The sequence below is a fragment of the Schistocerca piceifrons genome, chromosome 8 (assembly GCF_021461385.2).
Source record: "Schistocerca piceifrons isolate TAMUIC-IGC-003096 chromosome 8, iqSchPice1.1, whole genome shotgun sequence".
In the NCBI taxonomy this organism is placed as follows: Eukaryota; Metazoa; Arthropoda; class Insecta; order Orthoptera; family Acrididae; genus Schistocerca; species Schistocerca piceifrons.
In genome coordinates this window covers 133,134,110-133,206,198 of record NC_060145.1, presented here as the reverse complement: position 1 = coordinate 133,206,198, position 72,089 = coordinate 133,134,110, and the positions used below count along the sequence as shown (strand labels likewise).

Genomic DNA, 72,089 nt, shown 5'->3' with positions numbered 1-72,089 from the left:
CCTTGTTGGCATTGTTATAAATCCCCTCAAAAATATTTTGTTATTAAACAAGTGAATTTAAACTACAATGATGCTGCCTACATACCACAGTTCACTTTGATGTTCACATATGAATGACATGTTCACATGGGCATGACTTTCAGGCACAGTGAAACTGACTGTCCAGTAAATTTTCATATAAGAAATGATTGGGTCAGACGTTTGGCACAATCATTAACAAAGAAACGTGACTTGATAGTTTAGCATTTGTCGAGGTTTCATTCACGCTATACAATGACAAAATACTGAAGACATAATTAGCTGGTCTACTGGATGCATCAGCTCTGAATCTGATTGTGCGATAATTATCACAATTGTCAGCTTTGACTTTAGGAAAGGTGAAGACACCAGAGAGGCAATTCAGACCTTGTGATTGATAATGGAGCAAGACTAAAGAAAAATCAAGACATATTCATAGGATTTATCGACATAGAAAAAGCATTCAACAATGCAAAGTGGTGCAAGTTTTTCGAAATTCTAGGAAAAATAGGTGTAAGGTATAAGGAGAGATGGGTAATATACAATACGGATAATGTGATAATATGTATAAGAGCCGATTGTAAATAATGAGAGTGGATGACAAAGAACAAAGTGCTCGGATTAAAAAGAGTGTAAGACAGCGATGTAGTCTTTCACCCCTGCTCTTCAATCTGTATATGGAAGAAGCAATAACTGAAATAAAAGAAAGGCTCAGGAGTGGAATTAAAATTCAAGGTGAAAGGATATCAGTGATACAATTCGCTGATGATATTGCTACCCTGAGTGAAAGTGAAGAAGAATTACATGATCTGTTGAATGGAATGAACAATATGGAATATGGACTGAGAGTAGATCGAAGAAAGGTGAAAGTAATGAGAATTAGCAGAAATAAGAACAGCGAGAAGCTTAACATTATGATAGATGGTCAGGAAGTTGATGAAGTTAAGGTATTCTACTACCCAGACAGCAAAATAACCCATGACGAATGCTCAAAAAGCACTGGTAAAAAGGGCATTCATGGCCAAGAGGAGTCTACTAGTATTAAACATATGTCTTAATTTGAGGAAGAAATTTCTGAGAATGTACGTTTGGGGCATGAACTGTGGGAAAACCAGAACAGAAGAGAATCGAAGCATTTGAGACGTGATGCTACAGATAAATGTTGAAAATTAGGTGCACTGATAAGGTAAGTAATGAGAAGATTCCGTTCAGAATCGGAGAGAAAAGGAGTATGTGAAAAATACTGTCAAGATGAAGAGACAGGATGACAGGATATCTATTAAGACATGAGGGAATGACTTTCGTGGCTCTAGAGAGAGTTGTACAGGGCAAAAACTGCGGAAGAAGGCATAGATTGGAATACATCCAGCAAATAGTTGAGGACATTGGTTGCAAGTGTTACTCTGAGATGAAGAGGTTGGCACAAAAGAGGAATTCATGGTGGGCCGCACCAAGCAGCAAACAAGTCAGAAGACTGATGATGACTCAATAAAAAAGTGGTATTATGACAGCAGGTGTTTGAACAGTTTATCCCTCGACTAAAGGCAGAGCACAAGTTTGCTTTCCCATTGGTTTAATTTAGCTGAACAGAATGTGGTTGGCTATAGATACAACAACTGAGTTAATAACGAGCATCAAAACCAATTCAGGGATCAGTGAACACAAAGTTGTCGTAGCGAGATTGAATACTGTAATCCCCAAATCCTAGAAAAAAAGCGAAAAATATAGATATTAAAAAAAAATCAGATAAAAATTCACTTGACGCCTTCCTGAGAGACAATCTCCACTCATTCCAAATCAATAACATAAGTGTAGACCAGATATGGCTTAAATTGAAAGAAATAGTATCGACAGCAATTGAGAGATTTATACCAAATAAATTAACAAACGATGGAGCTGATCCTCCTTGGTACACAAACACACTGCAACACTGTTGCAGAAACAATGAAACAAACATACCAAATTTAAACAGACGCAAAATCCCCAAGATTAACAATCTATTACAGTAGCTCGAAATTTAGCACGGACTTCAATGCGAGATGCCTATAACAGTTTCCTCAACGAAACTTTGTCACGAAACCTGGCAGAAAATCCAAAGAGAGTCTGGTCGTATGTGAAGTATGTTAGCGGCAAGAAACAATCAATGCCTTCTCTGCACGATAGCAATGGAGAACTATCGAGGACAGTGCTGCCAAAGCAGAGTTACTAAACACAGCCTTCCGAAATGTCTTCACAAAAGAAGACGAAGTAAATATCCCAGAATTCGAATCGAGAACAGCTGGCAACATGAGTAACGTACGAAGGCAGTTCAATAAGTAATGCAACACATTTTTTTTCTCGGCCAATTTTGGTTGAAATAACCGGAAATTTCTTGTGGAATATTTTCAAACATTCCCGCTTCGTCTCGTACAGTTTCATTGACTTCCGAAAGGTGGCAGCGCTGTACGGAGCTGTTAAAATGGCGTCTGTAACGGATGTGCGTTGCAAACAATGGGCAGTGATCGGGTTTATTTTGGCGGAAAACCAGGGCATCTCAGATATTCATAGGCGCTTGCAGAATGTCTACGGTGATCTGGCAGTAGACAAAAGCACGGTGAGTCGTTGGGCAAAGCGTGTGTCATCATCGCCGCAAGGTCAAGCAAGACTGTCTGATCTCCCGCGTGCGGGCCGGCCGTGCACAGCTGTGACTCCTGCAATGGCGGAGCGTGCGAACACACTCGTTCGAGATGATCGACGGATCACCATCAAACAACTCAGTGCTCAACTTGACATCTCTGTTGGTAGTGCTGTCACAATTGTTCACCAGTTGGGATATTCAAAGGTTTGTTCCCGCTGGGTCCCTCATTGTCAAACCGAACACCATAAAGAGCAAAGGAGAACCATCTGTGCGGAATTGCTTGCTCGTCATGTGGCTGAGGGTGACAATTTCTTGTCAAAGATTGTTACAGGCGATGAAACATGGGATCATCACTTCGAACCTGAAACAAAACGGCAATCAATGGAGTGGCGCCACACCCACTCCCCTACCAAGAAAAAGTTTAAAGCCATACCCTCAGCCGGTAAAGTCATGGTTACAGTCTTCTGGGACGCTGAAGGGGTTATTCTGTTCGATGTCCTTCCCCATGGTCAAACGATCAACTCTGAAGTGTATTGTGCTACTCTTCAGAAATTGAAGAAACGACTTCAGCGTGTTCGTAGGCACAAAAATCTGAACGAACTTCTCCTTCTTCATGACAACGCAAGACCTCACACAAGTCTTCGCACCCGAGAGGAGCTCACAAAACTTCAGTGGACTGTTCTTCCTGATGCACCCTACAGCCCCGATCTCGCATCGTCGGATTTCCATATGTTTGGCCCAATGAAGGACGCAATCCGTGGGAGGCACTACGCGGATGATGAAGAAGTTATTGATGCAGCACGACGTTGGCTCCGACATCGACCAGTGGAATGGTACCGTGCAGGCATACAGGCCCTCATTTCAAGGTGGCGTAAGGCCGTAGCATTGAATGGAGATTACTTTGAAAAATAGTGTTTTGTAGCTAAAAGATTGGGGAATAACCTGGTGTATTTCAATGCTGAATAAAACAACCCCTGTTTCAGAAAAAAAAAGTGTTGCATTACTTATTGAACTGCCCTCGTAGAAGTAAATATCCTCGGAGTAGTGAAGCAACTTAAATCACTTAATAAAAGCAAGTCTTCTGGTCCAGATTGTATACCTATTAGGTTCCTTTCGGAGTATGCTGATGCATTAGCTCCATACTTAACAATCATATAAAACCATTCGCTCGACGAAAGATCCGTACCCAAAGACTGGAAAGTTGCACAGGTCACACCAATATTCAAGTAAGGTAGTAGGAATAATTCACTAAATTACAGACACATATCGTTAACGTCGATATGCAGCAGGATTTTAGAACATAAATCGTGTTGGAACATTATGAATTACCTCGAAGAAAACGATCTATTGACACACAGTCAACATGGGTTTAGAAAACATCGTTCCTGTGAAACACCACTAGCTCTTTATTCACATGAAGTGTCGAGTGCTATTGACAAGGGATTTCAGATCGAGTCCGTATTTCTGTACTTCTGGAAGGCTTTTAACACTGTACCACACAAGCAGCTCGTAGTGAATTTGCGTGCTTATGGACTATCGTCTTAGTTATGTGACTGGATTTGTGATTTCCTGTCAGATAGGTCACAGTTCGTAATAACTGATGGAAAGTCATCGAGTAAAGCAGAAGTGATTTCTGGCGTTCCCCAAGGTAGTGTTATAGGCCCTTTGCTGTTCCTTATCTATATTAACGATTTTGGAGACAATCTGAGCAGCCGTCTTCGGTTGCTTGCAGATGACACTGTTGTTTATCGACTAATAAAGTCATCGGAAGACCAAAACAAACTGCAAAACGATTTAGAAAAGATATCTGAATGGTGCGAAAAGTTGCCCTAAGTAACGAAAAGTGTGAGGTCATCCACATGAGTGCTAAAAGGAACTCGTTAAACTTCGGTTACACGATAAATCAGTCTAATCTAAAATCCGTAAATTCAACTAAATAACTAGGTATTACAATTACATACAACTTAAATTGGAAGGAACGATTGGAAAATGTTGTGGGAAAGGTGACCAAAGACTGTGTTTTATTGGCAGGACACAGGATTTTTATATTTTTAGGTTTAATATATTTTTTTCTGCGTCTTTTGCTGTTGCTCTGTTAAATTTAATTAGGCTCTCTTTCTTGCTCTGACTTAAGCCAAACAAATATACATTATCTTCATAAGACTCTGCATCAACAGCAAATTTTGCTACATTTATGAAGAATTTATTAAAATTTTCTGATATCTGAGCAGAATTTACAATTATTTTGTCTTGTACCTTTATTTTAGAGATATCCTGGTCGCTAGGTTTGATTCCAAGTTCAGATTTGACTATTGTCCATACTGCTTTGGATTTATGTGTGTGTGTTTTTAATGAATTTGGTGTTTGCCTTTTCCTTTGCTGCTTTTGCAACCTTCTTAAATAGTTTTTTATACGGTTTAATATAGTTATTGAACTCAGAAATTTCATTTGATTTCAGCCAAGCATGTAGCTCTCTCTTTCTATTACTAGATATTTTTGTGCCAGTGGTAATACACTTCAGTTTATTTGTTGTCGTTCTTGGACAGGCTATAGGTGGAAATGTTTCATTGAATATATATAAAAAGCTGTTTAAAAACTTAACAAAATTTACTGAACATTAGTTCTCTTGTTGTAATGACCAGTCTACCTCATTTAATCTATAACAGAACAAGTTTATATGTGAGTGCAGGCGTTCTCGACGAATTTCATATATGAAGTCTTCACAGATTGTCAGCCGAGTAGCGTCGTCGTCTCGTAGCAACGTTTCGATCGAATGCGTCTCCATCATCTTCAGGCGAAGTGTCGGGATATCGTCGGTCGCAGGCTGATATCTCTGCTGGAGCGAGATGCTTCCCGCCACCGGCCAATCATGTGCCTGCGGAATCTCCCGATGCGCCTGGAGCGGACGGTGGGGGTGGGGGTGAAGGGGGGGGGACGCAGGTGTTGGAGTTCGTGTCCCGGCGTCCGTCTCTGTCTGCTCTGTCCATGGCCCTTGGTGGAACGGAACGTTCTTCTCTGATTTTCCTGATTGAAGGCTCCCAGGCTGTGCTGATATGGTACCCACTGCCGCAGTTAATTAGGTTGTCGTGTAACCATATTTCTCTGGACTCTTTGATTACTGAGTCCCCAAAATCCGTTTGTACTGCATATTTTCTTTGTGTCCTCGAAATCGAAGTTGGGCTTCTCGTTAATACTATGTTCCGCCACAGCATATTTGTTGGTCTGACCTGATGTGTTCATTGCACCGCTGTGAGATGTAATGCTGCGTCTGTCCTATATATTGCATCCCACATTCGCATCTGGTCTTCTACACACCAGGTGCCGTCAGACCTAGTGGATCCTTGGTTGAACCGAAAAGGTCTTAGATTTTTCCCGCTCCACAGAAAACAATCTTCATTTTATGTTTCTTGAGAATTCTCACGATCTTGGCAGTTGGAGGACCCGCATATGGCTGGAACGCACAGTCCATTGCTTTGTCATCGTCTGGTCCCTCTTCTCTCTTCTTGTGGTCGGTCTTCAGGGCTCTCCATATTTGTTTCTCACTGTATCCATTTTTCTTGAAGGTGTCCTTGGGGTGTTTGAACTCTCCTGGCAAACTTGTCTTATTGCAGATGGACCTGGCCTGTGCACTAAGGTGTTGAGTACAGAATTGCGTTGTGCAGGGTGGTGGCAGCTGTTGGTATTAAGGCAGAGTTCTGAGTGTGATTTCTTTATATACACTGCGTGTCCCAGTGTGCTGTCCATGTTTCTTGTCATCAGGAAATCCAGAATGGGTAAGCTTCTGTTCTCTTCTATCAACACGGTAAGTTTGATATTTCCATGTATATACAAGGGCGATGTATTTGAGGACAATTTTATCGAAATAGAAGAGGATGTAGATGAAGATGAAATGGGAGATATGATACTGTGTGAAGAGTTTGCTAAAGCACTGAAAGACCTAAGTCGAAACAAGTCCCTGGGAGTAGACAACATTGCATTAGAACTACTGACAGCCTTGGGAGAGCCAGTCCTGACAAAACTCTACCATCTGGAGAGCAAGATGTATGAGACAGGCGAAATACCCTCAGACTTCAAGATGAACATAATAATTCCAATCCCAAAGAAAACAGGTGTTGATAGATGTGAAAATTACCGAACTATCAGCTTAATAAGTCACAGCTGCAAAATAGTAACCCGAATTCTTTACAGATGAATGGAAAATATAGTAGAAGCTGACCTAGGGGAAGATCAGCTTGGATTCCATGGAAATATTGAAACATGTGATGCAATACTGACCCTACGACTTATCTTAGAAGCTAGATTAAGGAAAGGCAAACCTACATTTCTAGCATTTGTAGACTTAGAGAAAGCTTTTGACAATGTTGACTGGAATACTCTCTTTCAAATTCTAAAGGTGGCAGGTGTAAAATACAGGGAGCGAAAGGCTATTTACAATTTGTACAGAAACCAGATGGCAGCTATAAGAGTCGAGGGACATGAAAGGGAAGCAGTGGTTGGGAAGGGAGTGAGACAGGTTATAGCCTCTCCCCGATCTTATTCAATCTGTATATTGAGCAAGCAGTGAAGGAAACAAAAGAAAAATTCGGAGTAGGTATTAAAACCATGGAGAAGAAATAAAAGCTTTGAGGTTCGTCGATGACATTGTAATTCTGTCAGAGACAGCAAAAGACCTGCAAGAGCAGTTGAACAGAATAGACAGTTTCTTGAAAGGAGGATATAAGATGAACATCAACAGAAGCAAAACGAGGATAATGGAATGTAGTCGAATTAAGTTGGGTGATGCCGAGGGAATTAGATTAGGAAATGAGACACTTAAAGTAGTAAAGGAATTTTGCTTTTTGGGGAGCAAAATAACTGATGATGGTCGAAGTAGAGAGAATATAAAATGTAGACTGGCAATGGCAAGGAAAGCGTTTATGAGGAAGAGAAATTTGTTAACATCGAGTACTGACTTAAGTGTCAGGAAGCCGTTTCTGAAAGTATTTGTATGGAGTGTAGCCATGTATGGAAGCGGAACATGGACGATAAATAGTTTGGACAAGAAGAGAATAGAAGCTTTCGAAATGTGGTGCTACAGAAGAATGCTGAAGATTAGATAGGTAGATCACATAACTAATGAGGAGGTACTGAACAGAATTGGGGAGAAGGTGAGTTTGTGGCACAACCTGACTAGAAGAAGGGATCGGTTGGTAGGACATGTTCTGAGGCATCAAGGGATAGCCACTTTAGTATTGGAGGGCAGCTTGGAGGGTAAAAATCGTAGAGGGAGACCAAGAGATGAATACACTAAGCATATTCAGAAGGATGTAGGTTGCAGTAGGTACTGGGAGATGAAGAAGCTTGCACAGGATAGAGTAGCATGCACTGCATCAAACCAGTCTCAGGACTGACAACCACATCAACAACAACCAGTGAAGTGTTGATGGAACTCTAGCAGTTTGTCCCTGCCATGTGGCCAAACTACAAAACCATCATCACAATACCTATAGAAGGCTTTTGGCTTATGTTTAGCAGTGTCCAGTGCTAGCTATTCGAAGTGCTCCATGTATAGGTCGGCTATGCCTGGTGCTAGGGGGGAGCCCATAGCTACATCACCTGTTTGTTTGTAGAACTTCCCACCACATTTGAAATAGGTGGTGGTTAGCACATGGTGAAAAGCTTGATGATGTCCTCGCCAAAGTAAAGCCAGGGAGTTTTCTACTGGTACTCGTGTGAATAAGGATGTCACATCGAAGCTGACTAGCAGGTCTTCATTTTCCAGCCGCATGTCCTGTAGTACCTTCACAAACTCAGCTGAGTTTTTCACATGGTGTGGACCATAACTCACCAGAGGTTTTAGCATCTGTGATAAATGCTTAGCAATACCATATGTCGGCGAGTTAATAGTGTTCAAAATAGGTCGTAATGGGACGCCTTGTTTGTGGACCTTTGGGTGCCCATAGAGACGTGGTGGTGCCGGTGCCCTCAGGTACAGTTCCTGATGATATTCTTCTCTAGTCCCGAGTTGTTGAGCATCTCAACGGTCTTGCGAGTCACTGTGGTGCTGGGGTCCTTCCCTAGTCGTTTGTAGACAGGATCCTGCAGGAGGGCGTCGATTTTTCGCCAATAGTATTCTGATTTAAGCTGCACTGTCATGTTGTCCACTGCCAAGACCTCTGTGTCCTGGTCCTCCCTGAGTGCCCGTAGTGCCTTGTTTTCTGTCCCCGAAATGTTATTCTTTGGCATCTTCGCTTTGTCTAGTGCTTTGCAGGCGTCTCTTCTTACTTCTTCTGCAGCCTCATCAGGTAGTCTCCTTATGGCTTGCTCTACCCCACTTATGATGTCCCGTTTCGGCAGGGTTCTCGGAACTGGGGCGAAGTTTAGGCCCTTGGACAGCACCTCTTGTGTTGGCCCATCCAGTTCCTTGTTTGTTAGATTAATGAACACCTTGTTGGGAGATGGTTTTTCTTTCTGTTGTCGCACTTCCAAAAGTCGAAGGAATTTCTTGCACTGCCTTTTGGTGGCATTCTTCTTGGACCATTCGCCATTGGCAAAGGTATTGCCTTCTGTCCAGTCCCAGGTGTGTTCTGGGAGACAGGAAGCCAATAGGAAGTGTAGAGAAAGCAGGCTTCTAGCGTTCTTGTCGAGTTCCAGACTTGTGGCCCTCTTTTTGCTCGTACTAGGGACGCTCTCGGCTGTCGTGAGATGTGTCTCGTCCTGTTGGTATTGACGGGATGCCGCAAGTTGGCGAACTTAGGCCTCACTTCTTTATACTGACATCAGAGTAAGAAAGCCAACTTGCTGAGCAGCTTCCCCTTCTTGCTCCATAGCTTCTGCAGCCTCTTGTAACTGCGATGTATATCCTCTCCATAGAGGTATGTTAAATATGAGTGCCGGCTTTCTCAGCGAATTTCATATATGAACTCTTGACGGGTTTTCAGCAGAGTAGCGTCGTCGTCTCGTAGCAGCGTTTCGATGGAATGCGTCTCCATCATCTTCAGGCGAAATGTCGGGATATCGTCGGTCGCAGAGTGATATCTCTGCTGGACCGCTGTCCGTTTCCGACCGCCGACCAATCACATGCCCGCAGAGTCTCTCTATGCTCCTGAAGCGGCAGATGGTGTGGGAGACGCGTGTGCTGGGTTAGTATTGCTAAGAATTTATCACAGATGCTAAAATCCTTGGTCGGTTATGGTTCACACGATGTGAAAAACTCGGCTGAGTTTGTGAAGGTACTACAGGGCATGCAGCTGGAAAATGATGACCTACTAGTCAGCTTCGATGTGAAACCCTTATTCACTTGAGTACCAATAGAAGACTCCCTGGCTTTACTCAAAGAATACTGTGAGGAGGACATAATCAAGCTTTTTCGCCATGTCCTAACCACCAAATGTGGTGGGAAGTTCTACAAACAGATAGATGATGCAGCTATGAGCTTCCCCCTAGCACCAAGCATAGCCGACCTATACATGGAGCACTTTGAAAAGCTAGCACTGGACACTGCTAAACACAAGAGAAAAGCCTTCTACAGGTACGTTGAGGATACTTTTGTAGTTTGGCCACATGGCAGGGACAAACTGCTAGAGTTCCATCAACACCACAGTGGTATACATGGAAATATCAAATTTACCATGGACATAGAAGAGAACAGAAGCTTACCCTTTCCGGCTATCCTGATCACAAGAAACATGGACGGCTCCCTGGGACATGCAGTGTACAGAAAGAAAACACACATGGACCTCTATTGTAATGCCAACAACTGCCACCACCCTGCGCAATGCAATTCTGTACTCAACACCTTAGTGCACAGGGCCAGGTCCATCTGCAATAAGGCAAGATTGCCAGGAGAATTCAAACACCCCAAGGACACCTTCAAGAAAAATGGATACAGTGAGACACAAATAAGGAGAGCCCTAAAGACCGACCACAAGAAGAGAGAAGAGGGACCAGATGATGACGAAGCAATGGACTGTGCGTTCTAGCCAATGCGGGTCCTCCAACTGCCAAGATCGCGAGAATTCTCAAGAAACATAAAGTGAAGACTGTTTTCTGTGGAGCGGGAAAAATCTAAGACCTTTTCGGTTCAACCAAGGATCCACTAGGTCTGACAGCACCTGGTGTGTAGAAGACCAGATGCGAATGTAGGATGCAATATATAGGACAGACGCAGCATTACATCTCACAGCGGTGCAATGAACACATCAGGCATGAACACTTGGGTCAGACCAACAAATATGCTGTGGCGGAACATAGTATTGACGAGAAGCCCAACTTCGATTTCGAGGACACAAAGAAAACATGCAGTACAAACGGATTTTGGGGACTCAGTAATCAAAGAGTCCAGAGAAATACGATTACACGACAACGTAATCAACTGCGGCAGTGGGTACCATATCAGCACAGCCTGGGAGCCTTCAATCAGGAAAATCAGAGAAGAGCGTTCCGTTCCACCAAGGGTCACGGACGGAGCAGACAGAGACGGACGCTGGGACACGAACTCCACACATGCGTCCCCCCCCCCCCCCCCCAACCCCTCCGTCCGCTCCAGGCGCATCGGGAGATTCCGTGTGCACGTGATTGGCTGGCGGCGGGAAGCATCTCGCTCCAGCGACCGACGATTTCCCGACACTTCGCTTGAAGATGATGGAGACGCATTCGATCGAAACGTTGCTACGAGACGACGACATTACTAGGCTGACAACCTGTGAAGACTTGATATAAGAACAAGTTTATGGTTTTTTCAGTGAACTGTCTTTTCATGAAGCATCTCCTCCCATTTTTTTGCTATTTATTTTTTGTAAATTTAATTCTAAAAGCAGAGCAGAGTGATCTGAGATACGTAGGTGCAAAGAGAAATTGGCAGTGTCCTCAAATGTATAATTTGTTAAAATATTGTATATGCATGTTGCTGTCCACTCATTTACTCTGGTGAAGTCAGTGAAATTTAGTCTATAGCCATGTTCTTGAATTATGTCAATAAACTTAGTTGACATGCTTCTTTTGCTTGCTGCATCTACGTTAAAATCAGCAGCAATTTCAATTTTTTCCCTATTTTCTTTAGTGAGTGTATATAGGAGACACTGGAATTTTTATAACAATAATGTATTTAGGTCACTACCTGGAATTCTGTATATAGAGATAATGATGATATTCTTTTGTTCTAGTTCTACACAACAACTTTCAAATACAAGCTCTTCATTTAGAAATTAAAATTTGTCTCTTTCTTTCTATTCCTACAAATTGTTAATCAAAATACAGGAGCCTCCACGAGAACTGTTTTGCCTACAAACACAACTAGCTATCCTTAAGTTTTCTAATTTATTTAAAACTGTGATTGAATCTTGCGTGAGCTAGTTTTCGTTTAGGCAAACGACTCTGATATTTCTTCCTTGTGAAAGAATAATTTGCAGCTCGTCAATTTTTGTGGTTTTATCGTTAGGACATGTTGCATTTAGGCCGTTCATGTTCCAGTGCATTAGGAATGAAGACTTAATTACACTTACTTATAGTTTCCAACGTATCTTTCCTTGAATAGCCCTCTTCACGTTTACTGTTGAAATTTTCTTTCCAGAGCGATGTTTTACACGATTGATGTAACATTTCTCTGGAACCACTTACCATAAATTATATTTACGAAATAGGCCTACAGGCACAAAACTCTTAAGCCCGGTCCACACGCAACGATCTGTCTGCGCAGACATCGGCGCAGATGTCTGTACATGCAAAAGATCGCTGCAAATGTGGTGTGTTCACACGACACAAACCCCAATCTACTACTCGCCCGCCATCTGTCGGTGGAAAAAAGAAATATCAGTGGCTAGCGACTACACTCCCCGTAAACGTCAAAAATTTAATTCAGTTCTTTTAATATATAGAAATGGAGGAAGTTCTGTTGTGGTCTGTGTTCGCAACTTGCGTTGCAAAAAACATTCAGACCAACCGCAGGAAACAGAGAAAGCGGTCAAAATGGTGTAGACAGTGGCTGGAAAAGGAAAGCAGTTTTCTCACGTAAATTTACCGCGAGATTTGCAGGGCGAACCTTAAGAAAGCCAAGCAGATCAAAATACCATAACGTTCGCTGGTATACTTGATCTACTCCTACACCCGATCTTCTAGGTTTCTGAACTTTGGATAACTCTTTTCGGTAAACAGTTCGCAAAGAATTTTTAATTTTTTTATTACTATTTCTCTCTTTGCCGAGGGGTCAACTACCCGCAATTTTTCAATTAGAGCATTGTATGGTGCCGTCATTTTGTCTCGGTCACTATATTTTTTACTTTTAATCTTCCAGAAACATGGGTGGTTTCTATATATTTCAATGAATTCACTAACAACCTCTCGAGAACACTGACGAGTATCAGCCATTTTAATGCCCTGTGCGCACAAATACAAACACTAGACTGAGCAAACAGCTGTTTCGCGCCAGATTTGCGGTGATCTCCTGTCCACACGCTCCAACTTGTCTGCGCAGATGTGGTTTGAACCCACAGATTTGAGAGGTTTCGCTCAAACCTCCAACTCCAACTTCCAGGTTTGCACACACCTCAGGTTGGTGCAAATCTTCTGTCCACACGCAACGATCTGTCTGCGCAGATGTGATGTGCGCAGACAGATCGTTGCGTGTGGACGGGCCTTTAGTGCCAGCCCAAATGCAGCGTATACTGTAACATAGCGTCCAGTTCCCAAAAACCGTTGCAAAACTTTTAATAATATTCAACTCTTAGTTTTTTTGAAAATTATCCTTTTGCAAGCATTAATCGATATTCAGGGAACCATTGTCACTGCTGTCGTTCATTTCTCACAGCAGAATTCTTATCGTTTGTTCTCTACCACTGTTATCTTTGAGAAGACAAAAGTCGTCGCCAAAGATCATCAATATACAATACTGTGTTGATGTGCGGAAGTGGTTTGTGTTTTGATGTGTGTTGTGTAGTTTGAAAAGCAATTTTGAAGTCGCAGTCGTCATAATGCCTGTAAGCTAAAATTTTGTTTCCTGTTCTGCCTTAACAATATCTTCAACACCAGCAGCATCAGTAACACTTGATGAAATCGACATTTTATTTTTGTTTCAAGAAATGGGTGTGACACCTTATCAATGCTGTTGTCACTTTTCAGGCGTATCATTCAGGCTTTACGGAATTTAGCCAAGTCGTGGGTAACATGGCAATTTTACCTTTTAGAACACAATTTAGAGGACCAGCGCCTACATTCACAAAGGATACAGACATCATTGATGAAGCGCTGTACTACTTCAAAGCAAATGTATTCTTTAGGACGTACGAAATAAAGGTAAACCAAGTCTTAAATATTAAAATAGTTGCCATGTTATAAGAACAAAGGAATCCACAGTATAATAATAAACGTAAATATAGAGTGCATATCTGCCTTTGATTCTTTGATTTATGAAAAGTGACAATCTAATTCTGCAGTGGAAAAGTATGTATTCCTGAGCTCATTCTTATGTGTAATTGTGATAAATCTGAAACTGAGTAAGGTAGAAGAACGAGTCTTTGACAGTATTCCAGTAATTGACACTTACCTCAGGTGTGTGAAATAATAAGGAAAGTAAAACCAGCCTCCTTGATATACACGTACAGGACATTTTATGTCTTACTATATGTGGCATCATCGTAGGTTAGGAAATCCTGAACACCAGATTTTGTTGTAAGGAGAATAAACTGTAAAATGATTTATGATGTGTTGAGAGCAATTTTACCCTACTTTCATGAAGACAAATGTTAAGGTAAAGCTCTTCTTTATTGCCTGGTGTGTGATATTTACAAGTTAAGTTTAGTAATAGTATTACATGGAACTGACCCATGATATTGCATGAAGTAAAGCAACCTGTTAAAAATAAGATCAACTGTACCTGCTAATTTTAAGGTTGGGTTATAAGACTGTTACGTTATGTTTTTTGATGATCTGGTCTTTGATACTCCCTGTCAATGACTGGTAGAATGATTTTATTTTTACAGTGAGTTCAGAACATATCAGCAGCCAAAATTAATTAATTTATGAATTCTTATCTTGGAATTTTCTTTCTGTAAATCGTGGTTCCGGTGGAAGTCAGTCACTGGAACAACTGGCTTCTAATGACAAGCATCTTGTTACAGATATGAGGCACAAAAGAAATTACAAGCCCGAACAAATTGCAAAAGGGGTACTAGTTGTCCAGGCAGGCATTATAATGGCTTTTGCAGCCAAATAGTTTGATGTGCCGAGTGTGATATTGTGTTTCAAAATAAGCAGCAAAGGTGTCAAATCATGCACTACGCTGACTGAGGATGAAGAAAATATTGTAGTCTAACAGCTTTCCTCAGCTTGAAAATTGCACTATCCAGTTGTAAAAGACATGTTGCTGGACAGTGTACACTAGGGAAGAAGTGAAATGTAATGATAGAACCAATTACTGATGGAAGACAAGGCAGAAAATAATATACATTACTTATTAAAAGGCATCCAGTTTCAAGTGAGAGAATAACATGGAACTTATCTTCCCATGAAAATGTCTGTGAGCAACAATGTTGGATATCCCCCCTTCCCCCCTTCCCCCCTCCTGCTTAAAGGAAAAAGTGATTGCATGTAAGAGGAATATAGCTGTAAACTCTGTTGGGAAAGATAAGTAAGAAAATCTGACTTCGCTTGCCACAGCAAATGCTGCTGGTAAGCTTGCTCTTCCTATGATTGTTTTGTCGTATGAGAGAAGTCCTGGCATAATAACTAACATCGTACCAAGGACATGGGGAATACCTATAAAGAAAGTGAATAGTGCTTATTGCATTGTTTATTTTACAGTCAATGGTCAACTGAATGTCAGTGTAGTGAAACAGACTCAGTCTTTCACAAATTAACAGCACCTGTTCTCTTGTCTGCATGAGCAAGACTAAAATACTAGTTTCTCAATTGTGTGGATATATTTGAAAAGGCTTGAAATGATGTGTTACTTCTGAAAAATTCTCATGGCAGCTTATGTCTGATTCCCGTTGTTTTTCATGTATGTTTCTTTTATCTGTTCATAATTGTTAATTGCAACCAGTCAAGCAATGTTTGTATTACATTAATGAAATGTGTTATTTGTCTAATATTCTGTTTATGCACTTTTCCGTATTCTACTTACCATAGAATGGTTTGGAATAAGTAATGTAAACAGTTTTAGGATGTTCAGGAAAACTCTAAGAAAGCTTTAGATTATGAAACGTTTCAAGCAGTAGGTTGAAAGCCATATAGGAAATACATAAATATCCTCATTATAGTTTCAAAGAATGGTGCTTCTATGTTAATCTGTTGTAGATGTGAAGTCATTCGAATGTAAATTTTCTTTTTAGGATAGGTGGTTCATGGTGTGGGTTCCTGGTATCATGTTCTAGTTCATGAACCACGGGCAACGTATGAGTGGCCAAGTAAGTGGTCCTGACAGTCAGGATACCAGTTACTTTGGAATAAGGCTGGGCATATCGGACATATTACGAGTCGTGGCCACCTTTGTGCTCAGGCGGCAAAGACTACCAAATCCACCGGTTAGTCCCTCAACCGTTAGGGGTAAAACTCAATGGGACCCGGGGCAAGTAAGGCTGGCAACCTGCTTCCCTGGTACTATAAATATGATGCTGGCAACAATCAGAGCAAAATGCCTCGGCCCTTTGGAAGTGACGGAGTCCCACCTCTAATTGACAAACCAGGGACTCCTAAGATATGACTCGGCAAACGAAAGGTAACCAAATGGGGAGCTATTAATATCAATTGGGGCTACTCTGGGAAGAAGGTAGAGCTGGCAGAGGCTGCAAGTAAGATGGGATTGGACGTTTTAGCTGTTAGTTACATTCGGGTAAGGGGTGAGAAAGAAGAGGAAGTGGGAGAATACAAGGTCTGCCTATCAGGAGTCAAAGCAGCAATAGCACAATGGGGTGTAGGGCTTTTCATCAGGAAAGAAATGGAACCCAGTGTAGTTGCAGTAAGGTATGTAAACGAATGACTGATGTGGATAGATTTGACAGTGTCTAGCAAGAAAATTAGGATTGCGTCAGTATATTCACATTGTGAAGGGACAGATCAAGATAAGATGGATAGTATTTATGACACACTCAGTGATGTAGTTGTTAGAGTAAAGGACAAGGACAGTGTTCTGCTCATGGGTGATTTTAATGCCAGGATTGGAAATCGAACAGAAGGGTATGAAAAGGTTATGGGTAAATGTGGAGAGGATATGGAGGCCAACAGGAACGGGAAACAGCTCTTGGATTTCTGTGCCAGGATGGGCTTAGTAATCACAAACTCCTTTTTTAAGCATAAGAACATTCACCGGTATACTTGGGAAGGCAGGGAACCAGATCTGTCATTGACTATATAATAACAGATCAGGAATTCAGGAAGGCTGTGAGGGACACACGTGTATTCAGGGGATTCTTTGATGACACTGATCACTATTTAATCTGCAGTTAAATTGGTATTGTGAGGCCAAAAGTGCAGGAGGTCAGGTCCATGTGTAGGAGGATAAGAGTGGAGAAACTTCAGGATAAGGAAGTCAGACACAAGTACATAACAGTGATCTCAGAAAGGTACCAGTTAGTTGAATGTAGTCAATTGCAGTCACTGGAAAAGGAATGGACAAGGTACAGGGACACAGTACTAGAAGTGGCCAAAGAATGTCTTGGAACAGTAGTGTGTAAAGGTAGGATGAAGCAAGCAGCTTGGTGGAATGACACAGTCAAGGCAGCCTGTAAAAGGAAAAAGAAGGCATATCAAAAATGGCTACATACTAGAACTCAGGTAGACAGAGAAAGTTATATTGAAGAAAGAAACAAAGCCAAACAGATAATTACAGCATCCAAGAAGAAATCTTGGGAAGACTTTGGAAACAGGTTGGAGACCTTGGGTCAAGCTGCTGGAAAACCATTCGGGAGTGTAATTAGCAGTCTTCGAAAGGGAGGTAAGAAGGAAATGACAAGTATTTTGGACAGGTCAGGAAAACTGCTGGTGAATCCTGTTGATGCCTTGGGCAGATGGAGGGAATATTTTGAAGAGTTGCTCAATGTAGGTGAAAATACGATCAGTAATGTTTCAGATTTCGATGTACAATGAGACAGGAATGATGATGTAAATAGGATCACATTTGAGGAAGTGGAGAAAATGGTCAGTAGATTGCAGTGCAATAAAGTGGCTGGGGTGGATGAAATTAAGTCGGAACTTATCAAATACAGTGGAATGTCAGGTCTTAAATGGCTACACAGGATAATTGAAATGGCGTGGGAGTCGGGACAGGTTCCATCAGACTGGACGAAAGCAGTAATCACACCAATCTTTAAACATGGAAACAGAAGATATTGTAACAACTACAGAGGTATATCTTTGATCAGTGTTGTGGGTAAAATCTTCTCAGGCATTGTTGAAAGGAAAGTGCAAGTATTAGTTGACGACAAATTGGATGAAAATCAGTGTGGGTTTAGGCCTCTTAGAGGGTGTCAGGACCAGATCTTTAGCTTATGGCAAATAATGGAGAAGTGTTACGAGCGGAACAGGGAATTGTATCTATGTTTTATAGACCTAGAAAAGGCATATGACCGGGTTCCTAGGAGGAAGTTATTGTCTGTTCTACGTGATTATGGAATAGGAGGCAAACTTTTGCAAGCAATTAAAGGTCTTCACATAGATAGTCAGGCAGCAGTTAGAGTTGATGGTAAATTGAGTTCATGGTTCAGAGTAGTTTCAGGGGTAAGACAAAGCTGGAACCTGTCTCCACTATTGTTCTATGGATCATATGTTGAAAACAATAGACTGGCTGGGTGAGATTAAGATAGGTGAACACAAAATAAGCAGTCTCGCATATGCGGATGACTTGGTTGTGATGGCAGATTCGATTGAAAGTTTGCAAAGTAATATTTCAGAGCTAGATCATAAATGTTAGGACTATGGTATGAAGTTTAGCATCTCCAAAACGAAAGTAATGTCAGTGGGAACGAGATATAAACGGATTGAGTGCCAAATAGGAGGAACAAAGTTAGAACAGGTGGACGGTTTCAAGTACTCAGGATGCATATTCTCACAGGATGGCAACATAGTGAAAGAACTGGAAGCGAGGTGTAGCAAAGCTAATGCAGTGAGCGCTCAGCTACGATCTACTCTCTTCTGCAAGAAGGAACTCAGTACCAAGACTAAGTTATCTGTGCACCGTTAATCTTTCGACCAACTTTGTTGTATGGGAGTGAAAGCTGGGTGGATTCAGGTTGCCTTATCGATAAGGTTGGGGTTACGGATATGAAAGTAGCTAGGATGATTGCAGGTACTAGTAGATGGGAACAATGGCAGGAGGGTGTGCACAATGAGGAAATCAAAGAAAAACTGGGAATGAACTCTATAGATGTGGCAGTCAGGGCGAACAGGCTTAGATGGTGGGGTCATGTTACACGCATGGGAGGAGCAAGGTTACCCAAGAGACTCATGGGTTCAGCAGTAGAGGGTAGGAGGAGTCGGGGTAGACCAAGGAGAAGGTACCTGGATTCGGTTAAGAGCGATTTTGAAGTAATAGGCTTAACATCAGAAGAGGCACCAATGTTAGCACTGAATAGGGGATCATGGAGGAATTTTATAAGGGGGACTATGCTCCAGACTGAACGCTGAAAGGCATAATCAGTCTTAAATGATGATGATGATATTCAGGATAGAAACACAGTTCAAGAATTCCACAGTGTCCTTTTGGAGTCGTATATTACGATAATACTTGAATTAGATATTGCAGAAGTCAGTACAGCAACTACTGTTTTGGGGAGTGCGGTTCAAGTCTTAACTTACTCATAAAGGCACAGGTCTCACACAGGGCTCCATTATATTATTGTCAATAAATGATAGATTTGTTTATTCAGCTAGGCCACAAATACTTCCCTTTTTCTGATAGGATGGTACCACAAACCTAACAACTTTGACATAAATAAGATGTAACACTAGCTTTCCTTCCCTTCTTTTTTAAACTTTTGTGCTCATTGGCAGACACTATTTGATCAGGCAGTAGTTGTTTTTAATATATGAATATTGTTATCTGGTGACCTTATGTAATACTTCCACAATGTGACAGTTATTTCTCTGTGATGCTCTCTGCCAAGAAATTACACTATCTATACCTCATTTAAGGATATACTAGTCTGAGTAATTTTCAGTGCCAGTTTATTTATTGCCTTGTGAAAATTATTTTACAAATTAAATTATTTCTAGAAATTTCTGCATTCATGTAAGTCTTCCTGGTATGAATTATGCAACTTCTTGTGGTTATTTGACATAACTTCTCCTCCTATGTGAAAAAAGTGAAGTATTTTAATTATGTTAGAAGATACGAGTGTGTTTTGTGGAATTAATAAACAGTGTGATACTGCGCTGACAGACGAGTGACCTCTTTAAGATGGTAAAGGTAAGACCCTCAAGGAACACCTAATAGGTGATGTCACTAACAATATTAAAACAAAAATCAATGAACTAACAGACCTTCAAACATATTATAAAAGTGAAAATATCAGACGAAAGTGGAAAAATTGTTTTTCAGCATGGACATAATTGTAACTGTGAAACAGTGGTGTATATACAAAGAGCAAAAGTTGCAAAGCAGTCTGTCACCAGTGTCTTCATTAAAGAAATAAATAAAATAAAATAAATGCACCACACTTATTAGCTTCACCAATTAACAACTAACTATCACCTTCCAAACTTACCAAAACATCAGACTGTGCACTCGTTCAGTCTGTTACCTCAACATCCATTAAATATAAATGCAAAGCGTAATAGCAGTATCATAGTCTTCAATACACACATCATGTCCACTAGATTCCTATACTGACAGGTGTAGTATATGACACAATATAAACTGCCACCCATAGTAGATAAACTACATTTTGTTGAAGAACACGAATGATGTTCCAATTAAGGGTGCAGTCACAGTGGCTCCAATATTGGTGGATTCCACCGATGACTGACATTGGCTGGGGACAGCTGATCTTTCCAAAACAGTATGCCACTGTATGCACAGTGACCATATAGCCGATTCTATCTCCTGAACATACAGACTTCAGATGACAATCGGTGAAATTCAGATCATTTTGTTTTCTTCATTCAAATCAACCAACATTCTTGCACACAAAATATGGAGTGTGGGAAATTGTTAAGTTTAGTCCAAGAAAGAGTGAGTTTGTGGCGTCTTGAGGCTGAAGATATAATTAGGATATAGTTCAGACTTTATAGACTGAAATCACAGGTTTATTCAAAACTTCAAATAGGCGAATATTTACTGGAAATTTTAGGCATAGATTATAACCTCAAAAATTTATTTGTTCAAATGAAAAAAGTGATCTATCTTTTATGCTTATAGCCACTGTATTGGATCCTTTTTGTGGTAGGTTGTCTACAAATTATTATTACTGCTTACTGGCCTTGTATGCCAGTAGGGTAGTGTACATGTGTTGTATGCTACGTATTTCCACTTTTAATTGCTTTAGGTTTTCAGCGTAGCTTATGCTACACTTTTTGCGTGTCTTTTATTTATGTGCTGAATAACAGTTACTGAAGGTTAATTGACATACTTCAGCACAACTTTAAATAAATACAGTGAATCAGAGTGTTTATAACTTGCTTTTCAAGGTCACCAAGAATTATCTTGAATATGTAACAGAACATTTTTCCTGTTATCTCACATATTCGTAGAACTTGTCTGGTTAGGCCTTTAACCGAGAACAGTATGTACAATATTCTCCATGTTCTTTATGAGACAGGAAAGCTCGTTCACATGCATTCGGCTTCTCTTTAATAGCAAAAGCTGCTATGCAGTACTCATATTGAAACACAGTGGCATCATGGTGTCCACCTCACCCTAAAAGGTTAAAATCTAAATCTAACCTACCACCTCAACTCTGCCAAAAACTATGGAGGTTATCAGATGCACCAAGACCAATATATGCGATGATGGGATATATGTTCTGTTACATACCCAAGATAATTCATGGTGTTCGAAAAGCAAGTTATAAACACTCTGTTTCACTGTACTTGTTTAAAGTTGTGCAGTCACACATCAGTTAACCTTCAATGACTGTCATTTACCACACAAGTAAAAATCAACCATAAAGTGTGGAATAAGACACTCTGAAAACATAAAGCACTTAAAAACGGAAATATGTGCCATACACTACATTTCCAAACCATTTCATATTAACAGTCACTAAACTACTGGCATAAAACGCCAGTAAGCAGCAATAATAATTGTGGACAACCAATGATAACCTACCACAATAAAACATCTTGTATAGTAGCTATAAGCTTGTAAGATCCACCACCCTCTCCATTGAACAAATTATTTTTTGAGGTTATAATTTACGCCTAAAATTTCCAGTAAAAATTTTACCTATTTGAGGTTTTGAATAAACCTGCAATTTCTATCCTTAGATTCTGAACTATATTCTGATTTTGATATTTTCATCCTCAGGATGCCACAATCTCACTCTTTCTTGGACTACACTTACCCGTTTCTTACACTTCATATTTTATGCGCGAGAACGTCGGTTGATAAAAAAAAAAAGTATTTCACTGATTGCCATCAAAGTATGTATGTTCAGGTGATAAGACCAGCTATAGTAAGACCGTGCATGTAGTGGCATACTGATTTGAAGAGATCGTCCGTCTCCGGCCGATGTCGGTCGGCAGCAGAATCCATTGATATTGGAGCCATTGTGATCGTAACCTAAGACATACAAACAAATCAAAAGTCTAGTTCATGGTCATTGGAGTACTTAATATTTTGTGCAGCAATGTCGTCAGCACTTGGCGTGATAAATAATGGGAACAAAAAGGATGCCACCTGGTAGTTCTGTGCAAGCAGTTTGAGAGCAGTTGACTAGTGACCTGTTTTGAAATAAGAGCCAAAAGAATAGTATGGCTTCCACGTGTCAGTATATCACTGCCTTGAAAATTATAACACATTCAGTAGAAACAGTCAATTAAGATAGAAAGTTTAATTTGCTGCTAGTGTCACTTGCAGCAATATATGCTGTGCTGTTAGATCCTATCATAACAACAACCTTATAATTTTCAGAAAGAAGACAGAGAATGGTTCCTAGTTTGGCAGTAGAAATTCATTGCCCCCCTTTCTTGCCACTCATTGGTTTTATGAAAGTATCATTGCATTGGGTATAGGAAACAAGCATTGCCAACCTGTGAGCAGTATAGAAACATCACCGTAACTGGCCCTAATCTACTCTTTAGCCAAACATTGCAGACTCCAGTTACGTAACATATGGTTATATGAAAGTATCATTGCATTGGGTATAGGAAACAAGCACTGCCAACCTGTGAACAGTAGAGAAACATCACTGTAACTGGCTCTAATCTACTCTTTAGCCAAACATTGCGGACTCCAGTTATGTAACATATGATGTCACATTTAAAAGAATACACTGGTGAGTGAAATCGTTCTCTAGACTGGAATATGTTAAAACAACCTTGTTTGCTTATGCTTACTGAAGACATATACATCTCTTTCACGGTATGAGCAAATTGTATCAGAAGATATGAGGGGTGTCCTTGTATATTGTGTTTACTAAAGCAGTTCTGGTTACTGTAGTTATCTGTGTAAAATTTGTTATACGCCTAGTTTAGGTGCCACCAAATAAGCACTGTAAAACTGATTTGGATGTCATCGTAATGGTTCTTCCCAGTCTCTTGTATTCCCTGAAATTCGAATCAAAATGTTGTTGATCTCATATTCCTTATGCCACAGAGATTGTCTCTGAATGGCATTCAGAAAACAGTTATGCTAGGTGCTTTGTACATCATTATTAAATCTAGTAGAAGATCAGTACTTTACCGCCTCCTAAGAGTCTGTATCTACATTGATTGACTTCGCCAATGTAACCTGGACCTCAGGCTATGCTCCAGATTAGTCTACAACAACAACAACAACAACAACAACAACAACCACCTCGTGTTGCACAGCAGAATAGTAATTGAGTGTGGGAATAAATTTTCTTTGAACTGGCTAGGGCAGCTCTGAGTGTAACACAACCGCCAAGTATCTGACAGTGGCATAACCAATGTCAAGATTTGGAAGAACTAAAGTACAAACAGACATAGAGCTTATTACATCATATAGTATGAAAGAGAACATCAGGAACATCTGATTCACCACTTAGTCAATTGTGCAGTGCAGACACAATGCTCTTCTGTAATGCACCTCCTCGTCTATCTGATATTCACATATGGCAGTGCTTCTGGTGGGTTCCTACACTGTATGCTAAAAGATAATGTAGTTGGAAAAAGAATATTCTCATGGTTCTATTTGACATCTGTTAGTGCTCGTGCAATGTCAAGTGACACATCATCACTACGTCATATGTCAAAGCTGATGTCCAGTATCAGTTGGGTCAACCCACTGCACATCCTCCACAGTCTTCCACTTTATCACACTGCTTCACCAATGTACAGTGATGTTACCTGTAGATCAGTAATTCTGCTTATTATCTTTATTGTTGTTCACAATGCTAGTTCAGCAAACCTTTTCGAGTTTGATGCCTTTCAGGCCTTCAGTTCTTCAGTCATGAACTTGATACAGTTGCTATCTGCAGATGTCCTCTATCAATCAATTGAATCTGTGTGCTCCAAATTTCAGGATATTTTAGCGGGTGCACACAAACTTTGAATCGCCCAGCAGATTCTGATAGCCCTCCACTCCCAAGTCAAGGTGGAGCTGGACTGGCTCGCATCTCTCAGGATTGTGGTTCCCATTCCCTCTAGTGAATGGGCCACACCCCTTGTCATTGTGATAAAACCCTGTGGTAGACTGTGACTTTGCGATGATTTTAATGTCACTATGAATTCACTGTCTGTGCTCAACACATACCCATTGCCATGCCCGGAAGAGCTATTCACACACTTAGCAGGGGTCAGTTCTTCTCCAAATTTGTGTTCAAGCATGTCACGGTTCTTAATACACCATTTGGCCTGTATCAATGCCTACAGTTAATGTTTGGCATGGCAAATGCCCCAGAGTATTTCAGCGCTGTTCAGAACAGGTCACATCGACTATTCCACACTATTTCAATTATCTAAATGATATTGTCACTACCAAATGTACTATGAGCAACCACCTGCACAATCTCTGGACCTTTTTCAAAACACTTCAGTCCGTGGCTCTGCATTGCAGTCTAAATTTTTCCAACCCTCTCTTGAGTATGTGGGCCACACCATATCATGGCAGGGTGTCCAACCCCTGGTGAGTCTCATCAAGGCCATTACGGACTTTCCCTGTCTCTTGTTGTTGCATGAACTTAAGGCTTTCTGGGTAAAATTTCCTGCTACTACCTATTTATCCCTGTGGCATCCACCATTGCCCACCCTCTCTACCTCCTTCTCCACAACAGTGCTTCTTTTGTCTGGTCTCTGGCAAGGCGTGAGGCCTTTTCCATGGTGAAGGCCCGCCTCAGGACAGCGCTGTGTGTGGCTACTTTTGATACTAACAAACCATTGGTTTTGGTTACGGACACCTTGTAGTACAGCATGGGGGCAGTCCTCCCCCATTAGGATGCAGATGGCTGAGAGCAGCCACTAGTGTTTGCATCCAAAATTCTTGAGTCCAGCACAGGTCCTCTGCTTTCAGGTTGAGAAGAAGCCTCTGACCATTGCATATTTGGTCATGCAATTTCACATGTTCTTGTATGGCACCAAATACCAAATTATGGACCACAAGCTGTTTGTTTCATTATTCAGTCTATCCGCCCATGACCGCAATAAGGTGGCCCATGGCTTGCAGCAGTGGGCATTGTTTCTCTCCAAATACCACTATGACATCCATTTTTGCCACTCTGGGTGCCATGCCTGTGTGGACTCGTTATTCACACTGCCTGTCAGTCTGGACACCAAGTGTGACAGGGAGGTGCTCGGGTGTTTTCACTTCTATGTCGCGTTCCTCCGAGCAATAGGTTTTTTGGTCACTAGTACCTGGATCGCCAAGGGCACTGCATCTGACCCCGCTTTGAGCAGATTGTCCACCCTGTCCAGCAGGTTTGGTTGACTCGTCATCCAGGCTGCACTTCTAATCCAGGTTAATAGGTGGCTCTCAAGGCTTCTTTTTCCCCATGGCAGCCAGCAACCCAGCCCTGCGAATACTTCCATGTGGATTTTGCAGGTTCATTTCTGAACGTGTTTTAGCTGATTGTTATTGACACATTTTCCATACATAGCCCGGTGCTCCTTGGCCACTACCGAAGTTACTATTCAGGGGTGAGGGGTGTAGTGACCTGTGTAAGATTCCATACCCATGACGTGGGCATGCAGCTGTATTGTGTGCCACAGAATTCACAACATGCTAGCCCTGGGAGAGGCCTCCACTCTTGGATGGATGCATGCATGCATAACCTCTCCGTAGTGCACACTACCGGCTGGCCAAAGGCTTAGAGAGTCGGTCCCGGCCAGTCTCGCTCTTCCTCTCGGTAATATGTTTGCATTTAGCCTATGTGTCTTGGACTAGTAGGGTAGCCACTCCATGGCAAGAGTTTTACAATACCAGTATTCCTGAAGTAATAAAGTGTTGTGTTTGTTATTATCTGTGTTGTTGTAGACTTTATCCATTTGCAGTAGCTTTGGGAAATATCGGTTGATATTTGGTTCTCTGCTTGTGTTATATTACAAAGGCTTACAGTATTTTTTGGGTGCATATCAGCTCCAGACTGTAAATGAGGCTGAAGACATTAAAAAGCAGCAGTTCTTTGTTAGGCATGATCCTTTTGGCCTGGTATTGTGTTCCATCTTGTTCTGTTTCTCATCAGTATCATCTTGTTATAATATCTGAATTACAATTGAAACATTTCAATTTTTTTTAGGTTATTGGTCCTGTAGTCTTTGGGGGTGGGAGGGGGGGGGGAGGTGGGAGGGAGCAGTTTGCTGCAATGTGGAAAAGATTTGATGTCACAAGAAGAAATTTAGTTGAGACTTCAAATTTATGTACCAATTTGTTACTAAGGACAAGACATCAATGCACCACTTCATGTCAAGCGTTAAACAGAAATCAAAGCAATGGGTGGATGCCAGTGCCATGCATTTGTTTCATCCCTTATGACTTGATGTACGTGGATTGACCAAAAAGTAATGCCTCCACCATCGTAACTCTTCAACAGTTGGCAGCATCGGTATGCGGGAGGTACTGGCTTGTTCCGTTACCTCTTCTCTACAGCTCCAGTTGGTGGGAAGCCTTAGCATTGAACGGTTTTGCTGTTACAGTGTAAAGTATGGAATCCTGTGCAGACGGTCGGACAGTGCAATTTAAGCAATGTGCAGTCATTGAATTCTTGACAGCAGGAGGTGTCACCCCAAAGGAGATACATCAGAGAATGAAAGCAGTTTATGGTGATTGTGTCGATGTGAGTACTGTGCGTCGTTGGGCAATTAAGTTTAAAGATGTTGAGGCAGGAACATATGACCTGTGTGACACAGTGTTCTGGGGCGCAGATGTTGTTATCCATGTTGATTTCCTTGATCATGGAACAATAATAAATTCAGAGCATTACATCGCAACATTGCGAACTCTGAAACGATGGCTAACAAAGGTTCGAAAGGAAAATGGAAATGTTTTCCTGCAGCATGACAAAGCTAAACCACACACTTCATGTGCCACCACAGTGGAACTTCAGAGACTGAGTCTCACCACCGTACGGCATCCTCCATACAGTCCAGATTTAGCACTGTCTGACTTCCACCTGTTTCCAATAATGAAAGACAAACTGCGGGTAAATCATTATGCTTCTGATAAAGACGTTGAGAGAACTATGAGACTTTGGTTGTGGAGACAGAGTGTCGACTTTTTCCGTGACGGCTTTAGAAAACTTGTTCATTATTGGCAGAAATGTATCCAATTGGCTGGTGATTATGTGGAAAAGTGAATGTTTGTGATTAAAGATCACATTCTGAGGATTATTTCTGCGTTTGATTTATTAAAATAATCCCATCCAAACACAATTAACTAAGGTAGAGGCATTACCTTTCATTCATCCCTCATAATTCTTCTTGTTAGTTGACTTCATAGCTGAAGCTGTAAGAGATGTGGAAAATTCTCCACTCGGCATTGGTGAATGTTTTCTAGGTGTAGACTCATTTACCTTTCATCTTCATAGTTTGCTGACCAGGGATCATTGGCATTAACTTTCTAGAACATGAAATCAGCACTCTTTTGGTGCATGGCCACTTGTGTCCGTCCATTGCTTTGATTTCTTTTTAATTTTAGACATGAAGTGGTGCACTGATGTCTTGTCCTTATCAACAAATTGGCGCATAAATTCAGTTAGATCTCTTTTAAAATGATCATTGCCAACCAATTCATTTTTGCATTACCTCCCAAGAGCACATAGTGAACTGATGTGACAGTGCTGAAACCTACCACAAAAGAGGAGAATTGTGGTTCCATTAAGTGGCTGGCAAGTGCAATGAGCTGTATCGTGAACTGAAAGACGATTAGAACTAAAGTATAGATACCTGGTGAATTATCCAACCATGCGGCATAGCAGTTACTGTGTGCCAAATTTTAACAAAATATTTTTTCTTTAATATAAGTAGGTATTTATAGATGTAGTAAGACGTTCTCTAAGACACAGTAATTGGACTAGGATGGGGCATGTAGAGGTTTTCATGCCAATGAAGAGCAGATGTGCCACAAAGCCAAGTGATCCAGACTCGCCAGAGACAAATGGGAGATGAGTAGCTGTATGTTGTGTATGTATTCTTTTTTATAATAAATAATTCCCTAAAATTTGGAACTGTCATTCCTGCAAATTTTGGAGGCTCAGTCAAGATCAACTGAACAAATAATGATATAATTTTTGGCTGCCTATCTATGATGGTTACAATGAAATTCTCATCTGTCATTTTGTCTGGATCAATGTGTTTTTTTGTGGGTTTTAGATGAGGAGTTATTTGAAGACAGATTTCACATTTTAGTGAGAAGTAGCAGTAACTGAATATTGCAAAGATATATTTTATTTGATATGAGGAAATGTGTAGTATCCAGTGAAACAAAACACTTTTCACAAAATATGTTTGGACCTGGAATTCTGTGTAGGAATTCTCAAGTTTACCTTTGCATTAATTTTAGGGTGTTATAACAGATAAGATTATGCAGTTTTACACTCTTGTGAAAAGTGAACTGTAAGTAAATTGATGTTATATGTAGAAATGATGATGTTATACAAAACTGAAAAAGTAAGTGTTGACTATAGAAATTGATGATGATGATGCAGTAGTAGTAATTGTTGTTGTTCATATCAGTCCACATAATTATTGAAAATTTTCACTGTTGTGTCATGACATTGGTGGAACACTTAAAAAAGAAATTAATGGCAGTGAAGGATACTCAGTGTGAGAAATGGGTCTTTGAGTGGACTGCCTTTTTAATGTTTTGAAACCAATTGCAAATGCCTGCGTTTGGGGGATAGAAGATTGATGCGAAGACCAATGCTACAGAGATACACAAACAACTGTCTCAATGAAAGAAGAAAGTGGAAGTCTCTCTTCACAAGTATTTTGTCATAATATGAGAGATATCCAACCTAAAAGATATTGATAATGGCTTATCATTCCTTTACATGATAGATGAGGGAGGAGACCATTCAGTCACAAAACTTATATTGGGCTGGTGCATAAGTTTGTAGTGTTTTTCCATAAATTTCATAACACAACAGATACACTTAACAAAGACTTGAGTCATTCAATAATATATTCTTCTTCACTATTTACAACAGTCTACCAATGCTGGGGTACCATTTCGATTATGTGATTGCAGAAATCATGTGGTTTTGAGGCAAAGAACTTTTATTTTCATCTGAAAAGGAAGTTCCTTGCAGGTTGTTTGAAGGAGAACAGGAAAGGTGAAAATCTGAGGGCACTAGATCAGATGAGTAAGGTGGGTGCAGAATGACTTTCCAACTTGACTCCTGTATAGCATTTTTTTCTCAGTCTAGCATAATAAGGGCAGGTGTTATAGTGGAGTAGCATCACTTCATGCAGTCTTCCTGGTCCCTGTTCTTGGATTGCCTCTGCAAGAAGTCTCAGTTGTTGACAATCATTGTAAGCAGTGATAGTTACATCTCGGGGAAGCAATTCGTAGTACACCACACCATTGCTGTTCCACCAGGTGCATAACATTTTCTTTTGTAGATGTGTGCAGGTCTTTGTAAGGGAAGTTGCCGCTTTGTTCAGGCTCAACCATTTCATTCTCTTCCTTATGTTACTATAGGGTCATTCCACACCAAGTGGTCTAAAACTGAAAAAAGTTCCCACCATCATGGTCTCCAATTTTCGTCAAATTTTAACTGTAGCTTTAGTCAAGTGTTGAAGTAAGTTTCCCAAGATTTCAGGCCTCTAGCTGCAATAGCTGCTGATCTAGACCCCCTTGTCTGAAGTGTACTTAGTCCGTGTGCATGCAACATAAAAAAAATGTCATATTTGGAGTCTAATAAAATCGAAACTAATTCATAAGAATGGTTAGTAAGATGCGACCCTGTACAGTTTTTTTTGCTGATTCCAACGAAATTATGTATAACATTACTCATGCAAACCCCGGTCAAATAACTCGACTCAAAGTATACTTCAAAATTTGTCGTGACACAACGCGACAAATTTTGACCAATATTAAGACTGCAATGATTTCCTTGCAGTTGAAGATATGGACTTGAACTTTTGGCCAAGCTTCATGCTTGTGCTAGACATAATGCAGCCGGATTTGCAATGATCCAGGCCATATGGTCGCCCTGCAGTATCTCTTCAAATTAGGCAGTGTCAGCACAAACGGTAAAATTTACCAAAGTTTCAAGCCAATTACTAAAAAATAGTTGGCCTGAATCTGCTTGTGAATAGTATCACCTAAAAGAGAAACTCTTGCTCTACAAGACTGACATTTGTTTTTTTTGCAACGCGACCATTAAGTACTCATTAACTCACATCAAAGTTGTTATATTTTGTATGCGCGATGCACTAATTTTTCTTCATTTCTAGGAATTTGAATCTTAATAGTCGCTTAGAATTACTGATATAATTGGATATTTCATTCGTGTTTTATTCAGTGATTGGCCAGTGAGAGATGTCAGAAGTTAATGAAGAAGAAGAATCGTTGGCCCCCTGTTCAATTGGAAAAGATGCTGCTGCATCGAAGTGCCATGTTATCTTCTATGCTAAGAAGACTGGATTCAAAGCGTTTAGTGATTTCACAGAATGTGACCAGAAATTGCTTGTTTCGCGTTCAGAAGCCAAACTTGACGAAAATTCCATCATTTGCTTCCACCATGAAGCCCTCTTCCTACATGAATATCAAGCGATGCAAAAGAAATGTTGCAATCCATTCAAGAAGAGGAATCACAATGTAAAAGCTGGACTTAGACTGCTTGATAATGAAACAGCTGCCAAACTTTGCCTGTTAAAGAAAAAAGAAGTGATTGATATAAAACCTGGTCAGAAGCTTTGCCCTCGCTGCATGTCGGCACTGAACCAAAAGCTAGAAGATTCATCATCACTATCAACCCAATCTGAACAAGATTTCACAACGGATGAAACTGAACCAGCCATCAACAAAAGTTTATCATTTATTGGTGCTTCACCATTGAAAAGAAGACAACTAAGTAAAAGAGATAAGCAAAGCTATGCAAAAAGAAAGATCTTGGATGCACAAAGTTTAATTGGGAATCAAATTGCTGCTGCTGTAGGAATCAATTACGATGAACAGCCAAGTTCAAGTAAAAGTCGCCCATGCAATAATTGTGCAGATCTTGATAATCTTATAGAAGAGTTGAAAGAAAAATGTAAAGTGTCAAATCGTAGGACAAAAGTTCTAATATTGACCTTGGTTCCAAGAAGCTGGACAATTAAAGATACGACAACAGCATTTAATGTATCAGAAAGAATGGTAAAGCAAGCGAGAAAACTGAAGAATGAGCAAGGTGTTCTAGCTTTTCCAGCAAATCGGCAAGGAAGGAAGCTTTCAGATGAAGTTGTCCAGAAAGTACATGACTTTTTTCAAGATGACAAATTCAGCAGACTTTGTCCAGGGAAGAAAGACTGTGTGCCTGTGAGAATTTCAGGAACAAAGGTGTACAAGCAAAAGCGGTTGTTGCTTTGCAATTTGAAGGAAATGTACGTGTCTTATCAGAAGCAAAATGGACCAGAAATTGGCTTCTCAAAGTTTTGCGAGCTTAGACCAAAATGGTGTGTTACAGTTGGCTCTGCTGGAATGCACTCAGTTTGTGTCTGTACAATACACCAAAATGTCAAGCTTATGCTCACTGGTGCATCAATCAATGAAGACTACAAGGAAATTCTTAGCAAAGCTGTTTGCAGCTTGGAAAACAAGGATTGTATGCTTCATCGTTGTGAAAACTGCCCTGGTCCAGAAGGTGTAGAAGCAGTTATTGCAACATATTTTGAAGATAATGACCCTGAAGAACTGATTGAGTACAAACAATGGATTCATACCGACAGGGATACTTTAGAAACAAAGCAGCTTTCAACAGAAGAGTATGTTGAAGATATTGCAGCAAAAATTTGGAACCTGTCTTGTCATCACTACATTGCCAAGCATCAAAGCCAGCACCTGAAAGCTCTCAAAACTGATTTGAAAGAAGGCGAATTCATAATACTAATGGATTTTGCTGAAAACTATTCATTTATTGTTCAAGATGCAGTGCAAGGCTTTCACTGGGAAAACAGTCAAGCAACAGTTCATCCATTTGTAGTCTACTACTGTGAAAACGAAGAGGTGCAATGTGTGAATCTTTGTGTTATTAGTGACTGCCTTCGACACGATACGATTACTGTCCATGTTTACATTGGAAAAGTAATCAATTACCTGAAGATGCAATTTTCCAAAATAAGCCACATCCACTACTTCAGTGATGGTTCAGCTGCACAATATAAGAATTTCAAGAATTTTCTCAACTTATGCTATCACAAAGAAGATTTTGAAATAACAGCAGAATGGAATTTCTTTGGAACAAGCCATGGAAAGTCGCCTTGTGATGGCATTGGAGGCACAACAAAACGGTTGGCAGCAAGAGCAAGTTTGCAACGTCCATATGAAAACCAGATTCTAACACCCAAAGATCTTTTCAACTTCTGCAATGATAATATCAATGGAATCAAATTCTTTTTCATCAGCAAAGAGGAAGTTGAAGAAGAAAAAGCTTCTCAAGAAGAAAGATTCCTGCAAGGGCACACTCTAGCTGGCACAAGAGAAAACCACCATTTTTTGCCCATTGATATGACGACAATTAAGGTCAGTAGAGTTTCTAATGATGCGACATCTTTTTTGGCCAAAATTAGTGCTGCTGAAGTAGTAGTTCAAGTCATGGATCTTCAGCCTGGGCAGTATGTTGCTTGCATTTATGAAAAGAAATGGTGGATTGGAAACATCGTTGAAATCTCAGTCGAACAGAAAGATGCTTTCATAAGCTTTATGCATCCTCATGGTCCTGCAAGTTCATTTTATTGGCCCTTAAGACGTGATACTTGCTGGATTCCAGAACAACTTATCATTGGTGTTATTCCAGCTCCATCAGTGACATCATCTGGTCGGCAATACAGTTTTCCTGAAAGCATTCTCTTGCAAATCAACGATGCTTCCAGAATGATGAAGTAACTGAGGAAGACAGGCTTGGGAACCTGCATAAAGAAACCCACAATCAGGCTTGGGATCCTGTGGTAAAGACACCCTGTAATCAGGCTTGGGAACCTGCAGTAAAGATACCCACCCGTGGCTGTTACTGCATGGCTATCGGGCGTGGCCCCTATGGCGATGGGGATGCTGGTTTTATTGTGATAACCAGTAATGGCTCAGCCATCATGGACCAACGCAGGGCACTGCGCACACAAAATATAAGATACTTTGACCTGAGTAAATAAGCACTTAATGGAAGCGTTGCAAAAGAAAAATATATCCATCTTGTAGAGCAAGAGTTTCTCTTTCAGATGATACTATTCACAATTAAATCCAGGCTGACTATTTTGTAGTAATGGGCTTTGAACTTTGGTAAATAAAGCCATTTGCGCTGACACTGCCAAATTTGAAGAGATTTTGCAAGGCGACTATAAAGCCTGGGTAGTTGGAAATCCAGCTGTATTATGTCCAGCACAAAGATAAGACTTGGTAAAAAGTTCAAGTCCATATCTTTATCTGCAAGGAAATTATTGCAGTCTGAATATTGGTCAAAATTTGTCGCATTAAGTCACGACAGAATTAGGGGTACACTTTGAGTCGACTTGTTTGACCGGATTTTGCATCAGTAATCTTATAATTAATTTCGTTTGAATCAGCACAAAAAACTGTACAGGGTCTCATCTTACTAACCATTCTTATGAATTGGTTTCAATTTTATGAGACCCCAAAAATGGCATTTTGTCTGATGTCGCGCGCATGCGAACTTACTACCCTTCAGACAAGGGGGTGTAGATCAGCAAGTATTGCAGCTAGAGGCTTGAAATCTTGAGAAACTTAATTTAGCACTTGACTAGTGCTACAGATAAAATTTGAAGAAAATTGGAGACATGATGGTGGGAAGGTTTAGACCACTTGGCATGGAATGACCCTATAAAGATACCGTTTCTCATCACCAGCGATGATATAGGATAGGAATGGTCAGTGTTGTTCACGAGCTCATTAATGACAAACAAGCAGAGATGCATATATGGCCACCTGCTGATTTTTGTGATTTTTTTTTTTTTTTTTTTTTTTTTTTTTTTTTTTTTTTTTTTTTTTTTTTTTTTTTTTACCTAGAGCATGCAATAACCTTACGCCCAAATTTTGAATCTTCCCCATTGCATGCAAATATCACATACTCATGGGTTGATCACTGTCACATTTGCCAGTGATGAATTATTGTGGATTAATGTGTTTAAACAATCTTCATTAAACCCCGAATTCCTGAATGTGGAGAGATGCTAAGGTCAGAATGGTCCTCCTAAAAACTAGTAAACCATTGTTTTGCTGTGCTCCGTCAAATGGCATTATCCCCATACATGGCACAAATGATTCTGGCCACCTCCGCTGCTGTAACTGCTCTATTGAACTTGAGCAGAAGAATACGTCAGAAATTATCAGATTTCTACATTTGGCACCCATTTTTCTAGTGCTCACAGCTCCACTCACGATCTCCAAATTACAAAATGACAATATGTAAACTCAAGTAGTGGCAGTGAACTGCAAATAAATATGATAATCAATAAATAAACCCATAGCAACCAGAATACCAACACACAGCCAGCCACTGTGGCCGAACGGTTCTAAGCGCTTCAGTCCGGAACAGTGCTGCTGCTATGGTTGCAGGTTCGAATCCTGCCTCAGGCATGGATGTGTGTGCTGTCCTTAGGTTAGTTAGGTTTAAGTAGTTCTAAGTCTAGGGGACTGATGACCTCAGATGTTAAGCTCCTTAGTGCTTAGAGCCATTTGAACCAACAGGCAAAACAAAAGTGCTACAATCTTATGCACCAATGTAATACTTTGTGGCACAACAAAAAAATGCAAGGAAATAAAGGAGACACTATGGAAGTAAAGTGAAGTCATTGCAGGAGGAAGTGACAGTAATTATGTCAATCAAACTATAAGGGACACCAGCAACAAAGAGGCTGAAGACTCAGTTAATATGAGTACTGAAAGTGCAGTTTGATTTGGAACTAGTAGTGTTTCAGTTATTGTGCCAGCAGCCGTAAATAAAGTTATTGCAACCACAGAAGCAAGGGCGAGAGATGCTGTAATTGCAGTGAGTTTGGCCATGTCTTGCCTGAATGCATGAAGGAAAGGAATCAAACTAAGAATCCAAAAAGGGATGTAAATGATGTTAAGAAGAGGGTCACCAGTTTTATGTTTAAAAAAACTCAACAGTGCAGTCAAGAGGAGAAGGTGCTCATTGACTCTGAAGATCAACGTAACTAACTACAAGATAATGGATGGTCTAAAGGCCCGTCCACACGCAACGATCTGTCTGCGCACATCACATCTGCGCAGACAGATCGTTGCATGTGGACAGAAGATTTGCACCAACCTGTGGTGTGTGCAAACCTGGAAGTCGGAGTTGGAGGTTTGAGCGAAACCTCTCAAATCTGTGGGTTCAGACTACATCTGCGCAGACAAGTTGGAGCGTGTGGACAGGAGATCGCCGCAAATCTGGCGCGAAACAGCTGTTTGCTCAGTCTAGTGTTTTTATTTGTGCGCACAGGGCAGTAAAATGGCTGATACTCGTCAGTGTTCTCGAAAGTTTGTTAGTGAATTCATTGAAATATATAGAAACCACCCATGTTTGTGGAAGATTAAAAGTAAAGAATTTAGTGACCGCGACAAAAAGACAGCACCATACAATGCTGTAATTGAAAAATTGCGGGCAGTTGACGCCTCGGCAAACAGAGAAACAGTAATAAAAAAAAAATCGTTGCGAACTGTTTACCGAAAAGAGTTATCCAAAGTTCAGAAATCTAGAAGATTTGGTGTAGGAGTAGATCAAGTCTACCAGCCAATGTAATGGTATTTTGATCTGCTTGGCTTTCTTAAGCTTCGCACTGCAAATCTCGCAGTAAATTTACGTGAGAAAACTGCTTTCGCTTTAGCAGCCACTGTCTACACCATTTTGACCCCTTTCTCTGTTTCCTGCGGTTGGTCTGAAGGTTTTTGCAACACAAGTTGTGAACACAGGCCACAACAGAACTTCCTCCATTTCTATATTTCAAAATAACTTAATTAAATTTTTGACGTTTATGGGGAGCGTAGTCGCTTGCCACTGATATTTCTTTTCAACACCGACAGATGGCGGGCGAGTAGTAGATTGGGGTTTGTGTCGTGTGAACACACCATATTTGCAGCGATCTTTTGCATGTACAGACATCTGCGCCGATGTCTGCGCAGACAGATCGTTGCGTGTGGACCGGCCTTAAGATTGTGGGGTAAGGATATGATCTTGACACAATTTGGGAAAACTAACAGTCGGAATATTTTAGAAGTATGTTGAGACTGATGTTGAAAGTGAAACATTTATTTGTTAAATTAGAAGAAAGGTCAGTGTTGGCCATAATTTTGATGATTTATTGACAGCAAAATCGACTTCCGATGACATAATGATCATCTTCAGTGCTTTAGCGTAGGCACTAGTGTAAAGTTATTATTAGTAACAAAAGCTATGAAACGATCACAATGACAAAGATGAAAACACAGAAAATGGTACAAAACAGTACTATCAGTTCAACATATCTCTAATTCACTAAACCACAGAAATGTTGGGAAAATACCATGCTCTCATTTATTTAAGATCCATACACAGATTAAGCCTCACATCACAATTATGCAAGGTGTGATCAAAAAGTAATGGGAATTTTTTAATTTTTATATGTGTTTTCCAGTGCTTGGTAACTTTTTACTTTAGAAAAAGTTGGATTTAAGAATTTCCTTTAAACTTTTCTTGAGAAATGGAATAAAGTGCAGCATCACATTCGAAATGTTGATTGTGGCTTTTGACAAATCTACTATAGGTAAGGCAAGAGTTTATAAGTGGTATAAACATTTCAAAGAGGGTCGAGAAGGGGAATTGCTGAATGAAGTTGACAGTGATCCAGAATTTATAAAGAAGTTTACAAAGGGTGATGACGTCGTTGCTGATGATGTCGGCATATCCTTTGGCTCGTGCCAAGCAATTTTGTTGAACCTGTCGTTTCAGGGTACAGCCATGCAAACTTGTCAAATGTGTCAATAATACTTAGGATGTAGTCGTACCATTAGTGAGTTAGCATGAGATAAACATAAAGTGGATTTCTCTCTTTGTAGAAGGGGTGAATAAAACCCTGTTCAAGATAGAGAGGATCAACTCCATGTTGGTTACGGAAAAAAAAGCTTGTTTCACAAAGCGCCTAGCATCCAGCGCACGTTTGTCTATCAGTTATACATATGATTTTTAAACACATCCTTGTTGGTTTTTGAACATTTTTGAACACATTTTAAGCTGATTTCTGAATGAATCATAAGTTCATTTTGAAAGCGTGCATAGTGTACGTGATGTCTCTTCCAGGAGAATCCTCGTTGCATCTAAAAATAAACTTTCTGCAGACAAAAGGGGACGGGGCTATATAAGCTGAGTGGAGTAAAGCCGAATGGATGAGTGCCAATCGCTGTCTGATTATGTCGTTGATTGGGTTTGCGAATGGTCAGTGTTGTTATAACTACCAGCAAAATTCATAGATTCATGCTACCAGAATGGAAATAAATGACTGATAGGAATAACAGGTTAGAAAGATTACATACTATCTTCTCAGTGTACCCAAGAAAATGAAATATTGACAAATTTTTGGCCAGGTCACTATACTAGTAAGGACCAGATTGTACAGTCCCCGGCTAGCAGCCGCTTAAGTTCTATTTGGGGAGTAGCACGGAAAACGTGTTGTACGAACACGTAATAATGCCTAACCGGAGAACAATCGTGGGATAACTAAACCTGTGATTCTGGCAGGGTTAGTGAAATTAATCGGCAAACAAATTTTGACAATGGCAGGAATAGCTGCAGAATTGATGATGACAAGATTGTTTGTTAGAACGAGGAAGGAGAAGAAACGGGGACATCACACAAATTATGGAAGAATAAGACAATCTCAAATTTATATAAAAATTTCTTAATGCTACTTTTCGATCTCATGCTTGAGAAGCTGGTGTGTATGAATGAAATGTGAAACTATTTCCTAACATAAAGCTTTTTGCTTGTAGTAGGCCTAATAGGCATTTGATATTGGCACTTCGTGAATTATATATCCTGTCATGTTATGAAAATGGCCATTTGTGCCAAAAGAGTCTCGTTTATTTGGTGTGTCTTACAAAATTGTTCCAATATTAGAAAGGCCTCTTTTGTTTTATCTAGCAGACAGTGACAAAATAATCATAATCAGATCGAGAAACGACATACCAGTCTTGGGTATTATTTGTGTTTAACAGCTTTTTCGGTATTAGATAACTACATTTTGATTTTTCATGTAGCGAATTGTTTGACAAGCTTTGATGAGGTAATAGATTCTTTCGCAGAAAGGTAAGCATGCCATGTAAAGCTGTAGCAAGATTAGATAGGAAAAAAATGCTAGGAGCTAAGGATTGAAGAAATGTGTATTTTCTTACTTGTCTCTTTTCTTTATTGGTTTTATGTATCCTATATTTAATTTTATGTCACACAAAACAGCAAGTTGTTAGCTAATAGGCAATAAAGAGTGCAAATTTTCTGAAGAGTTCTTGTTCTCCCAATTACAAATGATCCCATCCACTATTAATTGGGAGATTTTTTTTTTTAAAGATGGGCAGGCTGTCAAACTAGCCGACTGGGTGCAGGAGAGGCACCACAGGACATTTCAATTTCCACTGTCCTGAATATAGTTTGATGGCATTCATTGCAAAATACACATGTTTCAATTCCACAGAGCGAAATACAGTGATGTGCGATAGAAGAATGCTTTATGAAGAGGCGTGGCACTGCACTTTGGCACACTTAAGACTAAATAACATGTATTACATTTCCTTGAACACACGTTTTATGTTTCAGACTTTTCAGAAAGATGTGCGCTACAAGATGAACATATTTTTGAAAATTCAATTTTTTTTTAGTATTGACCCGGATTGCAAATATCGTAGATCCGAGGCTGATGCGCAGAGCAGTCTGAGTTACAGTGGATAGTCTCCACATGACCTGTGTTTACATTTAGCGATTTTGCTTTTTCCCCTTCGTTTACTCTCCCGTCAAATGAAAACAAAAGACGTATCTGTAGCCGGGAGCTATCAAGTGAATTAAAATACATTCACATAATTACGGATGGCCAAAATATGTTATTAGTTTCAGATTTGATTTTATTTCCACCTTTCTGACTGTCAATCATTAATCACCCTGCGTAACAATGAAGTTATTTTTGTCTGTTTGCTAAAGAAATTTGACTTTCATTAGCCTTTTCCGCAGAGGCAGTCAGTGTATTTGAAACAAAATGTATCTGAAACGAATTGTTTAATTCCACAGTACTGGCGAGTTTCAACTGTTCGCTGCATTTCAAGTGCACGTCTTCATCTTCTAGCACACATGGCATTATGCCATAATAAAGAACCAAACATGATATAATACAGTACTGGTGCTCCAAGAAAATTTACATCCCGAAAACCACACTGAAAATCTTAATATCAGGTCGAGGTCTGCTTGATTGGGAATCTGAACATACGAATGTGCACTTTAAGTATGCACTTTAAATGTGCACATTTTAGTATGGTTCACGAAATTCCGATGCTCTTGGGGTATCCTCTGGTGTCTTGTTTCTTTTATGACATAAATGTATGATCTTTCAAGGTTTTACACGTATGTACATATGGGCTTTCTACGTCATGGTAGCTGTGCAGGCATGGTGACGCCTGTTATCTGCACTCTCTGGCAACTGCTGAAACGAACCTATTTCTAACAGTTAGCGGGAAAATATTGCGAATGGTGGTTTGAAAAGCATTACTTTCAAAGTAAATATCCTTTTACGTAAGTTGAACTATGTGTGAGAATGTACCACGAATTTCTTAAATCACAGAAGAGCATTTGACCATCATTTAAAAATCAGCTCTTTGATGATGAGCCATTTCGAAGATTTTAGAACCCTGAAGATCAGACATTTGTCATTATTAAAAATTTTACTGGCACATTTGTGTGAGTCTTAAAGTGTAACACTCGCAGAAAGATCAACATTATATGCGAAATGTTAACTTCTCTTGCAGCTTATTTACCTTAGAGACCAATATTATATGTGAAAGCTTTGCTTTTCATGTAGCAACACTATGTATATTAATTTAAACTATTAACTTTCCCTGTTTGTGTGTTCATGCTATGTAACAGTGATGATGTTGCTGTTGGCTGACTACATCACGTGTCCTATGCTCTGAATATCCTCTCTTATCGGCTGCTGAGATCACATGACATGAGCTATGACTGGCTTACAGAAATGCATCGCAATCTCGATTTCAATGATTTGGAAAGTAACATGCGGTGTTTGGTGGAGTTCCAATCTATACTTTTGTAATACGAAAATACGCAACATATAAAAGATATTTCCAAAACGTGTCATTTTCTAAAGTGCTGGGAAGTACTATGCCGTGTGTGAAACCTTAACCATTCAAAGGATCGATAAGGGAAAATATACTGTCACTTAACTTGGAAAAAGCATGTTTTCACCCGGGAGAATGTGTATTTTTAACCGGGTAATCCGGGAATGTTTCTTCCTTGTCCACGTATACACCCTGCTGCTGTTCTTGGTCACTAAGTGAAGGTCGTTGGCCACTGCATTGTCTGTGGTGAGAGGTAATGCCTGTAATTTGGTATTCTCAAGACACTCTTGACACTGTGGATCTCAGAATATTGAATTTCCTAATGATTTTCCAAATGGAATTTCCTAAGCATCTAGCCCCATATATCATTCCATGTTAAAAGCCATAATCACATCATGCACCTTTTCACATGAATCATCTGAGTTCAAATGACAGCTTCACCAATGCACTGCTGTTCTGTACCCTGTGTAAGCAATACTACTACTGTCCGTGTATGTGCATATCACTAACCCATGACGTGAGTCATCCCAGTTGCACAACACCTGACAAACAACACTGGACCAGTCCAATCACTCAAAAGCAATGCTCAAATGCAACATTAAAACCTTGACACTCACTCCCAGAGAGCTCCACCATGTATCCACTTCAAACACTGTCCATTTCAAATACACTGCTGCAACCATGACACCACATAACACAGCACGGTTATGTCAAGAGTCAAAGCCAACAACCAATATCAAATGTTTTGGTTGATTCCATGCAACCAATTTTTGCAACCATAGCCAAATGACTACTCGTCATCTGAATCAGATGATTATCAGGATGGCTGATTGTGGGATTTGGATGGGCAGCTTACATGTTTTCCTCTCAGGTCAACTGATCCTAACGATAATGAAAATTTTCATCATCTCATGACAACAATATGGCATGTAATGTTGTACATGTGCAAACAGGAAGAGAACAGAATGATGACAGTAAGTTTTTTCTTGTGTCCCTCTTATATATTGGAATGTGAGATGGTTCTGTAGTGCAGCCTGAGTTATAGATTAAGCTGAAAGGTGACATTTGTTTGTGAGTTGGAAGCCAAAGAACATGAATATGAACTCTTAATTGTGGCAAAATAATGATCTGTAGTGTAGCTTGAGGCCTATGTTAGGTTGATTGACAGTTCACACTCGCGCGCGCGCGCGCGCGCGCGCACACACACACACACACACACACACACACACACACACACACACTCTGTGTGTTTTAGCGTATATTTTTTATCCCTTTATATTTTTATAGTATGTGAATATTGAACATCATTCAAAAGTATTTGTGTCATAATGCCAACTGTTGTATTGAATGTAAAGAAATCTGCTGTGAACTGCTGTTAGAATAAGGGATATTTCTGAAATATTGTACAGTGGTGCATTAATGGTAACTAGTGCTTAGATCTTAATGGAAGTTGTCTATAGGTTGAGGTGATATACCACTTCATAACAAAATAACGTTTAAAATGTTTTACTTGGATTGCTGCATTTTGTAATCAGGCTTTTCGTGACTTTTTGAATGTATTCAGTCATGATATTCACAAATTATGTCAACATTGGGGAATTTCCACATTAATCAGACTTACCAGTTTTTAGTGTCTGTAATTATAACTTTCAGATATTTTATGCTTCAAAATTAATGCCAGTATTTCTTGCTCTTGCATAAATTGTACAATAACTATGTATTTCACCTAAAGTTATGTCTTTTCTTTTTCACTTATTTAGAATGAAGCTGATAGAGTGCTTATTTACATTACCTTGTATATAACGGAGTGTTTGAAGAAGCTACAAAAATGTAGTACTAAAGCGCAAGGGATGCAGGAAATGTATACATTGGCAATATCTAAGTTTGACATCCCTGGTGAGCCAGGATTTCCTCTTAATTCTGTATATGCCAAACCTAGCAGTCCTAGTGAGGCAGGTAAGTACACACAGCAACAATATGAAACTGTGTAGTGTATTAGTTTTAACATAATTTTCAATTAATTTTGCTGTGTGATATAAATCGGGATCAGATAAAAAGAAAAGTTTACTTTAAGTGACCTGTAGTTATGTGCACTCGTAAGGTTGAAGTCCACAAGCTCTCTCATTTAGAGAAAGATCGCCAGAAATAAAGGATATTGTTGGAGAGAATGACTCACATAGTTCACAGGTGTTCAGGATAGTATAAAAAGAAAAGCAGATAAAAATGTGAAATATATATCGGAGTTGGAATCTGCAAAATAGTGTTGTATTCATTTTTCAAATATTTGTCTTTCTTTTCACTGTATATGTATGTAAATCCACACAAGCTGAATTCCTTTCTGCAGTGGGCAGGCTTGCACGCATCAGTGATAGAGACAGCAAACTGCTGATTCAACTATGTCTGTTAGGTATCTGCAGGGAGGCTAAACTAGCATGGTTTCTGAAGAGGGGTATCACCTTCCATTGTTGCTATTGTGGCACAGCTGAGAGCAAGGAGAAACTACAGCCATTATTTTCCTTGAAGATATATGGCACTGTTTAATGTTGATAATATTCTCTTGAAAATGGGTGAGGGTAGCTGAGGAGAAACAAGGCAAAAGGATTGGGCCCAGCAGAAATATTTTAGTAACACACAATATGTTAAATTTAACAGATCAGAGAAGAAAATGTAAAAATAAAGCAAGGCAAAAGGGTAATAAAAAATGAGATTTTCTGAAAGTAGAAAATGGCAAAGCAGAAATGACTGGAGGACAACTGCAAAGCTGCAAAAGACTGCATGACTTTAGGGAAGGTAGATGCCGTTTATTGAAAATTAAAGTAACATTTGTAGGGAGGAAAAACAGTTAACATAACATCAAGAGGTCAGATGACAAACCAACACCAAAAAAGGAGAAGAATGCTGAAAGGAATAAAGGAAAGAAAGTTGACAACAACATTATGGAGAGGAAAAAGAAAGTGACCGGCAGTGAGATGGATGTGATATTCCCCCAGAACATTAAAATCTGTTGTGAGAACCAGCCATGACATAACTGTTCTATCTGGCATACATGAGATATGTACAGGTTAAATACTTTATCAGTCTTCAAGAAGAGTGCACTAATCCAAATACCAAGCAGATAGGTGGTCACAAGTGTATTACAAGCCACCAGTATAATAAGTCATGGTTGCAAAATAATTGAAACAAATTATGTACAGAAGATTGAAATGACTAGTGAAGGCCAATCTGGAGAAAATCGGTTTGGGTTTCAGAAAGATTTAAAAAACATTAAAGCAGCATGACTTGCATTAGAATATAGGTTAAAGAAAGACTAACCCACATTTATAACATCTGTATGTTTAGAGAAAGTGGTTGACAAAATTTATGGTAAGCAACAAGTTATCAGGGATCAAATATGGGAGGAGGGGGGGGGGGGGGGGGGAGAGAGTTTATACGCAACTTAAACAGATACACCAGGCTGCATTTATAGAAGTTAAGGACATGAGAGCGAGGGACAGACAGTAATTGAGAAGGGCGTGAGGCGAGGCTGTAGACTGTGGCCCATGTTATTCAATCTGCACACTGAGCAAGGTGTAAAGAAAACCAAGAAGAAATTTGAAAAGGGAAATAAAGTCCAGGGAGGCTACCCAATGACAAATTCTGTTAGAGACTGCAAAGGAATTGCTAGAGCAATTGAATGGGTTGGATAATGTCTTGAAAAGAGATTGTGAGTTGAAGATCAACATAAATAAAATTAACATGCTGGAATGTAGTTGAACTAAATAGGGTTATGCTGAGGGAATTATTAGAAAGTTAGGCACTAAAAGTAAAAGATGAGTTTTACTATTTGGACAGTAAAATAACTGGTGATGATTGATGTAGAGAGGACATGAAATGCAGACTGCTAAGAGGAAGGTAAGTGTTTCTGAAGAAGAGAATTTTGTTAACAATGAATATAAATGTTACCTTTTCTGAATGTATTTTTCTGGAATGCAACATTATATGGAAGTGAAAGATGGTTTATAACAGTGCAGCTTTTGAAATGTGTTGTTACAGAGGAATGCTGAAAAATCAATTGGCTAGTCCAGATAATTAAGAACAACTAATGAAATAAAATCAGGAGGAAAGTGCTTTGTGGCATAGGCTGAGAAGAGAAACATTTAGACATCAGGGAATAGGTAATTTGGTAATGTAGAGAAGTGTGAAGGGTAAGAATTGCAGTGTGTGGCCAAGGCTTGAATACAAAAAACAACTTCAAAGGGATGTAGGCTACAGTAGTTCTGTTGACATGAAAGCGCTCAACTGCATCAGACCACTCTTTTGACTGTAGATGAAAACAACTTGTATTCAGGAAACACCGAAGTGTAAAGATACAGTGACTTATAAATTCCATATATAGTATGCAGTTCCTTGTGCTCTAAAAGCACTAAGTGTTCGTAAATTAATTATTAGGTGGTGCACAAGTTTGTAGCATTTTTCTTTTGCAGATTGGTATTTTAGTTGCTATGGCTTTATTATTTTATTTATTTAAGCCAACTTAAGGAATGCTTATGACTAGTTCTTCTTCGATGCTCTCTTCCCTTGCCAATATCTCTTGAGCCCTGCTGGTAATTTCTCCTTCCTCTCCTGTGAAAGGGGCTTCCAACGTTAGGGACTCTAGGTGGTGGGGTCCAAGATTCTACCAAAGCACAAAATTTGGAACAGTCTTCTACCTCAGGATCAGAGATCCCAGCTGAATCCATGTCCTTTAGTACTTCATTAAGCCACAGGCTTCCAGTCTTTTAGCTGTTAACTAATGAGAAGATCTTCTTGGTAGAACTTGAGCCTCCTACGCCACATACTGGTGTTGGCTGATTCTAACTGTTGATACAGTTCAGTATTAGACTTCAGTCGGTAGGTTCAATTTGGGAGCAATCTCGGGCCATGAATTTTTCTGAGAATATGTGTTTCGGCTTTCTCCAGGTAATCCATTGTGCCTTCTCCGTTCATCAAAAGGGGCTCTGCGGCATACAGAAACTGTGGTCTGACAGCACTTCTGTATTGACAGACCTTAGCATTCTTTGAAATACACTTCTTGTTGTACTGATTATGGGACAGATGGTATGCTGCTTTGAGTTTGTTACGCCTTTCTAAGATGGATGTGCCATCTCTATCATTGGGGTGGACCCATTCACCAGGATAACGAAAGTGATTGACCCTCCCAATCATTCCATGTATAGTTGTGAAAGGGATGTTACTGGAGTGCCGGTTCTCTAATTATTTGGTCGTGTCATATGATATTTTTGACCCTGACTTCACCGCTGTCTTATGCAGGGCTTGGACAGAAATGACAGCATTGCAATGTCATCTACAAAAGCAAGGCACCTTATCACATTTCTTTGGGTCCCAGCTCCAGTGGTAACTGGTTTGATCCCTAGATTCCTCAGCGTACATTCCCAGGTTTTGATGGCTTTATCAAGCACCAGATTAAACAGAATGGGTGATAGACCATAACCCTGTCGTACTTCCGTTTTGATGTTGAAACTCCGAGATAGTTCTCCTCTGAACTTCACCTTAGAGGTTGTATCCGTGAGTATCTGTTTGATGAGAGTGTGTGTGTTGTAATCCACACCAGCTCCATGGCCATATTCTTAAAGTGAAGGCATTGTGATTTATACCCTGAGAGTTCCTCTTTGAAGGCTCAATGAAAGTTTTGTACATTTTAAATTCTTCATCCAACTTTTCCAGTCTTGGTCGATCGTAAGATCTCTTCACACACCTGATGGTCTTGCTTGTCAGTTTCTGCACCATTGTGAAATTCTCCTAGTCTTTTTGTCATTCAGTCGAGTTACATTCCCTCCAGCCTATGGCACGTTCATCATCTGCAAGATCGCATTCAGAATTCCACCATCTATGACGTCGCTTCCTTCGAGGATGTCTGAGGGTGTTGGTTGCCTCACTTACAATGGACCTCAGTTAGTTCCAGTCTTTCATTTCTTTTTGCATGATGTCAGTTTTAAAGCGTTCTTTATAGTCTGTAAAGAATTGGAGATCAATCCTTGATGGCATTGTGTTAGAAGGTACCTTTCGATTAGGTAGTAATCTGGTCTTTATTTGTGTGAAGAAGTGGTCAGAGACAACATTCAAACCTTTGCATACTCTGACATTCGTGATATCTTTCCTACTCTTTACACTGATTGCAACATGATTGATTTGAAATGATCTAATAGCAGTGTTTGGTGACTGCCAAGTCATTTGGTGTCTTACCTTTCAAGGGAATACCATGGTAATGATCTCCAACTGACGCAATCTTCACAGTTTTCCGTTAGCATTTGTTCATCTATGTGTTGGGTAAGGCCCCAGTATGTCTTGGTACTACTGTTCTTTCCCCAGTTGAGCATTGAAGTCACCTACCAGTAGTCTGACTTGGTGATCGGGGACCTTACTGATCTCATCTTCTAGCATCTGCCAGAAACTTTGGACCTTTTCAGGGTTGCTCTTGTTATTATTAACTGTAGTGTGTGCATTTTACAATAGAGTATCCCTTGTTGCTGCATCTTAGGGATAACAGAGAGATGCGTTTGCCAGTTGATTTGAATCCAATGACAGAATCCATCATATCATGTCTTATTAAAAAGGCAGTTCCAAAAACGCTGGAGCCATATGTGTTCTTAGATGCCAGCTTCCCTTTAATTATTCTATAACCTTCCGACTCGAAAGCCATATCATCAGTGAATCTGGTTTCTTGGACAGCTGTTATTGAAATTTTGTGTTTATTCAGGATATCAGTCAATTGCTTGAGTTTTCCGGTCCTACAGAGGGTTTGAATATTGATAGTTCCAAAGAGTGTGATAGTTTTGGGTCTCAATCGGTTGATGGTTTTAGGGAACTCCAACTTCCTGCACAATGAGGTCAGGCTCCCCAGACTACGAAGGCCTCAATGCACCACCATTGATGACGGAAAATTAGATACTCCCTGGGGTAGTGACATCTCATTGTCGTTTATCATTTTGTGTGAACTAGTAAAGGGATTTACTAGGGGAGAAGGCTGAAAGCCTTCAGGGTTGGCTACTCTGAAACTTATTCAGGAGCTTTGATTACAATAGGGTCACCACTCCCAGAGGCATTTTAGAGCTACTGCCAGCAATTATTCAGACCGCCCCTTACGTGGGGAACAGATGCCATTGAAGCTGCCCCTTACATGGTGAACAGATGTTGCTGATTTCTAGTGCACTCATACTATTCCCTGTGTACTGGGCTGCCTCTTCTGCAATCTCCAGCATTCTGAAGTCCATCTTCTCCGCTGTGGATTCAATTGAGGTCTTCACTCATAACTGTGAGCTGGGGCCCTTTGTCACCTCCTTGGCTGTTGGGAGCTTCCCACCATTCCTCCTCCACCCTCGGAGTCACAGGATGTCTTTTAGGGGATGTCCTGTTCTTCATTGTGGACTATTCTTAGCTTCCCCTTGCCTCCGACCAACCTGCAAGCTAGCGAACCTGTAGATCTTCTGGCTCATTAGGTACTAAGCCACCCCACTGTCGTCAAGGTGATAGTCCCCGGGGTGATGGGGTTATTTATCAATATTTGTGTTTACATATTGTCTTTTTTCATTTGGAGGTAGTGAATGGAGCTGCGGACACTAGAAAATGGAGTGCCAAGAGGAGGAATCGGAATGTTTCATACATTTGAGTTCAGTAAACGGGTGACAGCAGCCGATACATCGAGAAACATATGCAGTGGTATGGGGATAGTGCTCATTGGATAGAGCATGGCAAGATAATGGTTTTCTCGTTTTAAGGATGATCATTCTTAAACATTTGTGATTCTCTATGTTCAGGAAGACATTCGGGGTTTAATGAAGATCATTTAAACATTATCATCCTCAGTGGTCCATGTCATGTACTTGAGGCTTGGCAGATGTAATGAACCGTGATCATTCCACCATCGTGCGCCATTGGCATCTTGTGAGGAAGATTCAAAAATTGGGTGTATAGGTACCGCATGTTCCAAACCAATATCTCAAAAATCAGTAGATGGCCATATGTAGATATCTGCTTGCCCATCATCAGTTAGCTCATAAACAACCACCACCATTCTTATTCTGTCTCATTACTGGTGATGAGAAGTGTTATCTTTATGCTATCATAAGGGAGAGAAAGGAATGGTTGAGGCCAAACAAAGCTGCAACTTCCCTTGCAAAGACCTGAATGCTTCCACAAAAGAAAATGTTGTGCACCTGGTGGAACAGCGACAGTGTGGTTTACTATGAATTGCTTCTCCGAGATGTAACTGTCGCTGCTTGCCTTTATTGTCAACAACTGAGACGTCTCGCAGATGCAATCCAAGAACAATGACCAGGAAGATTGTGAAACGATGCTACTCCACTATAATGCCTGCCCACATTCTGTTAGACTGACAAAAAACACTATATGTGAATTTTGTTGGAAGTTATTCAGCACCCACCTTATTCACCTGACATTGAGCACCTTCAGATTTCCAACTTTTCTGCTTTCTATTGAACAACCTTCAAAGAAACTTCCTTTTCGGATGAAAGTGCTCTCTGAACATGGCCTGATAAGTTCTTTTCCTCAAAACCACACGATTTCTACAACTGCAGAATCGAGAAGTTACCCCAGCATTGGTTGACTGTTGTAAACAATGAAGGAGAAAATTTTATTGATGACTAAATTCCCTGGTATGTGTATCTTCATGGTTATTAAACTAGTGGAAGAATGCTACGAACTTGTGCACCAACGTAATATATTCCATAGATCTCGCCTTGGAGTGTGTTCAGGCATCAGGGATGAACCAGGGTGTACTCTTACAAAGAGATGCAGCTGTCAAAAACAGTCACAGAACAGTTACATACCATTTGCATTCATCCTAACCAAAGTGAACATAATAAAATTTACAGCAGAGCCTCAATTGATGAAAAGGCTCTTTATTCCTTTCTCAAAAATACCGAATAGATGCTTCTTGTCTACTACCATACCTTAATATTTGACAGGCATGTTTGAAAAGGAACATTGCAATTTGTCATTATGTTTATGAAATGTTCGGTTTGGGTATGTAGGTAATCAGATAAATTTTATGAAGGGCTGCTAATGCAATAGTTTATTAATTTTCATTTGAATTTACATAATTACCAATTTATAGCTTCATATCTGCAGCATCGTGTTACAGACCTCTGTACTGCTTAGAATCCTATATAAAGATTCTAAATATACAATGATACTTTATCCTGTCATTAACATATGTTGGCCTATGGATAAGATACCCGAGGAATGTAATCTGGCTAAAATTTTCTCCATGTTAAAGAGAGGTAACAGAAGCAGCACAAACAACTATAAAGGAATTAGCCTCATTGATGTAGGCTGTAAAATCTATAACATTATCTTAAACAGGAGACTGTGCTCTATGGCAGTATTAGATTGCTACTCATCATATAGTGGAGATATTGAGTCACAGATAGATTCATCAAAAAGATGATCAAACAAGTAAGCTTTGGCTGGAAAGTCCTTCATCCAAATCAGACCCCACACACACACACACACACACACACACACACACACACACACACACACACACACACACGGCCACAGTGTCTGGCTGTCAAAGCCAGACTGCAAGCAGCTGTGCATGGTGAGAGAAGCAGTCTGGATGGTGGACGGAAGGAGGAGACTGAGACGGGAAAGGGGAGGCATAGCAGGATTTATGGGTGGGGGATGATAAAGTGCTGCTTTTGAGAGTATACAGTGATGAAGAGGAGAGAGTGTAGGGCAAGTAGGTGCAGTTGGAAAGTTAAACAGAGGAGGGGAGGGGGGAGCAGAGAAAGGAGGGGGGTAAAAAGCCTGTGGAATAGAGGGCTGTATAGTGTTGAAGTGGGAACAGGGAATGATACAGGCACGTGAGGGAGAATGACTAATGAAGTTCGAGGCCAGGAGAGTTACAGAAATGCGGGATATATTGCGGGGAGAGTTCCCACATGTACAATCCAGAAAAGCTGGCATTGGTAGGAAGGATCCAGATGGCCCAGGTAGTGAAAATGAAGAACATTGTTTTGTGCAGCATGCTCAGCAACTGTGTGGTCAAGCTGTTTCTTATCCACAGTTTGTCAGAGGCCATTCGTACTATACTCAATGTCCATTCTTCTTTCCCTTCTTTCTTGTGTTTCGCTTGTTGCCTTCCAAACCGCACTTCTTGCTCATCATTATTCCATCCTGGATTTACCATTGTTAGATTGTGCGCAGTCTCCAATACATTTTGATTATAATAGCATATAGGTTTTAAAAAAGGATGCTCCTTCAAATGCGCTACATTTAGTCTACAACAACTGATAAATAAAAAGGAAAGAATTTAACTTAGAGATGCATATAGCATTTGTAGGTTGTGAAAAATCTTTTGACAAAGTAAGCAGACACCTATCGCAGCAGATTATGGCAAAAGAGGCTTCCCACCTCATCTAATTAATGCTGTAAGAGCTCTTTTCAAAGATACAAAAATTATAATCGAAGATGGAGATAACTTGTTTAAACAATTGGCAGCATAGTTGGGCAAGAATGTGTCAATATATGCATAGATATCCTAGTCATAGATTGGGAGCAAAATATCACCTACGGCATACAGAGCAACGGGGAAAATGTTTTAATACTATGCTATACACAGGTTATCAAATAATAATCCAAGAAAATGAAGATAATCTATTAATAAGGGAATGGTCCAATAAGACATGTCGAAAACTGCCCTGAAATTTTTTACTCAGGAAGGAGACAATGGAAGAAATGCACTGTAAAAGTTTTAGCTGCTAAGAGGCACTGCCAGTATTTTGTAAAAAATCTTGAAATTACACATTTTTGCCACACAAAGAACAGCTTATAACAGCGGTTTGTACAGCCCTGCCCACCTAGTGCATGAGGCGAATCATTAACGCAGTGCCACATAGTGGAATTATCGAGAGTTCACAGACACCAATTTTAAGCACCTAAAGCCTGTTTACAATGGAGCGAATGGAAGTGAACACTTGCGAGCGAGCATTTGCAGAAAATGCAGTATCATTCGCTTGTATGTGGGTAGAATCATTTATACTAGAGGGAATAGAAGAGAATATGAGATAGCGAACATCGTCGATGAATGCTGTGTTATTAATTTCTAGTTTTTGGAGCTAATATTCTGCATTCTATCTCATTAGAGCTGCAATGTGAAACTTTGCTATTCAATTGGGATTATTTTGCATGGCAAAGCGTGCACTTCGTGATCCAGTGAACATGGGATCAAATCCCGTTCAGACCACAACTTTTTCACTATGATTTTTAACTGAGTATTCACCTCTCACAGATGTTGCAGTGGCCACAAAAGACATGTGGTTCAAATTCCATGTTAAGCTGCCGGTCTCCATTGTCCGATTAGGTAACTGGGGAAGGTTAGGGACACGTACGTAGCTGCCTTGGCATCCAGTTGAAAGACCTGTGAGAGGTCTACCGGGTACACCAGACAGAATTCTCTTTTGCTCATGCTTATTAGCTTGTTTGCTCCAGTGAAAACCTGGCTTAAACTATACAAACATTTGTTTGAATAACTTCATATCGACATTTCAATTCTTGCACATGTAATTCTGATAAAAGTGGCTAGCAGAGAAAATAAAATCATGGCAGTGTTTGATGTCACAGATGACTTCCTTCAGTGAGGACTTGTAATTCGTTGAAATGAAATGTGTCTTGCAGTACTAAATTTTATAAAAATTCCTGTAGGTCATTCCTTATAATAATGTTCGAATGTTGTACATTTGACTATCAGTGAAACAGTTCAATGTCTGTTCCCTGTAGTCATCACAAAAATGCAAAGTGTCTATTGAATGACAAAAACAAACATTTTTCTTGCACCAGGGATACTGGACAAAAGAAACATTGATGCAGTCAGGCACTTTGCAGTAACCACTAGTCTTATTTGGACAGAACAAGGATGGAGTCAGAAATGGTCCTGGCCGGTGTTCTGCATATTGCACTGCATGCCAGGCATACTTGATCAAATTCGTAAAGCGTGCTGAAGAAAACTGGTAAGGCACATACGACTGGAGCGTAATAATATTGTTCCACTGATGAACCTGAAATGGGAGTATCGGAAATTATGTTGTCTGATAATTTCCTGGAAAATGCTTTCCACTGACGAAAAAATTCTTTATCAAGAGGTTGAATTGCACTAGTAGTTCCAGGTAGAATCCACATTACATCTTCAGATTTTTTTGTCATCCTCCACAAAAAAGAGGTGTTGTTATATCTAGAACATGAATTCAACAAAAGTAATGAAATAGTTTCTTCATCTGGTTGGAACACATTTTGAATGAAATGTTGAAAATTATTCTTTCCCATTTTTCCAGATTTTGATGAGTCGATTACAAGATTTTTGCAACTAAACAGTCCATTTTTATTTTTTTTCTAATTTGCCTTGCAGTTCTTGCTGCAGAAACAGTAAACCACTCATATTTACAACTGGCATTATCATTTTTTAAGCACATGAAAGATTTTGAGAGACTCTGTGTTCTGGTTAAGTTTGCATGTAAATAACTTTGTCCTTGCACTTACTTATTAGATAACAGATGTTAAACATATTTTATTTTGAAAAGTTTTACTCTATGTAATTACATTCAGAACTCGGTAGTTTTCCATGTGTATAATTTTGGATGTAGGACAATAGATGTTTATTTCCATTTCAGACCTGATGAGGCAGTATATACAGCAACTTCGTCAAGAGACTGGTGTAAGAGTATGTGAAAAAGTTTTCTCTAGTGATGATGGGAAACCATCAAAGTGGTGGCTGTGCTTCGCAAAGAAGAAGTTCATGGACAAGTCCCTTTCTGGTCCTGGGCAGTGATGAGAGAACGTGATGAGATTCATGTTTGAGGTGGTCCGTGACAGCAATGCATTTTATGAAGTATGCTTTTTAACTAATTATCGTACTCTCCTGTATCTTACTTCTGTAACAACCTTGTTGCAGAAGTAGTAACAAAAAAAAGTACAATTGCACACACTGTAGCAAGCTTCAGTTTGTTTGGTCATCAATTATTAAATTTATGTTGGTAATTAAATTTGTTGGTAAACACAGTGTGTGGTGGAACAGAAGTTCTTGTTACTGCACATTGAATACCATACTTTTGTGGCATTCATTTTGATATTCTGTGTTGTCACTTGGATTATTAGTTTACCTTATTGTAAATACCATATTATGCATTCCTGGCTGTATGTGTCAATATTATTTTGTAACTATCAGTTTTCTGTCAGCTCTTACTCAAAAATATTAATTTGTACAAAAGCGTGCATCATATTGTATTCTGAATAAATTGCTGTTGTATGACTAATAGTTAAAAAAAAGTGTATCAGATGTGACCTTGAGTTTAAGATTATTTATTTCAATTTTGACTTGTATTCTTCGTTGGCCATTAGCTATAGTGCTCTGTGCTGTGATTTTTTGTAGCTCTGGAAAAATGTCAACATACATGTAAATGATCATGAAAATCTAAAAAAGAAAGAAAAAAAAGATACTTACTTAATACCATTTCATTTCTCATTCAGTCTTCTTCATTTTTGGTTCCATTTTCAGTTGGCCATCTTCACAATATCTTATTTTATATTATCACACTTCGTTTTCCATCTGATTAACTTTCAAGTTATTTATATTGCCTCAGCATTTTATCTTACTCCTACCAATGCCACCATTTGTACATTAAATCACTTATTTGTTTTTAACATATTCATTTAGTAATCTTCATTTAAATGAAAGATTTTATTTACTTGTTCCTGAGTTTATTTGATGCTAAATATTTTAATCAAAGTAGTGTAGTTGCATATTCATTATCAGTATTTAAATGTACTATTGAAAGTACAAGGGTGGTTTGAAAAGTTTTGGGATGGAATAGAAAAAAAGTACTTACATCACTGAAACTTTTTTTATTTTTCAGTTTAGTCTCCTTGTAGATTAATGCACTTGGTCGAATGATGTTCCAGTGCCTTGATTCCATCTCGAAAATGAGGTTCCTCCAGGCCTGCAAAATAGATGTCAACTCCAAATATCAGTTCTTCGTTTGAAGCGAATCTTCATCCACCAAGAAAAATTTTCAGTTTTGGGAAGAGATGGAAGTTTGACAGAGCCACATCAGATGAATAAGGCTGGTGTGGCAACAATACATACCTTAGTTCATGTAATTTCGCCATGGTGATGGCACGTGTGCAGGCACGCATTGTCTTTCTTCCTTGTTAAACATGGCCTGTTTTGTATATCTTTTGTTGCAACTTGTCCAGGAGGTTAGCATAGTATTCTCCAGTACTGTTTGCCCAGTGGAGAGATAATCTACAAACAGAATCCCCATCGCATCCCAGGACACTGATGCCATGACCTTTCCCACCGAAGGAATTGTCTTTGCTTTCTTTGGTGGTGGAGAATCAGTATGTTTCCACTGCTTTGACTGTTGTTTTGTCCCTGGGGTATAGCGGTGCACCCAAGTTGCCAATCGGCATGAATGTCCTTTGCTTTCATACCTTTCTTTATGAAGTACTTAATCACTGCTCGAATCTCAATCTCAATTTTTTTTTTTCCCCTATCTTTGCAAATCACTACGCAGGAACAACAACAGAGCCATGTCACCACCACAGCTCTCTTCCAAGAATGCTGACATGGCACATGTTTACAAGCAACATTCCAATGAATATCATGTGAACAACTAGTTGCGCTAATGCTGACCTCTCATAGTGATTGTGAGAGCTTTTCAAACCAGCCTTGTATTTGTGTGGCTGACCTATCATCAAGTTTAGTAAGATATGTATTAGTTTGCTGTTTAAATCTACATAATGATGTATGGGTCACATGGACTGGGATTTGTTGGTTATAGAGTATCTGTAAAGAGTGCCTGATAAGACTGTGTCCTGTCATCCCAAAATATGTGCAGAGTTCTAGAGTATGGTTAATCATTTGTAAAGTTTTTATAAATTTGTGATGTATGTTTGAAAATTTAATAGTTCTGAGTTATTAAAATGTGAGCTTCTCAGTCGTAGTGTTGTGTAATTTTTGTAACAAGTTTTGACAATCACACTCACAGTAATGTTCTTGATGACTTTCATTTTTTTCATTAAATTTTATAGTAATTATTATCAAGTGAAAAGCAATTCACTGCGACATAATTACACAACACACTATTTTGCGTCAGATGTTGTATGATCTGTGTCAATGGTAGCTATATTTTAATAACCGTAACCTGATAGGCACAGTATTTGATGCTGGTAGGAATAACCCCATACTTACTTACGAGCAGATTAGTTGACATAAGGTGCATAATTAGGCCATCGGACTTGTCTCAGTAGCCAGGGATTACGTGGCAGAAGACTGGCTTTAGAAAAAACAAGAGATAAATGTGAAGTTGGGAATTTGTGAAAATCTACATTGGTTGAAGTTGAGAGCATGGAAATAAGACTGGTAAGGGTGGCCTATTTCCTAACACTACATTTCAAAATCATAGCTGTGATGTAGAAATTGTCTATGCAGTCCAAACCAAACTAATAGCATGCAATGAAAGCAACATACCTTTACATAAGACTTCATTGAAAAGTTGTCCCCTACGTTGTAGAACTCCTAGTAGGAAGAAGTTTGCAAGAGGGAGTTTGGACACCCTTGTCAAAACTACATATAATATGCTCACTGTTCTTATTTTTGCATGAGCATGGTGACCCCAGAATCTACAGGAAGAAAGATTGAAGGAATAAATGCACCTGGCTCTATTGGGGATCCTATCAAAACAACATCTGATTTCACATATATAAGTTTTCAACAAGATCCCTGGGCAGGGAAAAAAGGAAAAAAAATGTGGTTTGTAAATAAGAGATTCAGAAAAGATATAAAACTTGAAGACCAAGATTGAACAGACTAATTTTCCATTGAAAGTTCTTGCCACACATTCGAATACCATTTTTGACCAACCAAGGTGTACGTATTACACGGCCTGACAAGAAAAGTGGAGGTGCCCGGAAGACATCATTGGATGTCAGTGTAATTTTAGTTGCTTATCCATGAGTTGCTGGATACTGGTGCACATGTTAGAAAAACTGGGAAAAACTAGGAATGATGGCGACACAAGGTGGGAGGACAGCCCACAAACAGGACTTAAACCCAGCCGGAGTTAAGCAACAGTGGAGACCGAATGGTGGCCTCGACACTATTAGAGGAATCGTGGCTAGAATAAAGCAGAATGAACTTTTGACACTACGCTTTCAACGGATCTTGTACGAGCCAGAATCCAAATCGAGATCAAAGAGGAAAACCAATACCAGATCAAAGTCATTGTGAGTAGTCAGTAGTACGGTAGAGACAGTAACGATTGCTATCAGACGAAGTACATGATTGATTAAGGAGTTGAGGTGTGACAGTGTTTATGCCCATGGGACACTGTTGTCTGGTGTATTCACATGGAAAGATGGTGGTGCACTCACTAGGCGAGAGCACCATTGTGGCGACCCTGCCCTCTACAATCCATTAAGGTGCATTTGCTCCTGGCAGGCATTCAACTTCTGTACAGACTGATACCAGACGTCACCCCCCCCCCCCCCTTTTGCTCCCCTTCTGAAACCGGTGCATATGGGCAGAAATGCCCCAGTCGGTGCCTTTTAAAGTGAAACAAAGGTATGGACGAAGGTGCAGGCTGTGGGGAGGAAGTGTAGCTGGCAGTGTCCACGGGAACAGTGCTGGAGATGGGCATGGCAGGGGAACCACTGATCCACTGGGAGCCAGAGGGAAGGGCTGGGTCCACAACTAGGCATCAACGGTAGCTGTTAGGGGATCTGTCCGTTGTCACATTGGCACTCAAAGGTGGTGGGAGAGGGGGCTGCAGAGGGGATGCTTGTGTCGAATGTCGAAGTTGGTTGTGGTAATAGCACTCTATCCCCTTCTGCATTTGGACTGATGTAAATTGTCACCCTTGGGTGTACACTACCGTTGCTGGCGTCCAAGCCTCAGCACTTCTATAGGAGGGTACCCACACCGTCGTGCCAGAGGTAATGTCGGGAGGGATGTGAGCGAGGTTCTGAAGGTGACAGTGTCAGCAGATGAAGCATAGTCCAAGGCTAGTGACCATGGAGCAGCTCCGTGGGACCATGATTGTTAATCGATTGTGGCCTCAGGGGAGGCGAGGAGTAGGCCTGTGGGCAAAGGACTGAGGGGTGCTACCTGGTGCCAGACACGTGCTGCACAACTTTAGACTGTCTTTTTGATGTCACCATTGATTCCAGGCCATTACACATCGCGGTGTACCAGTGGTTTCATGCGAACATACCTCAAAATCCATGGTGGAGCTAAGTCAATACCCAACGATGCAGTTCCGCCGGAATAACAACTTGAAGTGCATCTGTCTTTTTATGACACCATCCACAACTGAGAGGTGGTGAAAAAGCTGTTTCCATGGGCAGTGCTCTGTCAGTGAGAGAGATAATGGCACCAGCCTTGGATTACATAAAGAAGGACATGTCACATGGTGGGGTCCCAGCTTGTTGCAGTGGCAACACGTGGCTGTGAGGGGAAAACCATCCAACGTATGTTGATGTTCAGCATTGATGTGGAAGATCTTGATAGGATTCTAAGATTGGGTAAAGATGGCAACTTGTGTCAAATGTACAAAAATGTAAAATTGTGCATCTAACAAACCTCAGAAATGTAATGTACTATGACTATAACAATAGTAAGACAATACCTAGGCATAACAATTTGTAGGGATAGAATGAATACATAAGCTCATATGTAGATAAGGTAGGTGAAAGACTTAATTTCATTGGCAGGACAGTGACCATTGCTGAAAAATGTGGAATGGCAAATACTTAAAGATAGGCACCAACTATCCCATGGAAATCTACTTACAAAATTTCAAGAATCAGTATTAACCAAGGAATGTAGAAATACCCTACGGCCCCAAATATATCTCAGTCATAGGTATCATGATGCAGTCATTCTCTCCACACTCCATAAGTGAACTGAATGAGAAGGAGGCCCAAAACAGTTACATGGGAAGAACTCTCAGCCATTCATTTCACAGTGATTTGTGGGATGTCAATGTAGATGTACACATGAATATAAGTTACAGCTCAATTACAGATGTGAGGACTTTCAGTATCTAATGTTCAAGCAGTTTCTAACTTCCCCAAACAGTTTTTGATCATTTCTTAATAGAAAGAAATGATATTACTAGCCCAAGTGACAGAACAAAACTACTAGTTAAGGAGAGTAAAAATTGGAAAATCAACCAGACTAGACGACAAATGCAACAAGCGAAGAATTTTGGTTACTGACAGCAGTTTGGCAGCAGTTATTATATCTGCAGCTCTTCCAGAGCCGCCTAAGCAAGTGCTAAATATCAGAGACTCAACGAAAGAGCAGAATTATAGAATGAGATTTTCACTCTGCAGCGGAGTGTGCACTGATATGAAACTTCCTGGCAGATTAAAACTGTGTGCCGGACCGAGGCTCAAACTCGGGACCTTTGCCTTTCGTGGCTAAGTGCTCTACCGACTGAGCTACCCAAGCATGACTCACGCCCTGTCCTCACAGCTTTACTTCTGCCAGTACCTCGCCTCCTACCTTCCAAACTTCACAGAAGCTCTCTTGCGAACCTTGCAGAACTAGCACTCCTGAAAGAAAGAATATTGCGGAGAAATGGCTTAGCCACAGCCTGGGGGATGTTTCCAGAATGAGATTTTCACTCTGCAGCGGAATGTGCACTGATATGAAACTTCCTGGCAGATTAAAACTGTGTGCCGGACCGAGACTCGAACTCGGGACCTTTGCCTTTCGCGGGAAAGTGCTCTACTGACTGAGTTACCCAAGCACGACTCACGCCCCATCCTCACAGATTTACTTCTGCCAGTACCTTGCCTCCTACCTTCCCAACTTTACAGAAGCTCTCCTGCGAACCTTGCAGAACTAGCACTCATAATAGTTTGAAACTATTCACATCTGTCAGTACCTACCTTCTTTGGAGTTGGAATTATTACACTATTCTTAAAGTTTCAGTATATTTTTGCCTGCCTAGTGTATCCTTGTATTCTGCACACCATGTGGAATACTTCTGTCGCAGCTGGTTCTTCTGAGGATCACACTAACTCTGAGGGAATGTCATCTACTACAGGAGCCCTGTTTCGACTTAGTTCTACCAGTACTCCATAAAATTTTCTCTTCGCAGTATCACATCTCCCAACTCCTCTTCATGTACTTTATCTTTCCTTTCCATAATACTATTTTCAAGTTCATTTCCATTGTATATCCTTTCTATATACTCCTTCCATGTTTCAGCATTCCCTTCTTTGCTTTGTACTGATTGTCATCCTCAGCCCACAGGCATCACTGGATGGCGATATGGAGTGGCATGTGGTCAGCACGCTGCTCTTCCAGCCATGTGTCAGTTTATGAGACTGGAGCTGCTACTCATCAATCAAGTAGCACCTCAGTTTGCCTCACAAGGGCTGAGTGTACCCCACTTACCAACAGCACTTAGACTGGATGGCCACCCGTCTAAGTGCTAATCCAGCCTGACAGCACTTAACTTCGGTGATCTGATGGGAACCAGTGTTACCACTTTGGCAAGGCTGCTGGCACCTTCTCTTTTCTGTCAGTCTCATATCCCTTTCATCTGCTTCATTTGCTGTTTTTTTTTATATATTTCCTTAAATCATCAATAAATTCAATATCTCCTGTGATATCCAAGGATTACTACTAGGCTTTGTCTGTATTGATATTTGATCCTCTACTGCCTTCACTATTTCTTCTTTCAAAGCTACCCAGCCATGTTATTTTGTGTTATTACTTCTTTTTCAACTTATCATTGCCTAACACTCCTTTTGAAACTCTCATCAACCCATGGTTCATTAATCTTATCTAAGTCCCATCTAATTAATTTGCTACCTTTCTGCAATTTCTTCAGCTGTAATCTGCAGAATCTGCAGTTCATAATCAATAAATTATTGTCATTGTCAAATCTGTCCTTGGAAATGTTTTGCAGTTAAAAATCTCTGAAACCTCTTGTCTTTTATTATGTAATCTATTTGAAGTCTTTCTTTGTCTTCAAGTCTTTCTCAAGTATACAACCTTTATTCATGCTTTGTAAACTAAGTATTAGTGATAGTTAAATTATGCTCTGCACAAAAATCTACCAGGAGGCCTCCTCTTTAATTCTGTCCCCCAATCCATTTTTCCTGTACTCTCCTTCTTTCCTTTTTTTATTCTCAAATTCCAGTCTCCCATCACAAGTAAATTTTCATTTCTTTTAACTATAATTCCTATTATCTCATAATAAATTCTTTTAATCTCTGCATCATCTGTGGAGCTAGTTGGTGTATAAACTTGTACTTGGTGCGTCTGGTGAGTGGTACTTAAGATAGGTAAATAAATGAGTGAAAGCAATGTGAAGTAGAAATTAGAAAATAAATGAAAATCTTAGTTTAGTTTAGAGGAGTTACACACTGACAAACAGCGGGCAGAGCAGAAGAGGCAATGACCGTGAAGTCAGCACATTTAGGAGAAGCCATCACCCTCCCCACATAAGCGGACGCTGTCGATTCAGCTGTCAGGGCAATTCCCAACTGGCTCACGTGTTTCTCAATTGTCACATGTGATCAAAAACCCTCGTCTACATTCCAAGAGCCAATGACCGACGTTTAGAAGATTCTTCGAGAAGCTTTTCAACGTGACAGAAGCGGCAATGACCATGAAGTCGTTCACGTCAAGTGAACTGAAGTAAATAAATAAGCGAGATGCAGTGGGCCCAACAGAATAGTTTTTCAGTTCAATTCCAGTACAGTTCAGTCGGTGCTGAAGACCGTCATGCAGGAAGAGACTACATCGTACACAGAAGCACCAAGTCCACCGCTGTAATGGAATAGCAAGCAGCAGCCTCGCCGCCAGAAGACAGAAGTTAGAAGGTATTTGAAGACTAATTTTTACATACCCGGGTGACTCATGAGGACGGGATGGAGACGGCCTCACATCAGCAGTCACCTGCGAGCTGGGATGAAGATCTGACAGCCGAAGACCAGCAAGCTGGAGTCCATTGTTCGAGTCCGGGACACTGGCCTTCCCCCCACCGCACCGCTCCACTGGCTGATGCACAACACTGTCACATGTGGCCGCATAGAGAAGAGAAACACTGGGATGCCACATCCAAGGTATCACCATCTGATTCACGACTTCGTTCTCAATAATTAAATGGGCCACCGCACGGTGCGCATCTCCAGTCTGCTGGGTGAGATGGTGACAAGAGATACACACCACCAGGCATAACCAGACGCCGCCGCTGCCGCAGCAGAAGGCTTCGCAAATGACACAGCTGCCGCTCTTGCAGCCAGAACAATCCAGTAAGGAAACCATTGTACAAATCTTCAATAAAAGTTATCTTATGTAACAATGCTGTTTCATTCTACCTCATACCCGAGCCAAGGAAGAACCCACCCTGCCCACATGTGGTTAAGAGAGAAAAAGTAATTTATTTAGTGTTTCTCACCCTGACATAATGCTTTAGAATCAAATGCCCTTTGCAGTAATGCTCATCCTGACAATTGACTAGCACCAAAAGAAAAAACACAGTTACATTTGGTGTCAGAGAAAAAACCCTTGGCTCAATATGAGGTGTGAATGACAGTCACTAAAGATTCACAGTTAGTATTGTCTAATGTGTGAAAGGATAGAGGTTTGCATAGCAGTCGTAATATTTTCTTTATTTAGAAGTGTATTTTCTCTCATAATTTTAAGAGTTTGTCGAAAATATTTAAACTTTTTAATTCATTGTAGTAAGATTGTGTAACTAATAGTGTGTAAAATGATGACACGAAATCGAACAAAGTCAGAGTCAGCACCACAAGCGGTTTCTACTGAGGAAGCTATTTAGGGCTTTGTTAATCAAATAGCACAGCTTAAAATGATAATAATACATTATTTAAACAGTTGTGTGAGGTTAGGCAAACCAGTTCAATCGCTCCCACCCTAGATTCCTCAGCAGCAGCCTTGGTAACTCCTTTTTCAGGTGAACCTGGCGAGGACATAATAGCCTTTTTTGATGATTTAGTAGCAGCTGCAAAGTTAGGATCATGGTCAGATGAACAGCTCTTACAAATGACAAAGTTAAGATTGATAGGAGAGGCTAAAGTACAAGTATTATACCTTGAAGAACTACGGAATGCTCCAACATTTGAGGAATTGAAGAAAGGATTACTTAAACGTTTTCAAAAACAGAACAGCTGTAGATTTTATAGGGAAAAATTAAACACTATCACTCAGAGGCAAAATGCGTCGTTAGAAATCTTTGTAGATAGGATCAGAAAAGTTAATATTAACACCTATCAGTTAACAACTAGTGATGAAGCAAATAGTTATTTTACAAGAGGCAGAAGATAGAGCTCTGGATACATTTTTACATGGGTTGCCTCCTGAAACGTCCCGTCGTGTCAGGGCGGAGTTTCCTAAAAATTTAGCAGAAGCTGTATCTGTGGCGACGGCTTTCGAAGAAATAGACATTGCCACCAGATACAAGGGGAAGTGAAATGTACTTTCAGCAGGAGTACAATGTTTTAGGTGTGATCAACAGGGACATATAGCAAAAAACTGCGTACAACCTCAATGCACTAATTGTCAAAGAATAGCTCACACATTCAAGGAATGCAGGTCTAAGAAAGTTTTTGGAAATAGAAATAAGTTAAACTCAAACGGGAATGTCGGAGCCACCGCGAGGCGTTCCCAATAAAATTTCATGCCATTATGGTGAATGTGAAGGCGGAATGCTGGTTATCTGCTACCATACAGGATAAAGAGGCAAGGATACTGGTGGATACAGGCGCAAACGTATCAATAGTGAATAATGAATGCATCGGAGAAAAGGAATATGACCCTCCAAGGTATAGATTGAGTGGGGTACAGTGAAGTCATTAGGATGTACATCATTGATTTTCTATATTCACGGTGTACAATTTGAAGAAGATGTAGAAGTGGTAACAAAGGTAACTGATGGGTACGACGCGATCCTAGGGCTGGATTTCCTGAATAAACATCACGCTAAAATCTACCTCAGACAGCAAACTGTAGAACTTAGCGGAATAGTGTTTCTGTTGTATCCTAGCCAGTAATGCCAACCGAGCCCGCTGCCAAAAGGTTGGCAGCATCAAAGTACGGACGCCGTCCGCATAAGCAGCGCCAGCGATACAGGAAATCGCCGCAAGTCTGCGCGCGCCACCGCTGGCTTCTGGTTTCTTAAGCGCTGGAGTCGCGAGCGCTAGGACAGTTCTGTATTCGCCGCTCAGTTGTATACTCGCCACCGAATTGTGTACTTGCTAGTCAGTTGTGTGTTCATCGCAGCAGAGTTGTTGTTTGTCGTCAGCCGACGCTGACCTAGCCGCTCCGACTCGAACTAGACAGATTTCTGTAGACACCGAGTTCACTACTGTGTTACTGTATCTTCCTTAATAAAAGATAAGTACCGACTTTTATTTAATATGAGTGTTTGGGCTTTCATCTTTCTGTTCACTGTTCCAGCGGACCGGTCGGCCCGCTATTAAAAGTGTGGCGGTGACTTCGTAAGCCATTGCTACAGCCAAGTGTTTGTCGCTACGAACACCGCCACAAAAGTTTCAGCTAGGTGACACTGCTGCAAAGGGCCCGCTGCTGCAAGATTTCCCCAACCAGAAGGTGAAATCAACTACACTGCGTGCAACATCCTTGAAGGTAGATTCGCGGGATAAGATACCATTTGGCTCAGGAAAACTTTTATGGATGACCATTGACCCCGAGGTACCTACAGATACAGTGTGTCTAATAGAGCCATTAGAGGCAAATGAGGAATTAGATGTATCACATTGTTTTGTACGTAGAAGTGTTGTACGGGTTCAAGATGTTGAGGGAGAAGGAAAATTACCAGTACATCTTGACAATTTCGGAGTGGAGGACAAAGAGTTGCATAAGGGAATATTAGTAGCTACAGTCAGTACTTTTGAAGAAGAAGATTTCATTTGTTCAGATATTACTGATGGTTAGAAACCAGACGCCTATAAAACCGCATTATGCCAGAAGATTGAAAGGAAATGATAGAGACACGGTAGAAGCAGTTTTGGTTGAGTTCCAAGATTTATTTAATGCAGAAGGTCCACTGCCAGCAACAGATATCACACAGCATAGGATTACAACAGGAAATAGCCCCCCCACCCCCCCCCCCCCCAAGCTTATAGGAAGCCTTATTGAGTTCCACATCACTTACAGCCAGTACTGGATGAATTTTTAGAACAGCATCTAAAAGATGGAATTATAGAATATTCTGATTTGCTTTATAATTCAAATATTGTAATTATTCCAAAGAAGCCTCCCGACAGTATGAAACGATATAGATTTTTGTTGTGACTACAGACACCTTAACAAACAATCTATCTCAGATGTTTATCCTCTTCCAAACATTACAGATATCATTGACAGTTTGGGTAACAGTAAATACTTTTCAACAATCCATTTACGTAGTGAATATCGTCAATTGGAAGTTGCAACTGAGGATAGGCATAAAACAGCATTTTCTACCCCTGGAGGCCACTGGCAATTTAAAAGAATGCCTTTCGGTTTGAAAAACGCACCAGCAACTTTTCAAAGACTACTTGATGGAGTACTGCGAGGACTAAAATTTCAGCAATGCTGTGTATAATCTAGACGATATTATTTTATTCTACAAAGACATTAATGAACGTGCTGTGGGTCTGCGTAATGTTTTTCAGAGACTTAGAAAAGCTAAATTAACATTAAATATGGAAAAATGTAGTTTTGCATTGACAGAGGTTACATACCTAGGGCATGTCATTAGTGAAAAAGGAATTAAAACAGATCCTCGATTGAAGTCGGCAGTTAAGGACTTCCCAACACCACAACACGTTAAGGGAGTACAAAGTTTCATTGGTCTCGCATCGTATTACCGAAAATATGTTCAAAATTTTGCTGAAATTGCCCGACTCTTAACCCAATTATTGAAAAAGGGTGCAAAATTTCATTGGTCTGAAGATTGTGAATCAGCATTTCAGTATTAGCCTACCCAGATTGTAATAAAGAATTTATTTTATCCTGTGACACAAGTGGTCATTCAATAGGAGTTATTTTGAGTCAGAATATTAATGGCGCAGATCACCCCATAGCCTACACTTCGAGACAACTAACAACGGCAGAAAGAAATTATTCCACAACAGAGAAAGAATTGTTAAGTGTTATTTATGGCATCAAATACTTTAAATGCTACTTGTATGGTAGGAAATTCAAGGTTATTACAGACCACGCAGCTTTAAAATAGTTGCTTGGGTTAAAGGATCCATCTAGTCGTCTCACCCGTTGGGTCCTATGTCTTTCCGAAATGGATTTCGAAGTTATCCATAAACCAGGCAAAAAACACACGAATGCAGATTGTCTAAGTCAGAAAATAGCACTTTTGGAAGCAACAGGCCGAGATACTGAGGACTGGAGAAAGGCACAAGATGAGGATACAGAATGCAAAAAATATGCAACTCAAAAACAATTTTGCTTTGAAGATGGTGTATTGTGCGGTAAAACAAAACCTGGACTGCGAATTGTTGTTCCCCAACACCTTGGACAAGAAATAATGGCAGAGGCCCACTATCATATCCTTGCAGGACAGGGTGGACAGCGGACAACCGAAAGACCCGTAGCAGAGCGATTTTGGTGGCAAACCAGAAAGCAGGATGTTGCGCAGTATGTTCGTCATTGCATTTTGTGCGCACAATGAGCTGAACTTTCTCGTTTAAAAATACCCTTACAGAGACTCCCTGAGGCTTCATGTCCATTTCAGATCTGTGGAGTAGATATCTACGGACCATTTCATAAAACACCTGCTGTTAATAAATATGTTCTTATGATTATAGATCACTTTTCACGCTATCTAGCTATGCAGAGTCTCCCAGATCAGCAAGCAAATACAGTTGCCCAAGCTTTAGTTAACAACTGGGTACTTAAATTTGGCGTACCTGAAGCTGTTATCGCAGATCAGGGATCCAATTTTATGTCTGAATTAATGAAACAGCTATGCCACTTAGTAAAAATAAGTAAATTACGCACAACTCTGTTACACCCTCGGTGCAACGGATGCACAGAAAGAGTTCATCAGACAATTGGCAAGATGCTTAGTTATTATATTGACGAACAACATTCTAATTGGGATACGTATTTACCAATAATCGTGTCAGTATACAAAACAAAAACGCATGAAGCAACTGGCATGTCACCTTATGAAGTGGTCAATGAGAGAAAAATGCCATCCCCTTTTGATGTCATCAGGCAGAAAAATGGAAAAGTCGGAGAAACAGTAAAATATTTCTGTCAAATGATGAAAGATGTATTGAAAAAAGTAGAAAAATCTAACACAACGGCTTTGGAACGACAGGAAAGATTATGTAATGCCCAAGCTAAATATCCAAATTACAAAATCGGCCAGTGGGTGATGCTGTCAACCCCAAACATTGCGAAAGGAAAAACGAAGAAATTAGTAACTAACTACAGAGGCCCTTATCAAATTACTGAGATCACGTCACCAGTCAGCGTTAAACTGCAACTGCCCACCCGAACTACTATTGTCCATGCAAGTCACTTAAAACCTTTTAAGGTCGCTCCAGATGTAATTCCTTCAACAATAGTGTCTGCTTTTCCGAAGGGTGGAGGAAGTGCCTGAAAAGGAAAAAGAGTGGCCACGCCAGCACAACATACAGGCATGGCGCCATACAATCTTCAACCAAGGGTGCGAATGTCCTAGTTGAATCATAATAGACTGTGGATAGTATACAAATGTAAAGAATTAATAAATGGTAATGGTTTATTTTTTAAGAAAAAAAAAAGTTGAACGTAGAAACATGTAGATCTTGTAGTTAACAATGTATCCCTTCTTTTCTTTGTTTTTGTTTTTACTAGGTTGGTAGGTCCATAACTTCTAATTGATTGGGCAGAAAACGCCATGCAAACATTTCCTACACAAAACCTATCCTACCTCAACGACTCCCTTGACAGTTCCCTTCTGAAGTCATTAGATATGTTCATAAACTGACAGCAAGGCAAAATTGATGCCAATGTTATGATGCAACATGTCTTAAAGTTAAAAAGTGAACACAAAACTAAAATTATAATGCTAGGAATGGGTATATCTGGAACCTTTGTGTAGGTGTTTCTGCTTTGTACAGTTTGTTTAATTTAAGACAAAAAATAAGCCAAATAATAATACACCACTTCATCAAATCCCTGTTAATTGGATACCACATTGGTGTACTTCACTGGTTACTTTTGAGCATTAGTGTATTAATTTTGTTTATTGTACATCAGTCTTTATTAAACAGTCTCATATTAAAATAAACAATACCGTAGAATAGATATTCTTCCATTAATATAGGGTAGATTAGACAGGTGTTGCTATATAATTTTCTAAGTGAAATATCTATTTTGGTTTATTCATTGTGATCAAGATTTGTTACACTTATTATAACGATTTATGTGTGAACTATGTGATTCATGAGCATACAGTGCTTTAGTAAAGCTATTTCAACATACTTAATGTGAAGCGTGTGTAATTGTCTAAGTCGAGAGTTTTCATTGCTTGTGTTAGTGCTTTTGCCGTGTGAAGAGTGGAGGACTGTTGAGTGGTAAATTCGAGGGCGAATTTCGCCGAAGAGTGGAGAAATGTTGAGTGGTACTTAAGATAGGTAAATAAATGAGTGAAATCAATGTGAAGTGAAGTAAAAATTAGAAAATAAATGAAAATCTTAGTTTAGTTTAGAAGAGTTACACACTGACAAACAGTGGGCAGAGCAGAAGAGGCAATGACCGTGAAGTCAGCACATTCAGGAGAAGCCATTGCCCTCCCCACATAAGCGGACGCTGTCGATTCAGCCGTCAGGGCAATTCCCAACCGGCTCACGTGTTTCTCAATTGTCACATGTGATCAAAAACCCTTGCCTACATTCCAAGAGCCAATGACCGACGTTAAGAAGATTCTTCGAGAAGCTTTCCAACGTGACGGAAGCGGCAATGACCGTGAAGTCGTTCACATCCAGTGAACTGAAGTAAATAAATAAGCGAGATGCAGTGGGCCCAACAAAATAGTTTTTCAGTTCAATTCCAGTACAGTTCAGTCGGTGCAGAAGACCGTCATGCAGGAAGAGACTACATCGTACAAAGAAGCACCAAGTCCGCTGCTGTGATGGAATAGCAAGCAGCAGCCTCGCTGCCAGAAGACAGAAGTTAGAAGATATTTGAAGACTGATTTTTACGTACCTGGATGACTCATGAGGATGGGATGGAGACAGCCTCACATCAGCAGTCACCTGTGAGCTGGGATGAAGATCTAACAACCGAAGACTGGCAAGCTGGAGTCCATTGTTCGAGTCCGGGACACTGGCCTTCCCCCACCATGCTGCTCCACTGGCCGACGCACAACACTGTCACACGCAGCCTCATAGAGAAGAGAAACACTGGGATGCCACATCCAAGGTATCACCATCCGATTCACGACTTCGTTCTCAATAATTAAATGGGCCACTGCACGGTGCGCGGCTGCAGTCAACTGGGTGAGATTGTGACACGAGATACACACTGCCAGGCATAATCAGACGCTGCCGCTGCCGCAGCAGAAGGCTTCGCAAATGACATAGCTGTCGCTCTTGCAGCCAGAACAATCCAGTAAGGAAACCATTGTACAAATCTTCAATAAAAGTTATCTTATGTAACAATGCTGTTTCATTCTACCTCATACCCGAGCCAAGGAAGAACCCACCCTGCCCACATGTGGTTAAGAGAGAAAAAGTAATTTATTTAGTGTTTCTCACCCTGACATAATGCTTTAGAATCAAATGCCCTTTGCAGTAATGCTCATCCTGACAATTGACTAGCATCAAAAGAGGCTACCCAGTTACACGTCTCTGGCACAGAGTGCCCCTGTCTTTTGCACTTTTCTTCTTTGGACTAGTTTATTCTTGTGTGAACTTTCGGTGCTTAAGATGTGTAACAGCCATGCTTAAGATGTATAACAGCCATAACTGTTATATGTATGAATGATCGATAAATGTGTATTTTATATTGAAGTGTGTTATCTCTCAACTAATCTTCCGTGATAACCACAGTGGTGATCCCGACACCATCGATGTCTCATCCAGTGTTGTTTTTACTTGTTTTCATCACTCACTCACATTGCGTGCCAGGCTGCATCGTTTACACCACATGTCAGAAGAACAACAGCCACAACATGGACAGTGACTGCCACCTAAGCACAACATGGAGGACCTTCCAGTTAACACTATGACTGCAGCACCAGCAAGTTCAGCTGTCCGTGCATGTCATGCCTGCCCTTGCGGCTCCCTAATCTCTGTCCCTGCACTGGCAGTCACTTCCGCGGACTACTGTGTGTGCCTGAGCTCTCCACTTGGCCGTCTTCGCCCTGGCCTGAGTGTTTCTGGAACCACGGCGGCCATGACAGTCTTGCAGTTAATGTGATCACCGGAATTACAAATAAATGCAGGATACCTGGATACTTATTCCATAGCTTTGAATCTGGAGATGAATTGCTCGACGGTCCTAATGTACACGGAAACTGCTTATGCTGCTAACATATAACTCCTCATCAAAGGCTTTCTTTCATTTGCAATTAGTTCTTTAGAAACTTCATAAGGATCCAGTATACATCTGTGTTTCATTTGGCATACTGATACTTAATTATCAGATTTTTGTACGAAACTTATGATGTAAACGCTGTAGAGTCCGCAACGACCAAACATTGACATTCTGTACTAGCACAATAATTCGCCCACAAACAACCTTCAAGGGAAGTGTCTGGATGCTGAGACACACTTTTGAAGCTAATCACTATATTTTGAGACCATTAACCCAATAAATTATCCCCAAGGAAACTACAAAATCAAAAATTCAATTCTGAATTATTTTATATGCGATGCAATTGTTATTGTACAGTAGAAATAAACAATGATTTATAACTTTTGTTTAAGAATTAGATAAGGAAATACTCATGTTTCTAAACTACCTAATTAAATGTCACCTTTAATTTCTAATGACCTTTTGTGCTTCAGTAACAGGCGAGTGTGTGCAACTGACCAAAGTGTGCCGAGACGCCCTTTCCAAGTGTAGGCCTAGAATTTTTTCACAAATCCAGTGTCCTGGATAAATAGGACAGCAATCTGTTACTGAATGTTGCCAGAAAATTGTAGCCTGGATTGCGATAAAAGTTATTTATTTAATCAGCGTCTAGTTTCTGGTGAAGCCCATTTTCAAACAACCATGTCAACAAGGAATGTGACAAACACATTATAGCTTTTAATAAAACCATAGAATATCGATAGCTATCCATCTTCTATGGTTTTATTAACAGCTATAATGTGGTTGTCACAGTCTTTGTTTTACTTGGTGGTTTGAAAATGGGATTCGCTCGAAACTAGTTGCCGCTTAAATAAGTATCTTTTGCCACAACCCAGGCTGCAATTTTGTCGTAATAATAATGCTAGAATTTTTTGTTTAATTAATGATATTTGCACAAAGTTTAAGGTTTAGCTTCTACCAAGAAGTTATGGAAGATTCCATAAATTTGTACTAAGTTTTTATTTTTGCTCTTTCCGTTGAACATTTGAAGCATCCAGTCTGTGTTTGTCAGCACAGACTGAATGTTTCACATGTTCGCACATAAGGTGTTTGTCAGCAAAGTATTTCATCTGGAGAGGCTCTTCAAGCTCAGATAATTCGCCGATATTTTTTTTTTTTGCACTGTTATATTTCCCATCCTTCTTTTTCATTTGAAGCATCCAGTCTGTGTTTGTCAGCACAGACTGAATGTTTCACATGTTCGCACATAAGGTGTTTGTCAGCAAAGTATTTCATCTGGAGAGGCTCTTCAAGCTCAGATAATTCGCCGATATTTTTTTTTTTTGCACTGTTATATTTCCCATCCTTCTTTTTCATTTGGCCTTTGGACCAGCAACTGAAAAGTTAAAAATATTTTTTTTTAATTTTTGTAATTATTTAAATTTTTTTAAATTTTTATGTAATTTTTTCAGAAGTAAGGGCTTCATTTCATCTTCCAGCTGTAGCCACTTGGCTGAAAGTTCTTCTTTGTGTGGTATGTTTCAAAACATGGGTCAACACAAAAAGGTACATTGCATGTTTTGCATTCATATTTTGTTTCTCAAAGCACATTCTGTTTCGAGCAGACTGCGCTTCTACGCCATAGTCCGCGTTTTTTGGACTGGTCACTTGGAATGACATGTGGAAAGTGCCTCCCAGTAAAGCGGAGAGGATTCTCATCATCAGAGTGTGTTCCTTTCCTCTCTCTTCTCTGTTCTGTAGCAAATTTTTCCACAAGTTCTCTTACCAAACATAATGAAAATTTGCTAGTGGTATTTTACTCCCTGTCACTGATCTATGAA

At 40.1% G+C, this 72,089-nt stretch overlaps 1 protein-coding gene across 1 annotated transcript; it reads left to right on the top strand.

Annotated features, from left to right (window-relative positions):
- The first annotated feature begins 13,453 nt into the window (after positions 1-13,453).
- Positions 13,454-54,637, top strand: LOC124711313 (actin-related protein 2/3 complex subunit 3-like). The gene is made up of 4 exons (XM_047241330.1): positions 13,454-13,587; positions 13,730-13,903; positions 42,443-42,638; positions 53,348-54,637. The coding sequence occupies exons 1-4, from the start codon at positions 13,582-13,584 to the stop codon at positions 53,503-53,505; spliced, it is 534 nt and encodes a 177-aa protein (XP_047097286.1). The 5' UTR covers positions 13,454-13,581; the 3' UTR covers positions 53,506-54,637.
- The last annotated feature ends 17,452 nt before the right edge of the window (positions 54,638-72,089 follow it).

What these genes read in the sequence shown, in the direction of transcription:
- LOC124711313 (XM_047241330.1), top strand. An exon ending in TTAGGACGTACGAAATAAAG is followed by an intron (nt 13,904 to 42,442) that starts GTAAACCAAGTC and finishes TCACTTATTTAG; the next exon opens with AATGAAGCTGATAGAGTGCT. An exon ending in TAGCAGTCCTAGTGAGGCAG is followed by an intron (nt 42,639 to 53,347) that starts GTAAGTACACAC and finishes TTTCCATTTCAG; the next exon opens with ACCTGATGAGGCAGTATATA.